Consider the following 72089-nt stretch of genomic DNA (forward strand, 5'->3'; position numbering starts at 1 on the left):
GAATCAGTATCTTTAATAATTATTCAACAGACTTGGGAAATTTTCTCCTAGATGCAAGCTAATGCCATAGATGTTTGGGGAGATATAAAGATGTTTTTTAAAATCTCATGGTGGGGCAGGGAAGGAATGCATAAGCAATCTATACTATATTAACACCTGACTTACAAATATTTCATGCTTCTATGTGGTCACCACCAGGGGGCGAATTCCTTCCCACTTATAAAACTAGCTGACAGAGGGAAGGAAAAAGTGCTTCCACCAGAGCCCATCAAAAGAAGAGTCTCTAATTAATGTTTTACAGAGTCACAGAATATAGTTAGAGTCTCTCTTTTTGCCAGATTTAGATAGGTTTCTAACATTCATTATTATAGTACCATGGTAATAGTGCCATGAATAGTGGTTAGGTTTTGCAGGATGATTCCAAAGGCATATATTTTAACTAATCTTTCATGTAGTTAGGAAAAAACAAAGCCTATATATACATATTGCTGGAAGTAGTGCTAGTGGTAAAAAATCCACCTGACAACGTGAGAGTTGCTGATAATGAGCTAGTGAGCTCCCTGGGCAGGGAAGATCCCCTGGAGTAGGAAATGGCAACCCACTCCAGTATTCTTGCCTGGAAAATTCCATGGACAAAGAAGCCTGGCAGGCTACAGTCCATGGGGCTTCAAAGAGTCCAAATACAACTGAGCACACAAGAGTGTGTGTGTGCGTGTATTATTTATAATTTTTATGAACAAATTTCCCAAGTACAAACTTTCAGAGCTCAATCCATTTATATCAGTGACTGCCTGTTACTTCAAGACATTAAATAAATGCCAGATGAACAGAGGTAGGTATTTACCCTTAATACTTTCCTATCTTCTGAAATGTAGAACCACACTTTTTAAAGAAACAATAAGGATTTGCCAATACAGTTCAAGACAACCTATTTTCCTTTTTATGAAAGAATAAATGTTCAGCTCTATTTTTATAGGTTGATAAAAAGAGACCAACCTCCCCTCCTTCACCACCATTCCCAAGCATTTGATCACAATCGTCTGGGAAAAAATTATAAACGTTTCAGGTCAGGTAAAAAATGAGCTGTGCTACACTTATCAAACAGCTTCAGGCTCTGCAAATAGCCTCTGTGCTGCTAACACAAAGGCACGTTCATTATATGTTAATTTTTTCAGCCTGATTTGCTCCCAAAGCTATCACAGGTAGAAATTCCTGCCATTAACATTATCTTCAAATGAGCAAGACAGACACTCTAAGTAAGGTCCTTTATTTGTTTTGTAGCAAAACTTTGACATTACAGCCAATGTGACTAAGGCCTGTAGCCCTCTGTCCCTAAGACCCAGCCCCTTTAAGATTTCAAGATCAGATCGGTATCTGCTACTCCCTCTGCTAAAAGGCAGTTGGGGTTATAAGCCACCAATAAGCATTTTGTTCCAAGTTAAGCCAATAGAAGAAACAGTTTTTATCTATCAAACATTTAAGACCAACTTTTTCCTTCCATGTACATTAGTAGGAAGCATTATAAGGCAGAACCCTATTCCTATAAAGGGGGACTAGTTCATTATCAGGAATGACTCATCATCCAGTTTGGGGCTCTAGATGAGGGGTTATAAACTTGATGCAGGCAGGACCCTCAAGAGTTTGAATGGCCTCATGAAATTATATCAGTGTTGCATAAAAATGCATTTTTTCGGAAGACCAGAGTTTCTTAGATTTTCAAGTTGCTGACTCCAAAAAATTTAACAATCTAGATCTCCTATTTCTCTTCTTTTCATTTTCGTTTTTCTTTTGGATTTCATTTTTCTTATGAATTTTGACATCTGATTAAGAGTATCAACCCTAGTATCAACTCAGGAATTGAAAGCCTGATTGTTTTACCTGTTAAAGGTTATGTAATTTGGGTGAGTGTCTTAATTTCTTTATTACGTAGTTTCTCCACTTGCTAAATGGGGGGGGGGGGAGGGTAACTAATTGCAATGCACAGAACAGGCAAATGTTAAATGAGATATTAATTCTAACATCGAGAGTGCGAGTTTCCCAGTTGGCACAATGGTAAAGAATCCACTTGCCAATGCAGGAGACACAGGAGATGTGGGTTCAATACCTGGGTTGGAAAGATTCCCTGGAGTAGGAGATGACAACCCACTCTGGATTTCTTGCCTGGAAAATTCCATGGGCAGAGGAGCCTGGCAGGCTATAGTGCATGGGGTTGCAAACAGTCAGACGCAACTAAGCATGCAGCATGAAATCAAGAGTGCATCAGAATCATGCTGGAGGGCTTGTTAAAACAGAGATTACTGGCTCTCACCCTCAAAGTGTCTCATTCAGTAGGTCAAAGATGGGACCTGAGATTAGCGTGTCTCACAGGTTCCCAGGGGATGCTGAAGCTGCTGGTACGAGGGCCACAACTGTAGAACCAGACCTTCCCTCCTGAAACACCTGTGGAAACCTGTGTGCTAAGTCGCTTCATTCATGTCTGACTTTTTGCGACCCCATGGACTGCAGCCCGCCAGGCTCCCTTGTCCATGGGATTCTCCAGACAAGAATCCTAGAGCAGGTTGCCATGCCCTGCTCCAGGGGATCTTCCCCACCCAGGGATCAAACCTGCATCTCTTACGTCTCCTGCATTGGCAGGCAGTTTCTTTACCACTAGTAGGAATATAATGTGTAACATATACATAGTTTTAATTTTCTATTATGTGGGCTCAACCATCAGCCTTGTCTGACTCTTTACAACCCCATGGACTATAACCCACCAGGCTCCTCTGCCCATGGAATTTTCCAGGCAAGAATACTGGAGTGGGTTGCCACTTCCTGCTCCAGGAGATCTTTCCAATCTAGAGATCAAACTTGAATTGCTTGCATCTCCTGCATTGGCAGGCAGATTTTTTTTACCACTAGCACCAGCTGGGAAGCCAATTTTCTAGTAGGCAGGTTAAAAAAAAGAAATGGGTAAAACCAATTTTAGCAATTTTTCATTTGATCTAATATATCATCATATTATATGATATTGCCATATTAACAAGTAATTGATGTAAGAAATTACTAATGAGATATTTTACATTTTTTGGTACTAAGCCATAGAAATCTGGGATGTATTGTTCCCAGTGTGTCCATAGATTATGATATTCCAGTCAAGTCCAGGAGTGGTGGATTAGCTGCTTTTGTTTCTTCCTGGAAGAGAAACTGGGAGACCATTTGGAGCAGAAACCTCCAGGCAAACTGCCACGTGAGTAAATTAGACTCACCATCTTCCAATTCAGTTTTCTCGCAGATGGCAACGGTGGCCTGTAGTGCCCAAACCTAGGAAGCGCGTGCCTGGGGTGAGAAAGCCCGCCCACTCCAGAGAATTTCCACAGCGGACGGGGTTGAGTACTTCACTGATGACAGTGCTCAGTCGAAACTCAAAGTTACTATTCAGACAATGTCGACACTCCTTCAGCCAAGTATTCTTATTTCTGCTCAAGTAGTCCTTAACCCACAAAGCATTACCTTTCTAAACATCTTGAGTTGAAGATCATTTTCATGTTGTCTCTACATAGTCAAGTTTTTAGGACTCAGAATAGTTGTGCTTTCAAAGTTTTTCAGTCTTGCTGAAATCTGTTATTGATAATGTGATTCCATTTCAGAAATATAATTCAGGGGCTGTGTCAACTATATGTCAATGTCAGATGTTTTGGATTTGCTCTGGAATCACTGAGGTTGTGCCATTAGTTGAGAATAAGGCATGACGTGTGACGTGTCTCTATACCTGCAGTGTGTACTAGTTGTGGCTTATTTTCCTGAGTAACCAAGTCTCACTGACTCTGCTCTGCTTTATTTTCTTGAGCTTCAAGCCACCATCATCGCTGCCCATCAGTGTCCTTGTCTTGCCCTTTCACTCCAGCACCCAGTCCTCTCTCATTTCAATCTTGTTTGCATTTCAATCTCATTTCCCTCCTGAATATAACTTTTATCTTTTTCCTTGACTCTGCATTCACAGAGAACTCTTGGGACAAAACTCAGTCTAATTCAACCTTGTTTTCTTAATATTATCAACTCTCTGTTGGTAAATTATCTTTAAAGCTAATTGCATTTTTCACTGTTTTATTTTCTATTTTGCTTTTTAAGCAGGAAGAAGAGGCAATAACAGTTGCAGGGATTTCCAAAAGTATAATTTATGCTATAAACTAACATGAGGGATGGGGGCAATAACTCTTCATGTTAATGTCAGCTTTTTTTTAAATTAATTTTTTATTGAAGAAAAGTTACTTTACAGAATTTTGTTGTTTTCTGTCAAACCTCAACATGAATCAGTCATAGGTATACATATGTCCCCTCCCTTTTGAACCTCCCTCCCATTTCCCTCCTTATCCCACCCCTCTAGGTTGATTCAGAGCCCCTGTTTGAGTTTCCTGAGCCACACAGCAAATTCCTGTTGGCTATCTATTTTACATATGGTAATGTAAGTGTCCATGTTACTCTTTCCATACATTTCACCCTCTCCTCCCCTTTCCCCATGTCCATAAGTCTGTTCTCTATGTCTGTTTCTCCATTGCTGCCCTGTAAATAAATTCTTCAGAATCATTTTTCTAGGTTCCACATATATATGCATTAGAATACGATATTTATCTTTCTCTTTCTGACTCACTTCACTCTGTATAATAGGTTCTAGGTTCATTCACCTCTGAGTGGCTTATAAAAATCCCTAAGCCTAGCTTCTTATAATCTAGAAAAAGCCCACACTCAAATTCTCACCTTTACCTTCAGGATAGCAGTTGCCCAGTCCCAATGACAACTCAGGAGAATTGCCAGAGGAAAAAAAAAGAAGAAGCAAGAAACAAACCTGGCTTTCTATAAGTTATATAATGTAGGTGGGAAACTTTGCCTTGAAAAGGGCCTTTTAGTATAAAAACATAGGCTTCCCTGCTAGCTCAGCTGGTAAAGAATCTGCCTGCAATGTGGGAGACCTGGGTTTGATCCCTGGGTTGGGAAGATCCCCTGGAGAAGGGAAAGGGTACCCATTCCAGTATTCTGGCCTAGAGAATTCCATGGACTGTATAGTCCATGGGGTCGCAGAGTCGGACATGACTGAACGACTTTCACTTTCAGTATAAAAACATAAGATTTAACTCAAGAAAATCCTTTAAAAGCATTGACCTTTGCCATGAAACCCACAGAGGAAGATTCAACTAAGAATCCATCGTCATTAGAATTTGAAATACACCAGATGTGTTTCAGAAAGACTCAAAGTTAACTGATTTCCATAAAGCAGGGCTTTGATTCATTTGGCTTAATGTGTAAGTCTTTGTGATAAAAATATTCTTAGGCCCTTACTGTATGTCAATCATAGACTTGAGGTCCAGATATACAAAGATGCAGAAGACATCATCTGGGAGGGAGGAAGACAGACACATGAGCAGATGGTGACAATGTACAAGGTGATGAGGGCTTTGACAGACATAGAAAGGAGCAACAGATTTTACTTGGGTCAAAGAAAAAGTGACATTTAAGCTAAATTTTGGGAGAGGAACAACAGTTCCTCAGGTATTCAAAGTAAATGAGGGCTGTTTCAAGCAAAGAGAACAGAGACACAGATGCAAACACAAAAGAGAACTTCGTAAAGAACTATAGTAGTTTGAAAATGACAAGAGTGCAAAGCATCTGTGAGGTGGGTGGTAGCAGAAGGAGAGCAGGTCAGGACGAGCCTTGTTCTGGCAAAGGAATCCAAACTCCATCCCTCAGACAATGGGATTTGCAAGTCAGGGGAGTGGTACTCCTACCTAGACACATGTTAGCAGTGTCATTAACAGGAGGCTGGATTGGAGAAGACCCAAGGCTGAAGGCATGGGACTAATAGTTCAGGATGGAGATGGTGGAACATAAGTTAAGTAGTGGAAGTGGCAGGAAAAGGAAGAAAACACTAGGAAGGTTTTTAAGAAGTGAACTGACCACTTCGTGACTGATTAGACGTCAAATATGAGAAAGAAGGAGTTTAGAAAGGTATTTTCTTCTACTTCGTTGATGAAATTCTCAATGCAATTCTGCATGCCTGTTTCTTCTAATACTTTGTTAGTTTATTCAGTTAACATGTATGGAGGGTTTATTATGTGCCAGGTGTCATAGTAAATGCTGGAGATACAAATTCAGTTAATCAACAAATATTTCATAGACACATGCTTTCCATCAGGCACTGTCCTATACTTTCAGAATTCAACAGTGGAGGAAACAGACAAGATATGTTGAAACAAGCAGAAAATCCAAACAAAGAAAAAACAAACAGAGGAATAAAATGTTTCTCTTTATTAACTTGTTGAGCAGCAGGTAAGACAGCTTCTAAAGTAGCTGCTACAAAATGATGAAGCAGAGACAGGATTTTATAGCCTTGTGAGAAGGAGCCAGTCTGAGAATAGGTACTAGAAATTCTGACAACAGAAACCAGAACAAAGTTTCAAGCATCCTGGTGTTCAAATTTTAGCAAAACAGAATATTGGTGATATGCATAGTCACCTGCAAGAGCAAAAAGACCCCAGCAGTTTTCCCCAGAAAGGTGTGAGTGGTTATTTCTTAGGAACTTAAGATTAGACCAGGTAGAATGGAAAAATCATGAGACCAGGGAAATTGAAGATAATTCAGAAAAATACAGGCTTTCAAATCCTTGCTCTCCTGCAGTTTACCTCAAGTGAAATAGATGATAAAAGTTAGTAAATTATATAGCATATTAGAAAGTGATGGACGTTATGGAGAGAAACGAAAAGCATGGAATTGGAATAGGGAAAATCTGTGTGTGTGTGTGTGTGTGTGTGTGTGTGTGCACGTGTGTGCGCGTTCACAGATAAATGACTGTTCTTTTATTAATAAGTGAGGTGACCTGAGAAGAACCCACAGAAGCAGTATAGATGCAGATAAGAAAGAATGCCTGTCTTCAAGGAATTCAGTGTCATGGAGAAGTCAAACAAGTGCAATATCATGTTAAACATTCTGAGTTGGAGGAATGCACGGGTGGTATGTCTGCTCATACATTGGGTACCTAACTCAGCCAGACAGCAGGGAATGGTTAACAAAAGCATCTCCAATAAGGTGCCACCTGAGCTGTAACCTGAAAATTGAATTAGAGTAAGTTGAGTAAGATTTATTCAGTGGATTTTGTTCTAGGAAGAAGGGACGTCATATGACAAGGTATAAAGTTATGATAGTTTGGAAATTCCAGAGGACTTAGCTTAGAGGTACTGAGAGCAGGGTGTGTGTGGAGAGGTAACAGTGAGAAGAAAAGAAGGGCTGGATCGTGGATGGACTTGAAGATCACAGCAAGGAATCTGGATTTCAGACTGAAGGCCCTATATGTATGCATGTGTGTGTGTGTGTGTGTGCGCGCGTGTATGTGTGTGTGTGATATCACTGAAAGATTTTAAGTACTAAAAGGATTTTAAGCAAAAAAAAATATTGGATTAGTGTTTAGAAAGATTAGGCTCATAGTCATGTTATAGATGGATTAGAGGAGACTAGGAAGGAAAAGAATCCTATAATAGAGTTAGGGAGACCAATTTAAAGCTCATTAGTAGTAAATTCAGGCAAGACAGGAGAAAGCCTGAAGAAGTCAGATGCTTGGTTATTGAAAGGTGATAGAAGGCAAATTCAGGAGCTGTTTAGATGGTCTCTGTTGATGGTGCAAACTCCTAGGCCCTCAGCCCCATTTCCCCTGCATCGCTTTGTTGCTAGTGGGCAGAAGCCCAAACAGAGTCTTCCACTTCAAAACCTCAGCCCAGAAGAATCAGTTCACCCAACCATCTTTGATGTAATTTGAGCAGCTGCTCTGGCACCATTGCCTCTGGTAGCTTATGGGGTAAAGGATACCACAGAACTGTGCTAGGCATCGTTCAAGCATGTATGAAAGTAAGTACATAACACTACTCACCCTCGTGCAGGACAACTGAGAGGAGCCTGACCGACAGACTCCAGGGTGTGCATTATGGCAGGAGCATAAAGGGCTGAGTAATGGAAAGTAGGCACTCAATAAGTATTTGGGAAGTGAAGAAGAGAGGCCCAGTTCTGTCTGGGGAAGCTAGAGGAGACTTCACAGAAAGACGTTTGAACTGGGTCTTGAAGGAGACATATACAGTTTCCTGGGTGCACAGGGCTAGCATTCCATGAAGACAGACTGGTAATGACCATGGAGACAAGCATGGTCAGCTGTGAGATCCTTTTTCTGTTTTGAAATCTCGCTTCTGTCCACAGCCATACTCAGTTACCTAAATTCAGCCTTCTAATGAGGCAGGAAGGAAATGATTTCATTCTGAAGGCAGAGACATAAATAATCACAGAAAACCAAAAATATAAATGCTGTTTATCTCTGGTTCTTCTGTTAATGTATCATTAAAATTTAGAATAAAAATCCAGGGGGAAGCTAATTCTAATATTTGAAATGATTGAAGAAACAGACTGAGGAGAATCTACGAAAGGCATGGATCTTCTGTAAGCATCTGAGGATGGAAGATATGTTACTTGAAAGTTAAACCAAGAGTCTGGTGCCCCAGTTCTTTCCACGTCAGTTGTGTCTCTGCTAAATGAGTCCAAAGTTTTAAACAGGCACTAAAATCATAGAAAGACTTTGAGGCAACATGAGGACAAGAATTTACCAGGTAGCAGGTGACAGAAAGGAGCTGGGGATGACCAGAGCTTAATGTTTCCACAGCCTTAACTCCCCCATAATGACTTCTCATTAGCTTTTTATCACATTTAGGAAACTGTACTCCATATTCTGTAATAACCCATATGGAAAAAAGAACCTTAAAAAGAATGAATATATGTATATATATAACTGAATCACCTTTCTGTATACCTGAAATACATTATAAATCAACTATACTCCAATATAAAATTTAAAAATTAAATTAAAAAAAAGAAAAATAAATCAAATAGGGCACAGATTCCACCCCAACTGCACCAGTCTGAGAAAACAGAGGCAAACATTAAATTTTAGTTAGCACTGAATGAAGTTATAGAAGTTTCTCTGACTCAACCAGTCATAGATCTGCATTTGCTAAAGATGTAATGTGACAGCTGGGTTTGTAATAAAAATGTAGCAACTGGCTCTCCAGCTGTTGACATTCAAAGCACCATGGCCTTGGAACTGAAGGACAGGTGCACACTGTGCAATCAAGAGCTGAGTAAGTGTGTGCGTTGACTACTTGTCTTGTGCTTCCCTCAGTTATGTAGGAAACATAGAAAGGAACTTAAGATATATTTCCAAACAAAGCACAGTTAAGTACCTACCCCCTTCCCAGAATTACCTAGCTTGACTTTGTCTGCTCCTGGCAGGAAGACTGCCCATCAGTCTTTCTGGAATACTGGAAGTGTTGGACAACCCTGCAAGACACAGAGCTTAACTTGATCCTGAGGGGGATGGAGTAAGAGTTGGGGGGTTGGAGAGGGAAGGATCCTCTGTCGTTCCCTCTGTTGTATCAATTGGTAGGGGAGTGAAGATAGGACAGGCTAGGCTTCCAACAGCAGAGAGGAAAATGGTTCTGTCCTTGAGGAGGGGGCCCTGGGAGGATAGGAGTATAAACAAGTAGCAAGCACAAGCTGGAATCAAGATTGCTGGGAGAAATATCAATGACCTCAGATATGCAGATGACACCACCCTTATGGCAGAAAGTGAAGAAGAACTAAAGAGCCTCTTGATGAAAGTGAAAGAGGAGAGTGAAAAAGTTGGCTTAAAGCTCAACATTCAGAAAACTAAGATCATGGCATCCGGTCCCATCACTTCATGGCAAATGGATGTGGAAACAGTGGCTGACTTTATTTTTGGGGGCTCCAAAATCACTGCAGATGGTGATTGCAGCCATGAAATTAAAAGATGCTTACTCCTTGGAAGGAAAGTTATGACCAACCTAGACAGTATATTAAAAGGCAGAGACATTACTTTGTCAACAAAGGTCCATCTAGTCAAGGTTATGGTTTTTCCAGTGATCATGTATGGATGTGAGTTGGACTGTAAAGAAAGCTGAGTGCCAAAGAATTGATGCTTTTGAACTGTGGTGTTGGAGAAGACTCTTGAAAGTCCCTTGGACTGCAGGGAGATCCAACTAGTCCATCCTAAAGGAGATCAGTCCTGGGTGTTCATTGGAAGGACTGATGTTGAAGCTGAAGCTCCAGTACTTTGGCCACCTGATGCAAAGAGTTGACTCATTTGAAAAGACCCTGATGCTGGGAAAGATTGAGGGCAGGAGGAAAAGGGGACGACAGAGGATGAGATGGTTGGATGGCATCCCTGACTCAATGGACATGGGTTAGGATAGACTCCGGCAGTTGCTGATGGACACGGAGGCCTGGCGTGCTGCAGTTCTTGGGGTCGCAGAGAGTCAGACACAATTGAGTGACTGAACTGAACTGGAATGGAGCCAAATTCTTAGGGTCTCAAAGCTGTGCAAAGGAATTAAGACTTAATACAGAAGGCAGCAGGAACCCTTGTAGATTCTTGAGCAGGGCTTCAAAGTGATAAATAAAATATATATTTGGGAGATTTATCTGACAGTGTAACACAGACTGAATCAGACATGGGAGAAAATAGTAGTTTTCTAAGTTATTGCAATTATCAAATTCTGGTTGATCACATAGGGACAATGAGAATGGAAGGACAGGAAATTCTTTTTTCATCTCTTATTATCCAAGTTAGGCTTCCCCAGTAGCTCAGCAGTAAAGAATTCTCCTGCAATGCAGAAGACACAGGAGTTGCTGGTTCATTCCCTGGGTCAGGAAGATCCCCTGGAGGAGGACATGGCAACCCACTCCAGTATTTTTACCTGGAGAATCCCACAGACAGAGGAGCGTGGTGGGCTACAGTCCATAAACTCACAAAGAGTTGGACACAACTGAAGTAACCAAGTGCACACGCACATTTTCCAAATGTTGGTTGGGACTGGAGTAGGGTGGGAGAAAATGGGTGGTTGAGTAGGAAACTGGAAACAAGAGCAAAACAAGTTTATTCACTGAATGATTTGGGACCATGTGACAATTCTCTGGTGTTCTGTAACCTGTGGGAACAGTCGCATCATTTGAAAATGGCTGGCTTTGCATTCCTGTCAGTGGAATCCTGGCCAAGGAACAGATGTGCTATTTCATGTGGAACACAGAAGCCAGTGTGTGTGGAAATGCAGACTTCCCGAGTCAGAGAGTAGTAGTAGTGAAGGTCGCTCAGTCGTCTCCGACTCTTTGCGACCCCATGGACTATACAGTCCATGGAATTCTCCAGGCCAGAGTACTGGAGTGGGTAGCCTTTCCCTTCTCCAGGGGATCTTCCCAACCCAGGGATTGAACCCATGTCTTCTGCATTGCAGGCAGATTCTTTACCAGCTGAGCCCCAAGGGAAGCCCAAGAACACTGGAGTGGGTAGCCTATCCCTTCTCCAGCAGAAGAGAACTCAGATCCAAAGGGAACTGTGAGGGCTGGTGTTTCTGCGACAGACGGCAGTGTGGTGCAGCATGTGCTCTTATCTGGGGGAGGGGCAGGGTCACCCGGTCGCCTTGGATGGCACTTGGCGGGCACAGATGGGAAAGGTAAGCCCTTCAAAGAGATTTCTGAATTTGCTACTTGTTTATATCCCTTTTGACACAGTAATGGGATTCTAGGCCTGTACAATTGTATTTTAAAAAAGAATTTAACATTCTCTCTCTTTTCTTCCTGTGGTCTCTGTCCTCATCCTTTGGATTAACACCAAGCTAGAAGAGCAAATTTCCACATTTCATTCTTATTTTTAAGCATCTCATCTTTAATGTATCCATAAATGCAGACGATGTTATAGCAGCGTGAGAATCTTCATTATATTTCAAAATAATTTCTACAATGTTCAGTCATCGGTTTCCTCTTTCAAGCATAACATTAAACCATCAACCAAGGAAGGCTTCTTCCATTCTTGGTGAAAAATCAAGAGAAGGTTCTTTTATTAATGGCATGAATATGAAAATGAAAGTCGCTTGGCCATGTCCGACTCTTTGTGACCCCATGGACTATACAGTCCATGGAATTCTCCAGGCCAGAATACTGGAGTGGGTATCCTTTCCCTTCCCCAGGGGATCTTCCCAACCCAGGGATTGAACCCTGGTCTCCCGCATTGTGGGCATATTCTTTACCAGCTGAGTCACAAGGGAAGCCCAAGTATGCTTGAGTGGGTGGCCTATCCCTTCTCCAGTGGATCTTCCTGAACCAGGAGTGGAACCAGAGTCTCCTGCCATGCAGGCAGATTGTTTACCAGCTGAGCTATCAGGGAAGCCCCATTAATGGCATATCTACTACAAAATCATTGTTGATGATCAAAGTTCAGTTTAGTTTAGTAGACTTATTTTTAATGGAATTTTCTAACTGTGAAATTCAGGAACTCTGATAAGCTATGTTTTGATAGCTTACTTAATTATGCCCAGTGCTCGTGATTCCAGTTTGAAAGGAAGAGGTGACCCTCCTCTTGACCAGGGTTGATCCCTATCTCTGCACTCTGCATTTCATTTCCTCCCATCTTCTCTGGGATCTTTTAAGTATGAATTATTTAAATCATTCATTCAGTCATTCAGCAAACATTTCTGAGACTCTACACAGCCTGTTGCTGAGTCTGGAGGTGAAGGGATGAAAAGACAAACCATGTTGGATGGATATTGCCATTCAGTGTGAGAAGACTGTCCCCTTTCCAGTCCATCTTCTGCCTCTCCACTCCATCAGATGCTTGCTGTCCCTATAACACTGCCAAGCTCTTTCATCCTGAAAGTCAAGGTTGAGGCAGCCCCCTCTGGACACCTATTTCTACTCTACAGTTGTTATTCCACGACACCATGTTCCTGTGTTTCTCACAACTCCGGCTTCATCTTCTTGGTGGATTCATCACCTTTTATTTGCCTTTTAACCCCAAAGTTCAGTCATTAGCCTCCTTTCTTCTCAGTTTGTACAGAACCCCTAGGCATCTCATTCATGCCTTCAGCCTGGCATTCCCGTCAACTCCAGACCCATGTTTTCAACCGTCTAAAGGATCTCATCTACAGAGACATCAAAATTGGGATCTATAGATCCATTATATCCAACTTTGCAAGCCTTCTTCCCATCTTCCAATTTCTTATCCCACTTGACAATATCATCACCACTCAGATACCTGGACCCGCCTCCTTGTCTGGCTCCTATAGCTCTTATCACCTTGCTCTGCAGTCAGCCACCACCAGGATGGTAATCTTAAGGCACAGATCTCTCTGAGCCTCTCTTTCTTTCTCTGGCAGACAGAGCTAGTTGTCAAAACCACATGGAGTTACTGTGACGGTGAAGTGAAGTTATATATAACATCTGACACAGTGCCTGACCCACAGCAGACACTCAGCTTGTGTTTGTTTCTTCTTTATCCTCTTTCCTTCCCCTCATGCCCACCCCCACAAGACTGTCTGAGAGCAGGGTCTGCCTCTTCTTTACTTTCTATGAGGAAAAATTGTTTAATGAATCACAGAACCTATGTAACAGGGACCTAAAATATGCAGACCTTCTAAGTCTGTATTTAAGAATCGTCAGTGCTACCAATCTTTCCGATTTCTGTGTTCCTACTGTGAGGAAGTGCAAAGAGGTACAACTTTAGTATAAGCTCTATACCATGACTGCAGTAAACAATAAGGGGGCTTACATAGGGTGTGTTTTTCACACATATTAGAACAGACCAACTATAAAACCTACCGCCATGCATTCAGAACACAACCTGAAGCCCACTTTTCTAAAGTCCACCAAAGTTCTCAATCTGCATATTGTGTGAACCAGAGGCTTTCATGTCCTTATTTTTAATGGAGTCTTATATTTTCATCAATTTGCATTGTACCAGATGCCAAGGTATACATGTTTTTTTGGTAAAATAGCATCTTTATCCTGTGAGAAAGAAATCAGAGTAGCACATTTCCTTTATGAGGAACTCTTTGTTGTCATTTAGCATTCACTATGACAACATGGCCAAGTGAGGCTGAATTGCCATCTCACTCTGAAAAAAATTTTAATTCTAGCTATGTGTGAATTATAAGCAGCTATTTTCTCATTATACAGAGATCTGTTCAGTGTTTTTCTAACTTAATTGTGTGGTAGGTAGTGGTTAATCATGTTTGCTTTGAGCAAAAAGGACTACTTATTTAGGAAGACAGATTGTAAACTGCTGAGTCACAGAGTTTCCTTTGACAAAAAGAAAGTGGACCCTAAAGAGAATCAGTGAAGCTGGGGGCACACAGTACATAGCAAGGGCACGGAGTGGAGTGTGTACGACTCCTCCTCTGGCCTCAAAAGAAGCTAGAAGGAACAGATCCAAAGCCCTGGGGAGCCTGCGGATTGAGAAATGCAAAAACTGGAAAGAAGTTAACCTGGGCTTTATGCAATTAAGTGACTGGGAGAACCATTTAAGGTTTTTTTCCCCCTGTTTTCACTTATTTTATGAGGTGTTGTGTAGCTCATAAACAAGCACTTTAAAATGAGCTTTATTTGGTTTGCTACTTTAAATGAATTCTGTATGAAAATACTGATGAGCATGAGGGAAATTGAATTCTATTTTTCTTAGATGACACTGAGTCATTTGTGGACTCTTTATGGAGGGAACCTCATCTGCCGCTGTGGCTGTGAGGGTAACTTGCAAGCTCAGAGTATCTTGTGTGAGGGGAGACAGATGAATTAATACAGTGATGTGTGCTATATATTTACTAACAGGGCACAGTATGAAACCCACAAGAGATACCAGACCTGGCCCGGGAGGGTCACAGAAGACCACGGAGGAGCTGACATCTAAGTGAAAAGCTATAAGATATATATGATCTTTTACATCAAGGTCTTGACAACCTTCCTATTTTCTCTCTTCCTCCTAACTTAAGTTAGGACCAGGAAATAAGAGAGTGTATTTTAAGGAGAAGTTCAGTTGCTAATTCGTGTCTGACTCTTCAAGACCCCATGGACTGCAGCATGCCAGGCTTCCCTGTCCTTCACTATGTCCCGGAGTTTGCTCAAACCCATGTGCATTGAGTCGATGATGCCATCCGACCATCTCATCCTTTGTTGTCCCCTTCTCCTGCCCTCAATCTTTCCCAGCATCAGGGTTTTTTCCAATGAGTTGGCTGTTCACATCAGGTGGCCAGAGTATTGGAGCTTCAGCTTCAGCATCAATCCTTCCAATGAATAGTCAGGACAGCCTTAAAAAAATGCTATTCCTGATACATGGTGACATTCCTTGGCTAAATTATTGTGTCAAATTTTATATAATGAACATGACATTAATGTAGAAGGAAAGAGTGGTATCAAGATTAGAGTTAACTATTTCTACATATATTTCCCAGGTGGCGCTGGTGGTAAAGAACCTGCCTGCCAATGCAGGAGATGTAAGAGACCTAGATTCAATTCCTGGGTTGGGAAGATCCCCTGGAGAAGGAAATGACAACCCACTCCAGTATTCTTGCCTGGATAATCCCACAGACAGAAGTGCCTGGCAGGCTACAGTGGCAGGCTACATGGGGTCGCAAAGAGTCAGACATGACTGAAGCGACTTAGCATGCACATATATTTTAGTCATATTTTGGAACAGAAGTAGTACCAAGAGTAAGAAAAAGCCATTCCACCACCAAAACAAAGCTGATCATTCTAAATGTTTTTCATGTATCATGTAGTGAACTCTATCACAAATGACTGGACCATGCATATTGATGTTATAAATCAATTTCCTCCTTCAATACGTTCTCATGGCAGTATAATTGAATATCAGATCCTATGGAGAAACTTTTATCGACTAGAGTATGAATGTCTCTTCATATTGTTCATGGGGTTCTCAAGGCAAGAATACTGAAGTGATTTGCCAGTCTCTTCTCCAGGATTGAACTGAACTGAACTGATGAATGTCTCTAGGACACTGGCTTTGCTGGGATTATAGTCAGACAATTTGAAGTAGCCCAGACTGCAGAAGAATAAGCCGGAAGGTGTTGCTGATTCTGAGTACATGGCAGACACATCCCTGAGTGAGAGTCTGCTTGTTCCTGAGAGAAGCTGAAGAAGCCAGTGGATTCACTGGAGAAGAGGAACCTTTGTGGTTAATGAAGGACAGCATCCAAAGGAAGTGGGGAGAAAGGATTCAGTTTAGTTCGGTTCAGTTGCTCAGTCATGTCTGACTCTCTGTGACCCCACGGACTGCAGCATGCCAGACTTCCCTGTCCATCACCAACTCCCACAGCTTACTCAAACTCATGTCCATTGAGTCGGTGATGCCATCCAACCATCTCATCCTCTGTCGGTCTCTTCTCCCTCTGCCTTCAATCTTGCCCAGCATCAGGGTCTTTTCTAATGAGTCCGTTCTTCGCATCAGGTGGCCAAAGTACTGGAGTTTCAGCTTCAGCATCAGTCCTTCCAATGAGTATTCAGGACTGATTTCCTTTCAGATAGACTGGTTTGATCTCCTTGCAGTCCAAGGGACTCTTAAGGATGCAGTGGAATACACTATTCTCACAAGTTGGAGGCAACCCAAACCAGGAGGCAGTAAAATCTCTAGAGGGGGAAAAAGAATTCAGGCAGAACTGGGGATTTCACTTAGCCTTATAAACTGTAGGATAAATTGTCTGCAGGATCACTGAAGCAAAAAGTACAAATAAGCTTGAAAGACTCTGATATTTATATGGAATAGCTGATTGAAAACTGCCCTAGCACAAGCAGAAGAGAAGGGAAGTTTAAAGTCTCAAAGATGCCAGGTTTACTGAACCGAATAAGATGCTTTTTCCTGTTCAGCAATTTATTGGGTTCTTTGGCTTATTGCTTCTTTCCTCACGTCCTCATGAACATTTTCACGGCATATGGTATGCCCTACTTTATTAAACTTCTCAATTCAAAAACTCAGTGAGCTGAACTGTGGTTACCTATCACCCAGCCTGATTTCTTTCTTCAGGCTTTTCTAAGCAAAAAATTATTTGTTAGAGCTTCCAGGATGAAATAGACACACAGAAAGATGCTTAGAGAGTCTCTGATTCAGGTCGCTGCTATTGATTTTTTGGATGGTGCCCATGAAACCATTGTGATCAGGTCTTATGGGTTTCAGGGTTCTCACTCTGCCCTTCTTCTGGGAGCACAGGGAATTTATTCCTGCATGGTTGGTCTGTATTTCATTCCCTTGTTCATTCTGCAAACATTACTAAGCCATCTATGGCTGGGGGATTAAAAAAAGACTTTAAGGTTTGCAAAGCACTTTCATATATGCTATTATTCCAACTTTCAAAAAACTCGGGAAGGGTATGGTCATGCAAATCCCCTGCTTGTGCTTATGAGGGGTCTTTAGCAGGCCGCCAGCCACTGGGGGAATGCCCCAGCCTCCCGTGACAGTTGAGGCCCTATGATGGTTTCTATCCTGGCTGATAGGGACCATCTCTCACCACTGCCCCACAGAGCCAGAACTAGCAATTTTGTTGTCATAGGGTCCAGAGGGAAGCTCACCCTAAAATGCTCAGAGATGAAGGTGTACGGGGGTAGGTGATGGGGAGAATGTCCTCCTCATGCATGGCCACTTGTCCTTGATCTTGTGTTTCAGGTTCCCTCTCTCCACCCATGGAGCTCCCCTGGTGGCTCAGACAATGAAGAATCTACCTGCAGTGCAGGAGATCTGGCTTCAGACCTCCCCTGTATCAGGAAGATCCTGAGAAGGGAATGGCAACCCACTCCAGTGTTCTTGCCTGGAGAATTCCATGGGCAGAGGAGCCTGGTGGGCTGTAGTCCATGGGGTCACAAAGGGTCAGATAGGACTGAGCGACTAACATTTTCATATTTTTTCACTTTCTCTCCACCCTGTAAAAGTGCTGCAGAAGGTGTTGAGCTCCAGGTGCTACTCAGTCACAGGACACAAGGAATTAAGATGCTGCACCAGCAGGAAAGTCACTCAGTCGTGTGACTCTTTGCAACCCCATGGGCTATACAGTCCATGTGGGAGGACCTAAACACCTTGGAAGTTGGTCCTGTGCTGATCTGCCTTCTCGCAGGTTCAATGTCGGCCAGCAGCAAGGAAGGCTGTGTGATTCCTCACACAGACTGAGCCCTCTTGACCACCAGGTCTTTGACCTTGTTGCTGCTGCAGAAATGCCATCTAAGTGCCCATCAACATGGCCAAGAGCTGGCTCAGGCGTCCTCAACTTGCAACAGGCTTCTTCTTCTGTGTCTGCTGTACGTTATACTTACTTCCAGTAGAGCTTTGTAAATTCTAAAAGCAATTTGTTCCTACCCCTGACCATTTAGCTGAGGCTGGGTTGGCATGACACCCAAGTGTGCATGACACCAAAGTGTGCATAGACACCAAAGTCTATGAAGTAAAAAACAAACAAACAAAAAGCAATCACCAAACCTTTGGAACTGGAAAGCAAAAGCAAATGGTTAATGTAATTTTTAATGTTCCAACCAGTCATCTTGATTCATGTATCCTTTGGGTGAATAAGCAGAGCATATAGACCCAATCAATAGATGGAAGACAGAGGAAAATGAAGTCAACTCAGTGTGTGAGGGATTATTTTTTTCTATTTCTTTTCTTTCCCAGGTAAATCTGTGAAAACTCTGTTTTGATTTGTGGTTTTATGTTTGCTGACTCTGAGTGACTGAAATGACAGAGATTCAATAACTGTTTTTACACTGTGATCTTTAGATGATCGTCCTTTGGGATGCAATTTCATTTTAGGGCAAAGAGAGCCCAAAAGATGCTCTATGCAACTCAAGTCACATCTCACAAAGGTCTCCCTTTCCACCTTTCAATTACTTTCAATTACACTCAGTTCTTTCTATCTGTTTTTCCTACTTTATTTTTTCTCCTGTGCACTTAAATTATCTGGCCTACAATGTATTTTACTTATATATTATGCTATTGTCTGTCTTCTCTACTAGAATACAAACTCCTTGAAGAGTTTTGGTCTATTTTGATTACTGTTAAACCCTAAGAGCAAAGAACAATCCTGGCATATAGTAGGTGGGCAATAAATATTTGCTGAAGGCATGAACATTTCTTCTTTTCATCAGAAACGAGTCTGCCCCATGGAGGGGCTCTGTGTGTGTCCCCCACTGCCAGCTGCTGTGGAGCTGAGACATCTTTGTGTCCACACTCTGTAGCCGGACCCTTGCTCAGCGTTCCTGGCCCCAGCGCGGGCACGTCCATGAGAAAGGAGCCTGTGTGGGACCTATGTTTATAGTTAGATAAGAGAGTGACCTTCTCTCCATTTTCAGCAGGTTCACGTTTATACTGGCCTGTGGCATGTTGTGAAGTTTAATATTTGGATATATAATTATTCCTTAGCCACCTTTGTGAGTAAATGTTTTTCCAAATATATCTATTAAAAATGACAATTTCTGAATGAAAGGATGAGAGGAGTAAAGAGCAGTAGTTGCAGAACTTAGAGACTGATTTTTCTGGGGTTGAAGTCCTGATTCTGCACTCACTAGCTTTGTGACTTTGTCAGTTTCCTCATCTGTAGAATGGGAATAATGATAGTATCTACTGCAAGAACTGTTTGGAGTGAATACATAAGATGCTTTAAAAAGTGACGTGTATAACAATAGTGACTGTGTGTTGGCAATTAACGTTATTTGTCATTATTATTATTCCTGCTTCAATAATGGAATTGAGCTAAATAAATTTACTTTTATTGCCAGTAGTAAGCATGTTTAGATACTCTTAATATTATTACAATGTTGTTGTAGTAAGCAAATGAATCTGGCATTTTATTAACCAGAACTCCCTAGACTGGCATTTATACCTACAGAGCAAAACAATAATGTTCGTGATGATCATTCTGGTCATGGGGAGATCATGAGTTAGCTTCTGAATTATTAAAGTTATTATAGGTTTGGGGTTGAGTGGATTTTGTTATAAAGAAACTGTAAACTACTTTTTTTGAAATATGATAATCCGGAAGTCACAGTGTGCAAAAACTCTTCAGTAAGTTTACACTCTTGAATGCCAGGGAGAAGCAGCGCAAAGACTCCTCAAAATATAAGGACAGTCTGGGAACCGATGATACGCTGTGCAGCTAAACAGAGCATCTGGGAATCCAGAGGAGCTGGTTCACCAGGAGCCCCGGATGATCTGGGCAAATATGCAGGGGCCTCCCGGTTGCCTGACATCTCCAGGTGCCATCTCATCCCACCCTGACATTCCTAGGATGACTGCAAGTTTGACTGTAACCCCAAATTCCTGATCACCAGCAGGCTTCATCCTCAACCTGTCTCTCCACCATTATCACTCACATCCTGACACAGGACTCTGTCCCCAGAGCCCGCAGACCTTGGGAAGGGGATAGGCTGGAGTAAGTCAACAGGGATGTTGAGGGAAACAGCAGCATGAGTTCTGTCCCTCGTGTGTCTTCGCTGAGGCCACGCGAGCTTAGAGAGGGAGTTGGGGAAGCAAGATGACAGCAGCATAGCAAGGGACAAATAAATGAAAAAAAGAGAAAGTGGAATTAAATTCATGAAGGTAGGGAGAACAGATAGTAGGCAGAAAGAAATGGAAAAATTTGAGCCTTTAGGAGCCAAAAGTTCTACACAATATTTGCCTGATATTTGCATGTACAGTATTAATCACCACATATTAAGCAATGTGATGTTAGATGGTTTATATACCATTTCTACTTAATTTTTACATCCTGTAAGTGTGATATAAGTGTTAGTTGCTCAGTCATGTCCAACTCTTTGCAACCCCATGGATTGTAGCCTGCCAGCCTCCCCTGTCCATGAAATTCTCCAGGCTGAAATACTGGAGTGGGTAGCCATTCCCTTCTCCAGGGGATCTTCCTGACCCAGGGATTGAACCCAGGTCTCCTGCATTGCAGGCAAATTCTTCACTGTCTGAGCCACCAGTGAAGTTACTATTCTCTTTGTGTCATTAAGATCTTGGAGGTTCAGAGAGGTTGCTAGAGGTCACAGAGGTAATATTTAAGGCTCAGGGATTTGAACCTCTTCTACCTGAATCTACATTTGCCTGTGTTCCATGACACGTAGAGTGAGTTAAACAGGTCAGGTAGATAACTGCGGATAAACTATCCAAAAATGTCAACTATTTGCCAGAGGCTAGAGTCATAAGGAATAAGCCATATAGTAGATAAAGCATGACAACTCTTTCATCAATAGAATTTTAAAAGGAGCAAAATTTTTAAAAAACTTCAGTTTTACTATGGTATTAGTTTTATTGGAACATTAGTCACACATGATATTAATACTGAAGTAAGAGTTACCTGACTGAAAATGACTGAAAGACTTTAGACAAGGGTCAAGTGCAGACAAAAGAGAGGATTGGAGGGAAAGGGTGGGGAGGAGGGGAATCTGAGAAAGTGGAGAAGTGGGGGGAGAAGGAGAGAAGGAGGGAGGGAGGGAGAGAGGTGAGAGTGTGGAGGAGGAAGGGAGTTGTGTGGTAACACTCATTCTAAGCTAAGACCGTTTCCATGGCTAGATGAACAGATATTTGTAGCAGGAAGACCTACTCTCCACCCACTCCCATACCCCACTCAGGGAGGATCTGAATAGAACTTTTTGTCCATCTTTGGTCTGTTTTCCACAAAGCAGCTAGAGTAAACTTTCTTAAACATAAATTCAATGATTTAACTTTTCAGCTTAAAACCCTTCAATGGATTCCCCCTGCTCTCTGAATAAAACCCAAATTCCTACTATACCTTTCTGTGTGTGCGTGCGAAGTCACTTCAGTCGTGTCCAAATTTTTGAGACCCCCATGGACTGCAGCCCGCCAGGCTCCTCTGTCCTTGGGATTCTCCAGGCAAAAATACTGGAGTGGGTTGCTATGCCCTCCTCAGAGGCTCTTCCCGACCCAGGTAGTCATGTCTCTTAGTCTCCTGCATTGAGAGTCCAGTTCTTTACCACTAGTGCCACCTGGGAAGCCCCTATAACCTTCTAGGCCTGCATAATCTGCCCCTGCCCACCACTCCAGCTTCATAGGAGCTGAGACTTTTCCTGTCACAGGGCCTTTGCACACACTGCTCCCACTGAAAAAATACTCTTCCCAGCATGCTTCTGTGCTCATATGTGATCTCATCAAAAAGGCTGTCCCTGACCACCATATCTTAAGTGAGTTTCCCTTCTTATCTATCATTTCACCATTTCATTCTCTTTGTAGTATTAATAGTAATTGTGATTACACATACTGTTTTTTTATTTGTTTCTGTATCTTCTTCACTAAATTATAAGCCTCCTGAAGGAAGGAAAGATATCTCTCTGCTATACCTGCTACCAATGGTCTTATTTGTTTATTTAATAAATACCTGATGATAATGAAAATGAAAAAGAGAGTGAAAAAGTTGGCTTAAAGCTCAACATTCAGAAAACTAAGATCATGGCATCCAGTCCCATCACTTCATGGCAAATAGATGGGGAAACAGTGGAAACAGTGTCAGACTTTATTTTTTGGGGCTCCAAAATCACTGCAGATGGTGATCACAGCCATGAAGTTAAAAGACGCTTACCCCTTGGAGGGAAAGTTATGACCAATCTAGACAGCATACTAAAAAGCAGAGACATTATTTTGTCAACAAAGGTCCATCTAGTCAAGGCTATGGTTTTTCCAGTGGTCATGTGTAGATGTGAGAGTTGGACTATAAAGAAAACTGAGCACCAAAGAATGGATGCTTTTGAACTGTGGTGTTGGAGAAGATTCTTGAGAGTCCCTTGGACTGCAGAGAGATCCAACCAGTCCATCCTAAAGTAGATCAGAGCAGGGTGTTCATTGGAAGGACTGATGTTGAAGCTGAAACTCCAATACTTTGGCCACCTGATGTAAGAGTTGACTCATTGGAAAAGACCCTGATGCTGGGAAAGATTGAAGGTGGGAGGAGAAGGGGATGACAGAGGATGAGATGGTTGGATGGCATCACCAACTCAATGGACAAGGGTTTGGGTGGACTCTGGGAGTTGGTGATGGACAGAAAGGCCTGGCGTGCTGAGGCTCATGGGGTCGCAAAGAGTCGGACACGACTGAGTGACTGAACTGAACTGATGATAATGATGTCTCCCTACAGTGTTCAGGATGGCACACAGCATCCCTCAGAATGGATCATATCTAAGCCCTAGTGGTAAAGAATCCATCTGCCTTTGCACAGTCGCAGGTTCAATCCCTGAGTCAGAAAGATCCCCTGGAGGAGGAAGTGGCAACCCACTCCAGTATTCTTGCCTGGAAAATTTCATGAACAGAGGAGCTTAGCATGGCTACTGTCAGTGGGGTCCTGAAGAGTCAGACACAACTGAGCACATACACAAGATAAAGAAAAGTGGTCAGTACTTGCAGTTGTTTGATGAGGTCTCTACATGGTCAGATGTGGAGTGAATTCACGGGTCAGTGAGCTCTGTTGTAATGAAAGGAGTGGTGCTAGAAATCATCTCTTACAAAATACAGATGTTGAGGCATGGCTTTGAAGTTAAAGAATGAATAAGGAAGAACTAGTGTGTGCTGCTGGCCGTTGAGGGCAGGGTTATAGTGAAGTCAGCAGATGGTGAAAAATGACGTGTAAACTTTGAACACTGAAAATTGTTGTTTGTTCCTGGGAGATTTGTGTGCTACACACATACACAGAGGATTCTGAGAGCTGCCCACTGGTGACCAGAAGAGAGAGCACAGTTGTCCTCTCAGGGGACAGCCTGAAGAGAGCCCTGGGAGCCCCAGAGCTCCTGTCGGACTCTTCCCCTTCAGCCTCCCCCCAACCACCCACTGGAACTGCCCCCCACCCCCTCCACACACCTTGTTCTGTCCTGAGTTACTCAGGCCCTGGGAAATGCAGTGCTGAAGTGTGAGTTCTCTGTGCTCTGCTAGGTAGGACGGTTCCTAGAGGGCTTCTTGAAGGACAGTGGGCCTGGTGTTGGTTTGAAGTGGGAGTCTTGGGTGGGGAACAGCAAACCTTAAGCAGCAGACCTAGACGGCAGACCGTCTAGACACTGGCATTTTCTTGGAGAATGTCTCACTTTCATTCACTGGTTCATTCATACGCTATTGCTTTCTTTTGGATTGTGGGGATAATCTAGTTAGGATACCGTGAAAAACATGTTTTGTCATTTGATAAATCTCGTCAGTGACCCCCATCCTCTAACCTAGTCTGTTATAGGCACACAATCTTGTGAAAGAGGTGCTTTTCTCACACCCCCCTTCCCGGGAGCCCAATGTGATAACAGCAGTTTTCCACTGGGGAGGGTGGCCTGGAGTTCAGCACCTCCCTCATGGGTGGAGCTGTGAGCTGTGTGTGGGGGAAGGGGATACTTCTCCCAGAGAAACAGCAGTTACCTAGGCAGTAGTCCAGAGGGAAGACCTCCCTGGTCTCCACAAATACGCTCAGGCAATATATGTGACCCTGGGCTTCCTGGTGGCTCAGATGGTAAAGAATTCACCTGCAATGCAGGAGCCCCATGTTCAATCCCTCCAGGATTCTTGCCTGGAGAATCCCATGGACAGAGGAGCCTGGCAGGCTATAGTCTATGGGGTCTCAAAGAGTTGGACACAGCTGAGTGACTAACACTTTCACTTTCCTCCACCACAATGTGTCTCACTGACCATGAGCATCACCCAGGGTCCTTGTTAAAAATACCGCTTCTCTGGCTCCCTCCTGAGGTCTGGACTATGGCCTGGGAATCTTTCCTGAATATTTCCCAAGCATCCAGGTGATTCTTCTTATCAGGGACTTTTGGAACTCACTGCCCCAGAGGGAAGGGACCCTTCAGAGGTAGGGAGAGGCTGACGTTTTGACCACTCTTTATTGATCCTGCTTCAGCGAGGACTCGAAGGAAAAAGCTTTCCCAGGAGAGAAGCTTGTGGGCTGCCTCACTGAGAACAAACAAGAGAAGAGCCAGGCTTCCAGTGGGCTTGATTTCTTTATTTATAAACCAGTCTTCCAACCTTCCTGAACTTCTTAACACAAATTCATCTCAGGTTGTACAGTGTGTTATCCTGACAAGCTGGGAGTGACAAACCCTATTTTATGTCTTTAAATGTTGCTCCCAATCACTAACCTTGAGAGCTGAAACCATCGTGGAGGGGGGTTGGGTGGGAGGGGAAGGGAGGAATGTGCCTGAATATTAAAAAAAAAAAAAAAATTTAGTTTTAGTCCTAGAAGCCTTTAGATCTCTCCCAGAAGGAAACAGTGTAAAGTTACCCCCTTAGAGCAGATCATTTGCAGATTATACTGTCATGTGGCAAATTTGCTCCTTTATTTTTTAAAATCAGTTCATCGGAGTCCTTTCTTCCTTGGTAACCAAAATAGCACAAGATTAATCAAAGAGCAGAAGTGATAATATAGATGCCTCTGTAATCCTGTGCAGCTTTCACACAACTCTTAATTGGGAAGGGTGTGAATATATATATATATATATATTATATATTCTGTGTTGTGTACGGACACACACACACACACACACACACACACACACACTGAGAATGCTAATAATGGTCTAAAATAGCAGAGTTTTTCCAGTCCAGCATTTATACTACATAATAACATTGTAACACACTGCTGTGCTTTAAATGACAGCAAACGGGAAATTTTCACTCATTATATGTTTCAGGGCTGCAACTCTGTGCAGGTCTTTTAGTGTTTGGGGAGATTTTTGATACATAAACCTTCTGATATGGTTGGATTTCAGCGAGGCTTATGGATTTAAAAACAAACAAACAAACAAACACCTTCTGATCCTCACTGTGAATTTGCATCTCTCTCAGCATTTTAGAATGACAAAGGTATGCTCTGTAAAAATGGTGCATTCTTTATCCCACTCCAGAAGCCACGCAACCAAACCAAAGGGTGGCTTGAAGGCCCCACCACTCCAGATTATTAAATATTTTGGATAAGAAGTGTCCAGTTGCCCTGGGCAGATGGGGCCATGCTGATGCAGGGGCTTTGCAGGATGAATACATTTAGTGTTTACATGGTGGACCACTGATTTCAAAAATTTTATTAAAATTCTTACTCTTAAGAAGCTGCAAAGTAGCAAAGCTACTCTTTGCTTGCTTTGTTAGTTTTTTTTTGGGCAACTTGAGTCCCTCCATATTCCATGTCTATGCTCTCGAGAGTGCCTCCTTTCATGCACAAAGCCCCAAGTTCAAGCGTGCTTGGCTGACCACAGTAAAGCAGCCCCCTACCCAATGTGAGTGTTTATAATTTTAAACATAAATCCGCATCCTGGAATCCTAATGTAGAGTCTTATGGTAACACACAACAGTGAATTATCAGAGACATGTAACATTCACAGAGTATATAACAACATAAATATTTAGCAATGGAGTCTTCAAAGTTTTGCAACCTCGTGAGTGAACAGACATCTGACATCTTGAAGTCAATATAATTCTGCACTGAGCTTATGAAGACTGTGAAACTGAATAAAGGAACATACTTTCACAACCACGAGGAGTTATTACTGTGCAAAATACAACTAAATGAGTATTTTCCATATGTATGATTCCCACTGATGGAAATTATAGATACAAAATAAAAATTTCCAGTGTCTGTTCTGGTGCCTGTCTTAGTAATAGCAACAGCAATTATCACAAAGAATTCCACAAACATAGAGTCATTAAGACTATAACATAAGTAGGAAAAAAACCCCAAGAGGCAGAAATATGTTACAAATGGCATCATAATACATATTTGTCTTGCTATTAAAAGTTAAAGTCTTCCAGAACTTCTCCATATATGACTTAATTCATCAATAAATGTGGTTTTCATTGGTTAAAGTGAAATGAAATAAAACACTTAGCATATTTTTGCCTCTGGTTGTAGAGATGTTATACATGAAATCTAAACTGACATTTTTTTTTAAAACTTGGTGCTTTTCACTTTATCTTTTCAATATGTAAAATATCTTCTACATAGCTCAGACTTCACTTTGCCAGTTTCTGCTGGCTCCGTTGGTTTCATGGTTTTGTAAGAGAAACAAAAGTGCAGAGCCCTGATTCAGCTTCCTCTGCGAGGCCGTCTCAGGTGAGTTAGGCCTCCGGTGTCCAACAGGTTGGCCTGCCCCACCAAGAAGCCAGCTCCAGGTTCATCAAGCGATCTGGGTGAAATTCTTCACCATGCAAGCATTTCTGTCAGCATCAACTCCTACATTCACACTAAAAGCATCATGAACAGAAAAAGAAATCAGGGCTGAAGGAGGAGGAGAACAAGGTCTAACTGGGGAAAAAGAACAAAATGGGCATTTCTTTCCTGAGGTGCCTGCTTCCTGTGATACTTCCCCTGAGGGAAAACTTCAGTGACCACGGCACTGAAAGATTATTCCATTCAGGAGGAAAGGTTTGAAAAAGTGGACCTTTGTGAGGAAATACTGCAGACTTCCAAGTTGGTGAAAGAACTCCCAGCGTCGCTTGGATACTCCGGGTAGGAGGAACTGGAGGAGATGATATTTTTGAGCCTCTGGAGGGCGATGATTAAAAGCAGGAGCAGAAAGGCTAACAGGCTGAGGAATATGGACACATAGATGTAGACATTTGACAGGTGGCCCGAGGACGGGTCCACCGATGTGGACAGGGATGTGGGAAACAGCTGGAGGAAAGTTCCATTCTCCACACTCCCCGAGAACGCAGAGGAAGAGTCAGGTTCAGACATCTTTATGGAAGGTCACAGAATGCACAGTGTATGAAAAGTCAGTTTCACACAGGCGTTAAAAGGGACAGAATCAGCATTCCTTCTGTCGTGATAGCATCAGCAAACACTGCAGCACAACACAACTTCTCAGTTTCCAAGCAAAGGCGGCAGGTACCAGGTGTCCTTTGACACTGCAAAAACAAAAAAAAAAACCCCAGACAACTGAGTGCATTATTCAGAAAGAAGTCACATTGACTCTCATTTCCAGTTTTCATTTCAGCAAGGCTTAATTATAAAAATCCACCAGGGAGGGAAAAAAATGAAGTCACTTTGCCAGGAACAAGTAATGTTCCTGACTTTTGTTACAAATGATGATATAAAAATGCACTTTTATTTGATCTCATAGTACCCTAGGTGCCAGGTTTCTCCAAAATAAAAAGGAAAGTACATTTCTGGTGTGTTCCATCTGCTGAGATTTCAACAGATGCTCCAAGCCTGCTCTGAGAATAGGACCCCAAAAGTTAGCTGCAAACCTTCCTCCTCCAGAAAATGAATTCCCTGCACTGTCCAGCCCACCAGCACAACTTTTTTTGACCAGTATTTCCTTCTAGCATGCTTTGGAGAACCACTGCACATGTAAGCTGGCTTTTCATACTTTGCTGACTTGTTTATAAAAACATATCTCTTTGGGATCGGGGGCCATTCCTGCATATTTGTTTCCTGTTAGGTCTACCTCTCTACTCTGTTCTGCATATTTTAGGCACTGAATAAAAACCTTTAGATTGATAAAAGTTGGACTTCCTCTTAATAGTAGAAAGAGTACTAGGTTTGCTGTCAAGAGCCTTAAGTTTGAGGCCTGAATTCTCCTTTATCTTTGGGAAGTTAGACAAATTGCCTAGCTTCTGAGCTTCATTTTTCTCATCTGTAGAATAGCGTAGTACTGCCCTAACTGCACACTGTGTCATGCAGGGATCAAGATAATAGATAGGGAAGCACTCTGAATTGTTAAAATTGGGCCAAAATGAACTCAGTGTGTGTGTGTGGGGGGAGGTTCATCTGTGTGTGGGGTGTATGTGTATGTGGTGTGTGGTATGTGTGGGGGGTATGTGTGATGTGTGTGTGCAGTATGTGTGGTGGGGGGTATGTGTGGTGTGTGGTGTGATGTGGATGGGTGTGTGTGGGTGTGGGGGTACGTGTGGTGTGTGGTGTGATGTGTATGGGTGTGTGTGGGTGTGGGGGTACGTGTGGTGTGTGGTGTGATGTGTATGGGTGTGTGTGGGTGTGGGGGTACGTGTGGTGTGTGGTGTGATGTGTATGGGTGTGTGTGGGTGTGGGGGTACATGTGTGTGTGTGTGGGATGTGGGGTATATATGGAGGGTATGGTTGTAGTGTGGTGTGTGTGTGTATGTGGTGTGTGTGTGTATGTGTGTGGTGTGTGAGGCGGGAGGTGCATGTGTATATGTGTGGTGTGGGTGTGGGGGTACGTGAGGTTTGTGTGTGTATGTGTGTGTGGGATGGTGTGTGGGGGATGTGGGGTATATATGGGGGGTATGGTTGTAGTGTGGTGTGTGTGTGCATGTGCTGTGTGTGTATATGTGTGGTGTTTGAGGGGGGAGGTGCGTGTGGTGTGTGGTGTGATGTGTATGGGTGTGTGTGGGTGTGGGGGTACGTGCAGTGTGTGTGTATGTATGTGTGGGATGGTGTGTGGGGGATGTGGGGTATGTATGGGGGTATGGTTGTAGTGTGCTGTGTGTGTGTATATGTGTGGTGTTTGAGGGGGGAGGTGCGTGTGCAGTATGTGTGGTGTGTGTGTGGGGGGTACGTGTGGTGTGTGGTGTGATGTGTATGGGTGTGTGTGGGTGTGGGGGTACGTGTGGTGTGTGTGTATGTATGTGTGGGATGGTGTGTGGGGGATGTGGGGTATGTATGGGGGTATGGTTGTAGTGTGGTGTGTGTGTGTATGTGGTGGGTGTGTGTGTGTATGTGTGTGGTGTGTGAGGCGGGAGGTACGTGTGTATATGTGTGGTGTGGGGGGGTACGTGTGGTGTGTATGTGTGTGTGGTATGGTGTATGTGGGATGTGGGGTATGTATGGGGGTATGGTTGTAGTGTGGTGTGTGTGTGTGTATGTGGTGTGTGTGTGTATGTGTGTGGTGTGTGAGGGGGAGGTGTGTGTGTATATGTGGTGTGTGTGTGTATATGTGTGGTGTGTGAGGCGAGAGGTGCGTGTATATATGTGTGAAGTGTGTGAATGGCTGCAGGGAAAGTAATGCTCTTGGCCATGTTCCCCTCCTTATGTGGTCCCTGTGAGGAAAGCCGGAAACAAAGTGGACGGAGCCAGGCAGGCACCCTGGGAGGGAAGGTGTGTGATTCTGCAGGCTCCAGGCGTGGGTGTGGGTGCCGTGTGTCTCTACCACCCTCTCGTCCATGACTGGAGAAGTCCCAGCCAGCTTCTGCCTAGTCCGTGTGGGCGCGAGGGAAGCAGCCTGAGGGAGAATGATCCCTCCGATGGATGACTCTCTTTCCTCAAATCCAGCAAAGATGCTCTTCCTAGCTCTTTATGGCATTGGACCATTTGGTTGTAAATTTCCAGGTTTCCTTGCATCAGATGTAGTGAAATGCTGATGCAAAAAACATCCTCTGAACCCTGGCTTTCCCTTTCCCTAACCTCTGCACTGCATTTTACCTTGACAACTTGCCTTTCCTTCAATTCCTCAAATCTAATTAAGTGACTGATTCCTTGAGGGGCTGACAGTGGCCCTGTGGCTGTAGCTGAGCGGCACTAATGATCCCCAAGAAGGAGGGACCCTCTGAGAGGGCTGCCCTAGCGGCAGTCAAGCCAGTTAACGATCTCAGGGACTCCTCAGAGGAGGCCATGGGACAAGCTCTTAGTATTTCTTAAAATAATGAGATTCCCACTCCTCATTACACTTTGGTGATTTTAATTCCATTAGGCTGCTATAGGCTCCTAAGGATCTTTTGAAAAAAAGAGAGAATCACAGCAGGATTGCAAACGTGTCCCACTGATCTGGTAGTAACACCATGCCTTATACAGCAGAGAAGTGCCCTAGCCACTCAGCTGTAGGGAAAATAGCAGCATCTCAGAGACAACATCCTGGAGAAGGGAATGGCTACCCACTCCAGTATTCTGGCCTGGAGAATTCCATGGACTGTATAGTTTCTGGGGTGGCAAACAGAGCGACTTTCTCCCAGAGACAGCATGGTGCATAGGAAAGAATCGTGTGGACTGAATGGAAAGAAATATTCAAGATGTTCTGGTAAGACCTCCTAAGTCTAGCTGAGGAAACTAAGAACAAAGATGCTGATCGACATGGCAAAAATAAATGTATCTAATTAGAAGATAAGCCAGGACTTATACCTCTTATACCATCCGGTCTCAATTTTCCTATCTTTTGGTAGTAATGATTTTACATCTTCTTTTTCTGGCATCAGTAAGAAGGTAGGGGCTGTGCATTTTGTGTTGCTCTTCATCACACAAACTAGTTTGTAGGGGTGGCAGAGTGGAATTATCATTCCCATTTTGCAGATGAGGAAACTGATCTACAAAGAAACTGTGATTTACTCAGGGTTCACAGCTAGTCAGTAACAGAGGACAGAGAGGAACCCATGCCTGAATCGTATTCTTACTATCCTCAATTGTGGTAAGAAGAGAAAATGATGACACTCAGTTAGTTCCTACCTGCCATTTAACTTTGGACAAGCTCACAGTTCAGTCTTAATATTTGTTTTCTCATCTGTCCAATGATACCTTTTCTACCTCTCCACAAGCTCCTAAATTAGGATGTGACACTGTGTCCAAAATCATGCCTTGAAAATAATAAAAGGCCATCCAAGTAAAAGACCAGTAGATATAGGTCCCTCGAAAGCAGAGACTTCCAGGTCTCTGCTAATCCAATAATTCTGACACGTACAGGTGATACATTCAGCTGAAATTGGCTGAGTTTTCTAAAAACCACCTTTGCTACCCAGCTCTGTATCATTTTCTGGAGGTGGGGTTGGAGGCTCCGAATCTGTCACTGGCAATTCAACGACAGAGCTCACAACTGGCCCCCAGATCAATTGCTAAATCCAAGGTATCTATTTACAATGTAAATATTCCAAGAGTACTTTTCACCTCCTGAAGATCACCTACTTTGAGACAAAAGCCCATTGTGAGCCTCAAATGTCTATGGAAGAGTTTATGGCAACTGAGGCTGAGAAGGTTTGGGGAAAGTGACCTTCCAAGTGGCCTTGGGAGATAATGGTAGAAATGAACAGATGACAACTTGCATCCTTATTCAACATTTCACAATTAAATATCTTCTCTAAATATCCTTCCCCCAATATTTTAGATTTACTATTACTTTCAGAATACTATCTAATTTAAAATGACAGATCTACGAACTTCATTTCACTCTTCTAGTCTGAAACAATAGAGTGCACGCACTGTTAGAATCATTTTAACTCGATGACATGACTTCTCATTTTCTTACAAATTGGTAAGTCTTCTTTCCCTCTGGTGAATGTTTTGAGTCTGTGTATAATACTGAGGGTGACCCAAAGTGTATGTATTTAGGCACTGAGCAGTTTGAATGAGGCTGTTGGTGGTACTGTGGAAACAAAATCAAACAAGTGTGTTTCAAGATGCTGCTTCTTGGGCTGTTTCTCCCAAACAGATAAGGTTCAAAGGAAAAAAGAAAGCGACTTCATCTGAAATGCATAGCCTTGACCCATCCAGGGGCAGCGGAAGCAGACTCTCATTTCACGTGGCACTTAAAAGCCATGTGAGGAATGCGATGCTTCCCCCCCCCCCCCCCCCCCGGACCCATTCTCAGAAAGTGATTTTTTTTGAGAAAGGGAGAAGAGACAGAGAGATCACATTATAAATGACGATCCGGGGAGATGTTTCAGTTCATGGTCAGCCAGCTATCCCTTTGTCTCTTGGAATAAAAAAACGTGCTGGGAAGAAATCTAGAAATGGCAGTCACCTCCTGAAGCAAGGAAGGATGGGCGTGTGATCTAACCTGAGCCCAGTGGGGTGGGGAGTCAGAGGAACCACACCGACAAGGCAGGCCTGGTGGAGGGGGCGGGTCTCTGTTGCCTGTCACTGTGACTCCCAGCCTCTGTGACTCCTCTGAGAGAATGGAAGCGTTCCTCCCCACATTATGAGGACTGTGAAGCTTTGGAGGAGCAAAGCATTCTCTCCGGCGTGTGTACCTTCCGGCTTGGTGAAAGGAAAAAGATCTGACAAGCCCTCATCTCTGAGTGCCCTCCCAGAAGCACTGCAAGACCCCTGGGTGGCCAGCTTGTGGGAGGGGCCTCTGCCAGGGCCTTGACTTCTACAGTACAGTGGTGGATTAAACCCATCCCACAGTCAGCCTCCGCTCTGACACAGCAGTCTCTGAGTTTCTGACCTTTATTTAAATACATTTCTATGTGAATAGCAACCCTTTGAACGTTTTGTTGTTGTTGTTGTTGTCGTGGAAAACTGGGACAAGCTGCTTTGTTCCCTTGAGGACATTATTTAAAGAGTGCCCTAGCTGTTGGGATGTTGAATTAACAGTTCATCCTTATCAGGCCCTGCTGTTTCCTCTCCAAAAGGTGGGCCTCCCAAACCATTAGCAACAATTTGATACAGTATTAATATGCATGGTAAAGGCTCTTTCCAGGTCTACAAATGTAAAGTTTAATTGTATAATGTAATGAATAGTTTTAGATGATATATTTGATCTCTTTCTTTGTAGGACACGTAGAAACTACCATTTCCAGAATCTGGAAGGGAACTTATCATATCTAAGCACAGTTGTTTTTAGTTCTACTTAGAAAAGAACATGTTTTATACAGGACTTGAACTTTCCTTTACAATTTGCATGCTTTTCTTTTCTCTTATTGCTTTTTCTTCACCTAGTGGCCTTTTAGGTCATTCTAGGTAAGAGAAGGTAGGTGCTGACAATACATACTTGCCACCGACTGCAAGTGAAGATTTACATTTAAATCTTCACTTGCAGTCAACGGCAAACACTTACCCCTGGACTTGCAATAATGAAAATAAAGTTTATTATCTTACTGCTAACCTTATTCAAAGCTGATTAAGCCCATCCATGCATGCATGCTAAGTCACTTCAGTTGTCTGACTCTTTGTGACCCCATGGACTGTAGCCCACCAGGCTCCTCTGTCCATGGGATGCTCCAGGCAAGAATACTGGAGTGGGTTGCCATATATTTGCTTATTTATGAACTGCTCCTGCGTAGTCAATACAGCACTTTGGGAGAAGAATTTTGTGTGAAAATTAGTGGAATCTCATTATGATTCCCTGTGTCAGCACAATAAAAAATAAAACCAAGTACAGAAAAAAACTGAGTCTATCTGCTATTCAATGTGGAATTAGAGAGCCATTTCATGAAAAGAAGTGGGGAGAGATGAAGTTTCTGAATAACACCCTGGAATCCATGGTCTGGTCTGGATGCACCCGTGCTAAGTTGCTTCAGTCGCGTCCGACTCTTTGTGACCCCATGGACTGTAGCCCGTCAGGCTCCTCTGTCCATGGAATTCTCCAGGCAAGAATACTAGAGTGGGTTGCTATGCCCTCCTCCAGGGGATCTTTCCAGCCCAGGGATGGAACCTCCATCTCTTCTATGTCCTGCATTCCAAGTGGGTTCTTTACCACTAGCACCACCTGGGAAACTCCCCTGGACTGGATAATGGCAGCCAAAAAATTAAAACGAACAGTCCTCTTTATCTGTGGTTCAAAAGAATGATGAGAAAATGTAATCAGAACTTTTTCATAGTACTCTGGTGAAATTAAAGAAATGTAGGAGTAACAGCTTAGTATCTGTGATTTATTTTCAAAACCAGTTTCTAGGGTAGGTCATTAGGTGGCTTTGGATTCAGTCCAATCCCTTATTATCTATCTTTACCTCAGTGATGGCTTTCATCTCTCTGGATTAGCCTCCAGCTCAGTAAAATATTTCCTCAGCAAAATAATTAAATTATTTTCAGAATACATTTATGTTAGGCTAGTTATTTTGTTCCGATTCTTTAAAAATTAGTTATCCACATAAGGTATAATTCACAGAATATTCAGAATATACCTTTCTTGATATGCAAAACAGTGTAGATTGAATGAAATTAAAAAATAAAAATAAAAAACACAAGAAACCATTTCAAAAGGAGATAGGAACCTAAGTGTTTTGACCATCTATCTTGTACAGCCTCAAAAGCAATATGAGTTCCCTTGCATCTATAGCACTGTTTTCCTGGCAAAATCAAACTATTATTTGTAATAAAGTTTTGCTACATTTGTTGTGAACATTTTTATGTCAAAATCTCTGCCTTAGTAAGAATAATTATTTTTAAATGATACACCCTTAGAAAAAAGAGAGTTTAAGTGGATAATTTTCTGGACAATGATGCATGATACATGCATTCTCAATCGTGTCTGACTCTTTGCAACCCCATGAACTATAGGCCACCAGGCTCCTTTGTCAATGGAATTTTCCAGGCAAGAATACTGGAGTGGGTTGTCATTTCCTCCTCCAGGGGCTCTTCCCGACCCAGGGATCAAACCCAAGTTTCTTTCACCTCCTGCATTGGCAGGCATATTCTTTACTACGGTGCCACCTGGGAAGCCCCCATTTTCTGGATTAAAAAGGTCAAATATAAAACCAGTTTTAGGCATAGTATTTTCATGATTTTTTAATGATGTTTAGAAAAGACCAAGAAGGGGTCTACCCTGCACTTTGGGAAGATTGGACCCATCTATGTTATTAACACAATGAATCAAATCAAAATGAGAAAAGTGGCAACTTAAAGGTTGAAGGAAGCAGGAACTAGTTCAGAAGTAGCAGAACATGATAGTCACTTTCAGGGAGCAGGAAAAAAGATTATTGGCTAAACACTTGATTTAAAGAAAAAGCAAACAGTCAGAGAAATAATGACTTGAAGATCACAGGCAAGGTTGAAATGAATCAGTGTGAAGAAAGATGGTAAGAAGCAAGATCGACCTTTCAAGATGTTACAGAATTTTTAATGAGGATTTCGAGGTGCAACTCCCTTCCTCCACTCAGCTCTGATCATTTCCAATTTTTTTAGAAGAATATTAAGAAAAAAAATATGTATCTTTTTAATTCTTGGAGCAACTAGTATACAAAAAAATCTTATTTTTTTAATTTTTATTTTTGCTGCCTGAGGGCTTTCTCTAGGTGCTGTGCGAAGGCTTTCTTTAGCTGCAGTGAGCAGGCTCTAGGACACAGGCTCGGTAGTTGTGGCCCATGGGCTTAGTTGCTCTGGGGCATGTGCAATCCTCCTAGACCAGGGATCAAGCCTGTGTCCCCTGCATTGCAGGATGGATTCTTAACCGCTGGACCACCAGGGAAACCTGCTTGCTTACTTTTAATAAGACGAGACATGTTTTAAAAAATTCTCAACCATGCTCTGGTTGGAGAACGATGCTCTGGCTGGAGAATGGCATTTTCTCCTTTCCCATTGCTTTTCATTCTATCTCCACAATAAAGATAATTTGTATTAAGTTTAGCTTTTGTCCAATAAGGAAATGCTCCTAACAGTCTCCTTATGGAGTATGATATTTGGAAAGATTTTGTTCTTATAAACTTAATTTTGCAATTGCCATAAGTCACTTTTTTAAACCTTTATAGGTAGACCACAAGGTATTCCCACTCGACTCTCTCAGGCTCCACGGGCCTTCGAGTGCCCCTAAAACTGTTCTAAGGAGACAGGGAAGAGCTTGGAAATATGGGATTTCTATAAGCTTTGATAAAGTCTACTCTAAATTAAGCAGATTCCTCTGAAGTAGGCATCTATGGGCCACTGGGACCATGCAGCGTAAGAAGAAAGTAAATGAGCTTGTACAACTCCTGACCAATGCCACTCTTTATTCTCTTGTTTTTATTGTTATTTTCCTTTTTAAATGCACATTCTTCTGTTTGTGACTAACCTGATCCCTCTTTCTCTATATTTCCTTCCATCTCCCATAGGTATCTAAGCCAATGTGTTCAGTGAAAACTTTTCCTGATGGCACATGCTTCTGTAAATGTCTACTATTGTTTTGTGTATACATTATCTTATAATTTTTCATCTGTCTTGTAAATTTTCAGCTTATAAGAATGGATATATAGTAAATGTTTTATTCACTTCATAAATTAAACCTCAACTTAATTTTCCATTAAAATATCTTTGTAATTGAGGTATATGGAAGACAGGAAGATAAATTATCTAATATATCCACCTCTAAAATTTGCACCTAAGAATATGCCAAAACCTAACAAACTATTCTCTTATCTATAAAAATCACATGTACAGGTACAGTTTGAAAAAAAAAAGTGATGATATAGTTTGTTTGAAAAGAACTTCAGTATTAGTAAATTAATTAAACAGGCCACGATTTATTTCTATTTCTCTGTTGACAACTATAGTCGTGTATTTGTTTAAACTAAAATGCTTTATAGCCTCTTCTTAGAAATGGACTGGAATATGACAAGTATGTGTGTTTTAAGTCCTGCATTTCCCAGCAAGGACTCAAGCTCACAGAATCTTCCATCTGATGACATTTTCAACCAAGCATTTACTTGAATTAATAAACCATCGTCCCTCATAATACAACTACAAATAGAACCTTAGTTGATTACATGGTGTGTACATTGCCCAATCCTCCTGGATATTAGCCCAGTGCTTAGCATAATTCATACATATGGATTCTACTAAAGGATTCTTTCTTCCAGTCCTCCATGGCTGACAGTCAAAGCATGATGATGCTTTCCACAGTGAAACGGGTATTTTAAAATAATAATGCTTGGTAATTGGCAGCTTAGGCAGGCTAAGTTTTGGCTACATCCAGTTTTGGCTGTATTACATTATTTAGTATTCAGATGAATACTCAGAGAAGAAAAAGTAGGATGCAGATGTCGAGATTTATCCTCTAATGCAATGAAAGATCTTTGGACCCATTAAAAGGAAAAATAGCTTTGTTATAAAGGACATTATTAGGACAACTGGGGAAACTTGGGCATAGACTGTACATTGGATAACTGCATTATAGCAATATTAAATTTCTTAAGTGTGATATAGGAGAACGTTATGCTTATTAGGAAATACATGTACAAAGTAAAGTGTCATAAGTAGCAGCAATTAACCCTCAAATGGTTCAGTCAAAATAAAAAAAATAAGTACATACACACATACAGAAAGAAAAGATGATGAAACAAATATGTTAAAATATTAGCAATTGATTAGTTAAAGGATATATAGGTGTCCATTGTTATTATTCTCATAGTTTTTCAGTAGGATTGGTTATCTTTAACATATAAGTTAGGGAAAGATGGTTTATCCCCAAGGGTATTAAGAAAATATATTTGGTATAATATGCAGTAAGTCAGTAAAAATGTTAGAAGCTTCTAAATAAATACAGTGATTAAGCCTGACTTTTCAGTGGGCTTTGGAGAAGTTCAAATATTTGCTGCACCATCAGCTTATGATGCTCAGAGGTACAGGAAGTGAAGTCCCAGAAAAAGAGAGGGAGGACATTTAATATACCTAGGAAACTGGATCCGAAGTGAAGTCTCAGAGAATGAGAGAGAGGAGGTTTAATGCACCTAGGGAACTAGATCCATAGTGGCAGGACAGGCTGCCTGAATACCAGGAATGGTGGCTGGCCAGCCAGCCTTGCTCATGACTTCACTCCACCACCAGTCACTGGTCTGAATCTCTGTCTGGACCTCCAGATGAACATAAGATGTTCAATGTTCATCTTACGTCATCAGTCATCCTCAGAGGCAGCCCAGGATATCTTTCCTGCACTTTAAATGCCCAGTCAAAAGGAGGGGCTTTGTAGGTATCCTGATTCACAAAAGAGTAGTTTTCTTTCTTTTTTAAAATAATTGAGATATAATTGACCTATAGCTTCCCAGGTAGTTCAGTGGTAAAGAATCCACCTGCCAAAGCAGGAGACGCAGGTTTGATCCTTGGGAGGGGAAGATCCGCTGGAGGAGGAAATGACAACCCCTTCCAGTATTCTTGCCTGGGAAATCCCATGGGCAGAGGAGCCTGGCAGGCTACAGTTTATGGAATCGCAAAGACTCAGACACGACTGGGCAACTGAGCATGCATCACTCTTTAGTATAGTAGTAGTAACTGACATATAATATGGTATTAGTTTTTGGGTGTACAACATAATGATTAGATATTTGTATATTGCAAAAGGATCACTATAAGAAGACAATATGTGCCACCACCCACAGTTGTAATTTTTTCTTATGATGAGAACTTTTAAGATATTAGCAACTTTAAATATACAATGCAGTAGTATTAACTACAGTCAACATGACAAATGTTATATCCCCATGACTTACTTACTTTATAACTGGAAGTCTGTATCTTTTGACCACCTTTACATATTTCACACACCTCCCACCAACCAATTTGTTCTATCTATGAACTTGTTTTTGTGTTCTTTGGATTCCACATATAAGTGAGATTGTGTGAATTTGTTTTTTGGTCAGACTTGTTTCACTTAGTATAATGTCCTCAAGATCCAAGAGAGAGTCATTTTCTATTGAGGACTAGGTGTTGGCAGGCTCTGGGGAATGTCACTGAGACTCGCAACAGCCAGTGAGGTCCAGGTTCCACACAAGGCCCACAGGAAACACAGAAGCAAATAAACTCAGCAAAAGTGGGAGACTTGATTTAGGCATCAAGCATCAAACAGTCTTCAAACTCCAAGTTCAGCAGATCAAAGAACTCATGCTCCCTACAACTCAAATCTAGCAGCCACCTCTATGATCACCCAGGTTTGGGTGAGCCCTCTACTGTGGCAAGAGGAATAAACCCAAACACATGAACTCTCTTATAGTCTAGGGTCTGCATCTTTTGAAATAGGAGCCAATAAACAATTTTTAAAGAAGGAAACTGCTGCTGCTGCTACTGCTGCTAAGTCGCTTCAGTTGTGTCCGACTCTGTGCGACCCCATAGATGGTAGCCCACCAGGCTCCCCCATCCCTGGGATTCTCCGGGCAAGAACACTAGAGTGGATTGCCATTTCCTTGTCCAATGCATGAAAGTGAAAAGTGAAAGGGAAGTCGCTCAGTCATGTCTGACTCTTAGTGACCCCATGGACTGCAGCCTACCAGGCTCCTCCATCCATGGGATTTTCCAGGCAAGAGTACTGGAGTGGGTTGCCATTGCCTTCTCTGAAGAATGAAACTAGTCATTGAAAAATACAGCTGAAAAAAAAATTTTTTTAAATATGGAGCATTGATATTAATAGTGCTTTTCTTCAGTCATAAGCAATCATATGACTGAGGCTCCAGGTAGGTACCCTAAATTGATGAGTACCAGATAAGTCAGATTTTAGGCAGAGGTTAAATAAAACACCAACCATATAAGGAGACAAAGTGCCCTCTCAGGGCTCTGAAATTACTCTTCCACCAGGATTCCCAAGTTCACCAGGGAAGGCAGGAGACAGAAATGAGGACAGTGTGTCCTTCATCAGGAAAGCATGTTCCCTCCGAAACTTCCCATTGTCCTGCTAATCCTTTGTGTAAACAGAGCAGCAGAGCTTGCCTTAACATTCTCTCATTCATCCTTCCTTTCTCTCTCTCAGGCAGCACCATATACTCAAAAGTCTGGCTAACAAAAAGAATGTCTACGTGTTCCTTGTAACATGGAACACCATGATATGGCAGACTATCAAATGTAGAGGAAATCAAGTCCCCGGCAGCCTGTTATTTAAGATAACAACCCAGGACCAAAATTTGTCAAAGACAACATGGAAGCAATAAACAAATGTAGGCTCCAATACTCCCAGAATGCATTTCATTTTTAAAAATGGGAAGAGGTCAAATTGAAAAATAATTAGTCATTATTTGTAGAAAACAGACTACCACACTGATGGCCTATATAAAAGACTTATACATTCTTTTAAAAGTACAAATAAATATGGCTTTACTCATGAAAATCACGAGTATCTTTTATATAAGATTTAACAGACTTTGGCTTTGTCCTTTATGAAGGCTGAGCTCTCCACTTTACCCTTGGAGGTTGTATGCCCTGTGTTGCTTAATTAAAGCTGTAGGAGTACCCTTATAAGCACACATTCACACATCACTCATTTCTCTTACATCTAAGTGCTTTTTGATTTCAGTGTGTGTGCACTGGGTGTAGAGGCAACATCATGCCAGAAGAGTGATGAGCGGTGGCACGGGGTGGTGCGGGGATCCCCACGTCATTATGGAATGAGAGGAGGTCTTCAGAACGTGACAGGCAGAGGAAGCTGGATCTGACATGCTTGTACAGGAGAAAGGATGCCCAGACAAACGAGTTTGGAGAGACAGTAACACAATGAATGGTAGCAACTGATATGTATTCAATAAAAGCACATACTAGTTGTGTGTGTGTGTGTGTGTGTGTGGTACAGGGGTATTTTCTCTAATCTTCACATCTCTGTACTGTACTTATTATTATTCCTTACCTTGCTGTAACCAAGGAGAAAATTAAGGATCAGAGAATTCAAAAGCTTGCCCAAGGTTACCTAGCCACTTAGAGGCCGGACTGGAATTCAAATCTATATCCCGTGTCTCCAGATTTTCTGTTCATTCCATTTCTTCTCTCCGGGGAGGTTGAAGATAAAGGAGGAATAAATTTGAGACCTGTGGTCATCAGTGATGCTCACATGTTTCTGCTGTCCTTCCCTCTGTCCAGACATGTTGTAAGGCTGCATGTTTGTGCCCCCTCTGAAACTAGGGTGCCCACATGACTTGTTTTGATCAATAAAATTTGCGGAAAATTTTACATGCGTCCTTTGTGGGCATAAAATGTAAGACTACACGTGAGGTTTGCCACATGTCTTCCTTCTGCTCCAATAACTGTGTGAATTTGCTTTTCTTGTGGCTCAGCTGATGAAGACTCCACGTGCAATGCGGGAGACCTGGGTTTGATCCCTGGGTTGGGAAGATACTCTGGAGAAGGGAAGGGCCACCCACTCCAGTATTCTGGCCTGGAGAATTCTATGGATTGTATAGTCCATGGGTCACAAAGAATTGGACACGACTGAGCAACTTTCACTTTCACCTTTCTTTCACATATGAGATTTGCCACATGCCTTCCCTCTGCTGCAACAACTGCGAGGTTGGGCCAGCTTCTGCCAATCTGGGTTCCTGGGTGACCAAAGCCAGTGCATTCACCCCTTGCTGGTTGTGTGAGCACTTAGTGTGAACAATAAATAGACTTCTGTTGTTTTAAGCCACTGAGATTACTTGCTTATTTTGTACTGTAGCATAATCTACCTTCTACTGACTGACTCACTATGACAGCAGAGGTTATGATGGTATTTAAGAAACTGACTTTAAAGCAGTCAAATTCTGAACAATGGAGAACTGCATGAATTACTATATATTATATTAAAACTCTCTTTTGGCACTGCTAAGAAAGAAGGTTGTAAAGCATGTTTTTGGCTAGCTTTAATTTCATACAAGAGTGAGGTTTAAAGGAATGAGAGTGAGCTACTGATACAGCTACACACATTCCCTGACAAGTTGGAGCATTCAGTTCAGTTCAGTCGCCCAGTCATGTCTGACTTTTTGTACACCAGGCTTCCCTGTCCATCACCAACTCCCAGAGCTTACTCAAACTCATGTCCATTGAGTCAGTGATGCTATCCAACCATCTCATCCTCTGTCGTCCCCTTCTCCCGCCTTCAATCTTTTCCAGCATCAGGGTCTTTTCCAATGAGTCACTTCTTCACATCAGGTGGCCAAAATATTGGGAGTTTCAGTCCTTCCAATGAATATTCAGGACTGATTTCCTTTAGGGTGCATGAAGAGGTGCTATTGTATATGGACAGTCCTGCCCAGCGGTCACTTTAACCTGCACAAATGATTTCAAGAGGGACTAAAGTGAAAGTGAAAGTCACTCAGTCATGTCCAGCTCTTTGTGACTCCAGAATACTGGAGTGGTAGCCTTTCCCTTCTCCAGGGGATCTTCCCAACCCAGGGATCAAACCCAGGTCTCCCACATTGCAGGCAGATTCTTTACCAGCTGAGCCACCAGGGAAGCCCAAGAATACTGGAGTGGGTAGCCTATCCCTTCTCCAGTGGATCTTCCAGACCCAGGAATTGAACAGAGTCTCCTGCATTGCAGGCAGATTCTTTACCAACTGAGCTATCAGGGAAGCCCTCAAGAGGGACTAAGGGAGGGGCAATAAAGACATGAAGACTAACTCAAGACCCCTAATGGATAAAACAACTCATTATGCAAGTAATGGGATAGTGGTAGTGATTTTGGTTAAGAAAACTATTCTTTGACACAATCAATGATTCACTCAACAACAACTTGTTAACCATGTACTGTGTAAGATAAGGTGATAAAATATTACTATATGTGCATGAGTCTAATGCACATGCATATTTTTATAGTGACCATCTTGATTTAAAATTCTAAAAAACCTTTCTTGTATTACCTACCTTATATGTCCTTTGTTACATAGCTAAATACTACTTTTCCAGTCTCATTTTTCTCTTGTCCCTGAGAATGGTGTTCCAGGCATATCAAACTATTACAGATTTCCCATATATTTTGAATTCTTATATTTAATTCTTATATTGGTATGTCTTCTCCCCAACTCCATCCCAAATCCAATTTGTTCATTCTTTAATACTCTGCAAACCTTCCTGCCTCTGCCTCATCTAGTAATTCACTCATAATATAAATCCCTACCTATTTTCTCTAAGCAAATTTCTGGCTCCTTCTTCTGTATTCTCAGGATACTTTCTATATCTTTCTACAACAGTATTTTTCACATTGTATTATACTTGTTATATTTGTTGATCCACTGGTCTGCTTTGCTAGACTATGTACTCTTAGAATAGAGGACTAATCTTTCTATCTATGAATCAGCAATCTCTGTTATAATGATGCTCTGTAAGTATTTGAAGGAAAGAAGGAATCAAAGGATAAAAGAAATGAGAAACTTGAAGCTTCTTGGAGAGGTAGTTTCTATCTATTCTACTTTTGGATCCACAATAATATTTATTGAATAAAGGAATAAATGATCTTGTATTAAATCATACTGATTAGGCAAAGGGTAGATATTCAATAGTAAAAAAAATGATGAACATGCCCTAAATTTATAAATATTTTAGTTAGGGCAATAAAATGAATAGTTCCATGCTCCAGAGCAAACTTGGACCATACTTTTATCAAGCAATTGTGTCTCTCAACAATATTCAACAAAGATTTTATTGAGCTTCCTGTCCACCAGGAATCTGCTGTCAACACTGAAATATATTATCATGAACGTAGTTGAGTGGCTGGAATGAATGTATTCTGAAGAGAACAATAAAAATCAAAAGGGAGTTTACCATAGTGAATCAGTGAAGATGTGACTGGATGTGGAAACAGGATGCATTGTTTTTTTTTTTTTAATGTAAAGTTAAAGTCTATGATAATCCCATTCTTTGAAAATTACCAAGTCTCTTACAATCACAGTCCTTGTCTCTCTGCTCATCTGTGGAAGTAAAAATGGTCAAGGGCACTGTGCTGATCACTGTAGGGAAGGGTATTATAACTAGCTGCATACAGGAACACTGTGTTTTGTGGTGCTATTAGTCACTCTATCTCAAAGTTAGACATACCTTCCCCTCAAAAAAAATTTTTTTTTTTCCAATGGAAAATGAGCACAAGAAGAAAAAATGTTTACATTTTTACAAATTTCTCAATTTAACTACAAAGCCCACCTTAGAGATCAGTGCTACTATTCGAATAAGCCACTTGACTCCCTCAGGAATAGTGGGTTATGAGTCCTTGTGAGAAGAGGAACTTCACTTCTTCCTTCACTGCTTCCTTCATCAAGAAGGTTTTACTACCAAAAAATCATCCAAACTAAAAAGTGTGCTTTCATGCCTTATTTGACTTATATTCTGGCTCAAGTTCCATCTCTCCTGGTGAATGAGTAATTAACAATTCAAGCGCTGGTGCGTGAACTGTACTTTGAGTAGCACTTCATCTTGATCGCAGCCATGGTAATGTGAACAGTGATCTCCCCTTCAGTATTGTGTTAGGAAACTGATCCAGACTTCCGCTTCTTAGAAAATAATAAAGGGGACGAAAACAGAGGAGCACAAAAGAAGCAATTATTTTCTCTTCTCATTCACTGAACTAACTTAAGACACTTTTCATGCATCTAACTCGTTCCTTTTCTCCTATGCTTATGCTCAATATTGACTTTTCCTCTATGAAAGGTAAGTTATATGTATTTAACTATACATTAAAGGATAATTTTTAAAAAATAGAATCAAGGAGTTGGAAGTCCTTAAAAATCAAGAAACTGATGTCTCTGAAAGTTAAGTGAATTTTGAAGGTTATTGATTATACTCCTAATGGAAAAAGAATGCAGAAGGAGACAGAAGCCACAAAATGAGAGCCTAGGACTCCTTTTCCAATTTTAAATCCAACTAACTCAGCTGGCCTGGGTGGCCAACAATAGGAAATCAGATGAAAAACAAATTAGTCAATTTCTTTTGTTATCCAGAGGTTAATTCATGATAGCAATCGAAATATGTGCCAGGCAGGGTCCAATGGATAAATACAAGATCAAACTTAATAGAAATGACAAATGAGGACAGAATGAAGGATCTTGGAAACTAATTCAGTTGAACCAGGCCACCTTTGTTGACAAGGAATTTTTGAAGGTCTGAAAAGCATCAATCAATATTACACTGTCAATCTAAATGGCATGGTGCCCAATAATCTAGCACTTGAATCATGAAAACTAAGGTCAACAAGCTCACCGATGACTTTCTCATGAGGAATTGTTAGAATAATCAATTGGTTGCCAAGGCATGTGAGGGGCATGAGGAGATGGTATTGGTAAATATTTTATTTTTTGACCTGGGTTCCATCTGCATGGGTATGTTCAAATGGAACACAAAAAATCATAAATTATGTACTTATGACTTGTGTACTTTCACTATGGATGTTAAGTAACAATAAAAATTATCTTTTTAAGTGCAAAAAATATGTTGGGCATATAGAAGATACTTTGGATCACAGTGGGGAATATCTACTACTTGTTGGATGAATTACTTAGTCCTTTCCATTTTACTGAAAAAATGCACAGCATTATAGGTCAATAATATAAATAATAAATTCTGAGAATTTACCCTATGGGGAAAAATAAGACAAATTTAAAGGGTGCATGCACAAAGATGTACTTTGTAGCTCAACACTGGAACTACCAATGAGTCAAGGATTGGTTAAACAAATGATGGAAAGATTGTACAAATAGGGGATTCTGGTATAACCAAAAGAATTATGTTTTCTAACATGGAAAGACGCTGCACATGTCTGGCAAAGTCAAAAAGTAAACTTTAGAGTTGTGAATAGTATGATTCTGTTTTTATAAAATAATTACTAGCCTGGCTACTGCTGCTACGCGCGCACACACACACACACACACAATTTTAGTGACATGCAAAAACCAAACCAAACTAAACTAAAGGAGATAAGAGGTTATGTATAGGTTTCTAACATATGGTTTTGTTAGCAGGTGATATTATGGGTATGTTCACATTCTATTTTGTGCATGTCTACATCTGAATGTTGGTACAAGAAAATGAATCTTAATCAGAAAATACAGGTATTTTCATTAAGAAATAGAAATAAAATTTAACAATAACTTATGCAGTAAAATATTACTGATTAAGTCCAGAACTCTTTCTTTCTCCCTTTCCTTCTTTTTTGTAACGTATATGCTTAGCACAAGCCTTTAAAGTGGTTCATATGTACCTTTTATTTCAAAGTTTAAGACTCTCAGGCTGAGGCCAGTAAGTCAACCTGCTCAAAAGAACGTGACTGTACTTTCTGTTACAGTTGCATTTTACAGCTTGTTCTGAATGTTCTATTTAAGAAATGAGAAGAGTAAGTCCCTCTGCTATAATCCTGGTCACAGGAAAAGTGAAAGTGAGTAAGAACCAAACCAGCATGACTGGCAATAGTTGGTAAATTGCCAGACACGTCTGATGAGTACTAGATGACCATGGCAAAGGAAAGCTGCTGTCTTGGCTACCCCAGGGGGCAAATATGTTCCCCGAATGAATATCTTTAGTGTTTTGACTGTGATTTAAGTCAACTTCTTGTCTTTGCAAGTTTGAAATAGGTTCTTAACAGCCACCTATCCTTTTGTTTCCCATCAAAAACTGTATTCAGGTCTGTTACCTTCTTACGTTACCCTTTTTAACAACTATTATAGGCTTATAATTTCCACACCTTTTCACTATTGTCTATAATAATGTCAGCATCAAGATCAAGCCTCTAATATTGTACAAAGCATAAATCTGGAATGACTGAAAAGTGAAAGAAAGTGAAGTCGCTCAGTCGTATCCAACTCTTTGCAACCCCATGGACTGTAGCCTACCATGCTCTCTGTCCATGGGATTTTCCAGGCAAGAGTACTGGAATGGGTTGCCATTTCCTTCTCTAGAGGAACTTCCCGACCCAGGGATCGAACCTGGGTTTCCCGAATTGTAGGCAGACGCTTTACTGTCTGAGCCACCAGGGAAGAGACTGATCTCCCATCTTAATACACCTTATGCATGTATGCTAAGTCCCTTCAGTTGTGTCTGACTCTGTGCAACTCCACGGACTGTAGCCCACCAGGCTCCTCAGGCAAGAATACTGGAGTGGGTTGCCATGCCCATGGGATCTTCCTGACCCAGGGATCAAACCCATGTCTCTTAAGTCTTCTGCATTGGCAAGCGAGTTCTTTACCACTAGCGCCACCTCAGAGAAGAAGATGGCAACCCACTCCAATGTTCTTGCCCAGAGAATCCCAGGGACGGGGGAGCCTGGTGGGCTGCCGTCTATGGGGTCGCACGGAGTCGGACATGACTGAAGCGACTTAGCAGCAGCAGCAGCAGCGCCACCTGGGAAGCCGTTACAACTTCAGTTCAGTTCAGTTCAGTCGCTCAGTCATGTCTAACTTCAACCCCATGGACTGCGGCACGCCAGACCTCCCTGCCCATCACCAATTCCCGGAGATTACTCAAACTCATGTCCATTGAGTCAGTGATGCCATCACAATTTAATAGATGACAATTTAAAAGTTAGGAACTCAGAAAGTATTTATGACAGTCTCTCTTGTTCCTGATGTGAATTCAGAGGGTTGAAATATTGACACTGTTTTGGCTAGATTGTGCCATTTCATGTTTAGATATACTGTTAAATTGTATATGGCTACTTGACCATTCAGAACCCTCATTTTTTTGTTGCCAAAATTTAGTGTAGACTAAACAATGACTGTGTCTTGGTTCCAAAGGTGAGCATGGATTCTATTCATAGGGAACTCTTGAAGGAGTCATTCTGTGTCTGAGCTTCTCAGAACACTCAATCCCACAGAGACATCTACCACAAGTCAGAATCAGAGGTGCTGAGGCCCTAGAATGTGGCTCAGTAGTCTACTACCCTGGACCTGAAAAGGCCAGTGGATGTACAGATGAACTCCCCAGCTCTGCATCAAAGGCTGGTCCAAATGCAGGTATCATGGATTACTGTATCTAGGCCTCTGGCTTGATTTCTCTAGGTACATCTGTTAGCTCAAAGGAATCCTGCCAACTCAAGCACTTAATTTGAGCTTCCTCTCTGTTGGATTCCCTAATTCCATTAATTAACTTAAAGACTTTATTATTATTTTAGTTGTCATTAGGAACAATAATGAAACAGTCCATAAAAGTTAAGTCTGTAATGCTTTGCATTGATGCAGTAATGTAATAGTACAGTATGTTCCATATATATCTATCTGAAGAAAATGGCATTCTTCTGGCACACTATTTTTTGGCTTCTAGTTTCTTTTAACAAATATTTACTGAATGGCTCATGGGTGCCATGGTCCAGGCAAGTGGGACCTATATAGTGCCTGATGTCAAAGGCTTTTATAATTTTCAGGTTCTTAAATTTCTATTTAAAAACCCAAAGGAGAAAAAACAAAAATTCAGCCATAGTTTTACTTTTTGCTTTTACCTCATAACTAAATCTTAAAAAATATATTTAAATATATAGATTCTACAAACTTTTTTTAAAAAAGGAAAAAGAAGGATATTAAAGTACAAGTACAGGGAGAAGAGTAAGCCCAGAGAAGGAGTATTATCAAATGGACTGAGACTTGATTTGGAATAGAAACCAAATCATAGAATTTTGTCTGTGATGGGCTAATCCTTTATTCTTAGCATAAATGCATTGGCCAAAGTTTACTTAATGATTAGTATGATTACTCATTCTCACCAATCAACTCTGTCATCCTTCATCTGCCCTCATTAAAAAGGAAACATATTAAAAATACTCAGGAAGCCTGCGAATAAGCCCTCTGATAGATCTGATGCCATACACCAGCACATTATGTATCTCTTTATATCACAGACATCCAGGAAAATCTGTTGAATTGAACTAACCAGTGACAGGGAGAACAGAATGGATCTTACCTTCAGTGAGGCTTCTTTAGAGAACCATAACGGTGAGCTCTTCAAAGCGCTTTGCCTTTATGTAGAGGAATCAAAGGTAGTAAATAAATAAGCCAAATAAATAATAAGCCTCCAACCCAAACACAGAAATGGAACACCCCACCCATTTTCTGGAACTCACTATTCCCAGACTACTTCTGAGGTTGGCAGACGGTTCCCCATGCCTGATGCCAAGCATTTGAAGGTGACTGGGGCATCCTCTGTGGGGCTGGTGTCGATGCAAGACAGCCTCACTAACACTTCAAAAGGCCATTTGTCAATACATTACAGATCAACTGTGTGCAGATTACAAAGGGTGTGCATGTGTTTGTGCAGGGGTGAAGGTGGGGGTAAAATGCCTTTATACTTAGCAAAATAGTCCCAATATATTTAAGCATGCCTCGGAGCCAGATCACAAATAAGCTAAAACACAGAAGCTAGTTAAATATACCCTTTTTGTCTTTTTAAGGAGGATGTATTGGGCTTAATGCATTAGGGGGTAACCCTTTGAAGAAAAGGCTATCACTTATTTTGCCTCTTTTCCTGTTGATAAGCAACTGTCTTGACAGTGAATCTGTAAAATCTAAAGTGAAAAGCACCTGGAAAACAAAAGGAAACAAACAAACAAAAAAAGGCCTTTCGGGGCGTTGTCCTTAGGGTGGGCCCGGGAATCCTCAGGACACAATCGCCGCCTGTTTCCCGCCCTTGGCACCTGTAGTCTGGGCTGAATTAAATGCGAAGGCTGAGACGTCCTGCAGTCATCCGATCCCATTCTCGCCCGCAAAGAACCACCCAAGTGCTTACTTCCGCAGAGAATTTTCCAAAGGAAATTTTACGAGTAGAGGAAATGAAGGACAGTAAGAAGCGGACACCATCCCTGGAGTCTGGCACCAAACCCAGGAACAGCGGGGCCCCAGGCACCTGGCAGTGGAAAGCGAGCGGGTGGCAGCCCGCTCACCTGGCCTGGGACTCAACGAGACGAGTCTGTGAATGGAGGAGTCCGATGCTCTCCGCAGGACTCACCTTCCTCCTCAATTAGAAATCAGACCATCTGCCCATGGTCCACGGACCTCGACCGGAAAACGCGGGATTCCAGCGTCTCATCAGATCAGGGAAAACCGGGAGGAAGCCGGTGCGTTTTCCAAGAACAAGGACTCGGAAAACCGCGGCTGGGGAACGGCAGCCTGTTCCGCGCCAGTAGAACTTACTCGGATTTGGAGCCGCCGGGGACCGGTGAAGACGCACGCGAGGCAGGTAAGGTACAACGCGGGCGCTCAGTGTGCGCGTCGCGAGTCCTCAGGAAGGGAGGGGTGACCCTAGAAATCCAGGTGGGCGCCCAACACGCACGAGCGTGACCGCACACACCGCAAAGCCAAGAATAACCTTTCTCGCGAAGGCGAGCGTGCACCCAGAGAGACACGCTCCGCAAAGTGTAGAAGTGCCTGCACTTGAGCGGGGGGAATCAACCCATCTCTGCATCCGCAGACGGAGGGCAGTCCTCCCCGGCGCCCCATGTCCGCGATAGAAGCGGGTCATCCCGGGACCAAGGACACGGCGTCCTGCTGTAGCCCCAAGGAGTCACCCGGAGAATAGGCAGAGACGGGCAGCGGAGGCTGCTCGCCTGCGCGAAGGGGACACATTCGGGGGTGACCAGAACAAGGAGCTCAACCGCTGGGAGCCGGGGAGAGTTTGCGAGGCAGCTCGGGAGGGAGCGGAGCCTCTGGGACCCGAAGCCGCCCCAGGAGAGGAGTCGGGGTGTCGGTGGCACAGGGCGAGCCCCCTCCAGCCCTCGGCACCCCGCGCCTCCCCGGCTCCCACTCCTCTGCCTGCGCTCGCGGGCGGCGTCGGGAGCCCCTCACTGACCTGCGGATCGGGGCCCGCGGATGTCCCTCGCCGGCTCCCGAGCTCGGGCTGGGACGGGGCTGCGTCGAGCTCCTCGCGGACGCCCCGCGTCTCGCCGATCTGCGCAGGAGAAGCGGTCGGCGGGAATGGTGGAGCGCACTGGTGCTGCGCGCGGCTGGGGCGCACCGGCGGGCGGCGGGCGCAGCGGGAGGCTTCCCTCCGCCCCGCAGCCGCACAGCCAATGGCGGCGAGTGGGGCCCACTCCCCGCCGCCCCCCAGCCTCTGCTCGGGCGGGCACTCGGTGCTAGGACTGGAGCCAGGCTCTGGCAAGGGAGGAGCTTGCGCCAGCGTCGGAAAATCCTGGAGCGGGAGGAGGCTTTTGCGCAGGGAACCCCATCTGGGGAAGGCAGATGTGGTGGCTTCAACTTTTGTGCGTGTGTGTGTGTGCGCGCGCGCGCATTGAGGGAGGCGACGCAGTTCTCTGGGGACTTGGGGACCTTTCTCTGCAAGCAAAGGCATCTACTTTCTGCCAATTCTTCCCCTTTTATGAATCCCACGCAGCCCCCACTCCAAACCACGAGTCTCGGAGCAGCACAGGAAGCCCAGCTCTGAGCTGCGTGGGGGCATCGCCCGGTCCTGTGACGGGCCTCGCCTCAGACCTCTCTCCTCCAGCGTTTTTCTTCTTCCCCCCTCCGAGACCTTTGCCAGATCATCAGATGAGAGGAATAGGATTGCAGTTTCCCTCACTGACAGGGAGACAGGCAATCATAGAAACTCCCTACTGGGCCACTGGCTCAGAGAGCCACACATCTTAAAAGAACTCTGTACAGGGAGCCTTTACCTGGTATGCCTAACACCGGTTACCACTCAGCCCTGTGACCTTCCCGCAGTGACTCTGGATTCCTCTTTTTATTCAACTGGAAAGCGGGAGGCTTGGATTATTTGATGTCAGAGGTCTCTTCCACTTTGACAGTCAACAACCCAGGTGGCCCTCTGGCCTCAATGGCCTGCGAAGGGCTGAGCCCTGAGAGGTGTCCCTGGCGTGGCCTCTGGTCCCTGCTCTGCCTGCCCGGCTGCATTCACCTTGGCATCATCTCCCTGATGAGATGGCCAGGAGCACAAATCAATATAAAAAGATGCTGCTCAAGCCTCAGTGACCATGTAAACTTGCCCAGATACTGCCACCTACCAGCGCCCAGCTCCTGGGGTCATGGTAGCTGTGCCAGTGTTCGTGGTTCTCCAGGTAGAGGCCGATGGGGGTGGCAAGCTTAACTCCGAGGCTCCTTTGGTAAGGGAGCAAAGGCTGTATCTCTCCCATTTCCTTCTCCAGGGAAATTGTCCATATGCTCATCTTTTCTGTGTGACTCTTTGCATATAGGATCTAAAAAGCAGGATGCTGGAACGAGTTGCACTATCCAGAGGGCATATTCTGAGACTTGCTTCTCTCCCAATACACTTGCCTTTGTATGCTAAACTTTACCGTCCACATGCTACTTTCATGAATTGTCCTACATCCACCTACCACTTGCTCTATTAGGTACTTAGATTTCTACTTAGCCTCCTCATAAGCAATAACATCCGTGAAATCATTGCTTTGTTATAAACCAATTGTATTTCAATACAAAGTAAGTAATAAATCATCTGTGAGGATTTTCTAGATGTTTCCTGAACTTGGTTTCCTAGGGATGCTGTAACAAATTTCCATAAACTGTTTCAAAATTGATGTGAGAGGCAAAGCTTCTCATATTAATTTTTAAAATTTTTCATGTACAAATGATTTAGAAAATGTTAATTGTCAAATTTGTCTTCAAAAGTAGGTTAGGCACCATTCAAGGTCCTGGGAGTTTGTGGGTACAGTTTAGAGACATAGTACCAGCTTCTAGCAAGCATGATCACCCTATCTTTCTCCCAACCCTTTTCTGCCTTATCCAGAGAGAGATGAATGGATTTTAAAAAAGCGTGGAATTTGGAATCAGATGGAGAGTCATTCAATTCTGATGCTCTCATTTATTACCTCTGTGATTTAAGCCAATCACTTAACTTCTCTAAGCCTCAATTTCCTTATCTATAAAATGGAAATAATAGTGTCCACATAGTTATGTTATTGGGAGGGTTAAATGTGTGTGTGAGCTTGCGTGCATTCAGAATTACTTTGTCCATTCTCTAATTTCCTTCTAGGTTATCAGGAATCTTATGTTCTGTGTCTAATATTCCCAGATTCTCTGCCTCTTTTCCTTAATTCCTTCATTTCTGCCCCACTTCTAATGATTCCTTCTCAAACTCTGTCCTCTCTCTCATGCCTCCATCTCTCTTCTTTCAGGCAGTTCCCCCTTTCCATCTGCCACAATTTCAGAGATCTATGCCCTGTAAAACTAAGATAACTCAGAGAAGACTGTGGGTCATAAAAATTCTTACTTCTTTTGCTCTTTCATGAAGTGTCAATAGTCCTTTTTGTTTATTTGCTTGTTTAAATCATAGTATTCCCCCAAAGCGTGAAGAAATTTATATTATCTAATGCTGTGGAAAAATTCCTGGACCACAGTCTTATTAAATTTGACAGACATTTTTGAGCATCTGCTATACGCCAAGCAGTGCCCCAGGCACTAGGGAGATAAAAATTAAGCCAAAGTCTTCTAAAATGCTTACAGTTCAACAGGGCAGACTGATATATGAATACTTACTTTGAATATGTGTGCCTTGTGAGGCTTCAAACAGTACATGTGAAAGAATCCCCTGTGCTTGTGGTCATGAGATTGTCTTGGGCTGGCCAGTCAAAGTACTCAACCTGCCCACAGCCCCTACTGAGTGAGGAGCCCTATTCTGCTCCCCCTGAGCAGAGCTTATTGGTTTTGTCTTCATGGGATGGATGGCCACATTTTTTTTTCCTTGGCCACCCGTCATCTCGCCACTGTTTGAAACTCTGTGAGAGGCAGAGCCCATCTCTCACTCATGAAGCCTGAAAGGCCATATACTCTTTCCCATCCTCTGATCACCACCCAACACCAGTGTAGCTGGGGTGAGAGCATGTGACCTAGGCTTGGACAGTCAAATATACCTCCCTTGGACCTGGAATTGAAACTTGGTCACACAAAAGAACTGAGATGAGGAGAGTGCTTTCTGGAAGTGATTGTGCCACTGTCCAGGTTCCAGGGTCAGCAGGGGCAGGGGGCAAGAGTGAGACCTGGCTTCCAGATCCCAGTGTCAGTTACACGTCATGGCTCCTCCTGTTCAGTGATGGCAGCAGTATCCATGCTCAACTAATTTGGAGGCATGACTTGGCTGCTGCTCTGGCTTCTCAGCCTCTGTTTGTTTCGGTTCATTTTCTGAACCTCTCTCTGATCCAATATCCTTTCAATATATATTTTTTCCTTAAATGAGCCACACTGATACTTAGCAACTAAGAATGCTCTGACTGAGTCCTGATACAAATTCTCTACCTCAACAAGGAGAATGCTAGCTAACTGATCCAGGTAACTTCTTCTTCTAGGACATTCAAATTGGAAATATGTGAGTGGGTCAATCAGAACCCAGAACAGAAGCTAAAAGCACACACCAGGGGCTATGAGATAGCAGGGACTGTGTGTAGGCTGAAATTGTAAGTTATGAACAAGCATAAGCTTGTTCATGAGCTAGCAGAAATCAAAGCACATGCAGAGGGGAGGAAGAGGTGGTTGGCTGACAGCTGCAAGGAAGAAGTCAGAGGCACTGAGTCCCCATGATGGGGAAGGAATGGATGAACCCCTGCTCTCCAAGCTTTAGAGCACCCTTGAATTTGAACTGTTTTCCATTTTCCAAACTACATTTCCATTTCTATGAAACTGATTAGCCATAGCTATTCATGGGTTCCTTGAAATTCCAGGTGCTGTCTTTTCAATGTATATCCTTGTAACAACTCCACTATTATTTGAGGTAACCAGAATAAGACTTTCCATATGATCAAAGGATCCCAAAGATTACAGTGATGCTATGACCCAGGACCCAGTAAAACTGTCAGATGTTATAACTTCAGTAGTCACTGCCCTGCCTCTCCAAAGATGTCCTTTGGTTTCCTGTTTTCTTGGAAGTTTCCCAGCAGGAGTACCCTTCCTCTGGGCCAGAAGATAATAGTTTACAAGAAGCCCCTGTTTAAAATGTGCTCTATTCCTCGGAGGGAAAGAAGGATGAGAGGTATTTCTCTGTGCTTTAGCTATTAGCACCTGAGCAAATTAAATGAGTTCATCCCTAAATTTGAACTAGAGGTCTGATAGTTAAGGGATGAGCTGGTTATAGGGCAGAAAGATCAGGACACAAGGGTGGGGTGGTGGAGGGCATGATAGAAAATGGCAGTGAGAGGTCCCGGGGACAGTCTAAGGGACAATCTAATGGAACATTCCCATGGGGGAAGTCCTGCTGGGCAGCCAGCGTGGAGAGTGCGGGGGTCAGCGCGGCCAGGATGGCGGCCGGCGTGCACCTCACAGTCTGCCTTCTGCCGGCTCCAGAGCGCGAGCTCGCATAGTTTCTGTTACCCTTCAGCTCTCACAGCAAGTGGGGCTGAGCTAACATGGCGGCGTAAGAGGGCCCTCTTGCCTGCCCGCTTTGCAGTTCTGCTCAGGAATTGCATCAGTTGTGCCTTGGGGTTTCCTGAATTCATCACCAGCCTTCATTTTATCTCCCGAAACATGCGGCGCTCGCTCATGGCTTGTGCAAAAGGGAGTGTCTATGTGTCTCACCTGGTTAGTGAGAGGTACACATTCTAGGGAAAAAAAGTGATTCTGTTAATGAAACTTGACACAGGAAGGAATGAATTTACACATGCTACCGTGGAGAGAAGATGCACTGAAACTGCTTTAATGAAAGCAGAAGTCTGCAGTTATCTCCACAGTGCTTTATTTATTTTCTCAAAGTCTAAAATGTACCTCAGGGTTTGGTGTTCTTCTTCTTCTGAGACTAGTGGGTAGAACTCTTCTCGGAATAGCAGTGAGTCACATCAGGGTGCAGGTAGGAGAAAAAAAAAATAATGCCAGGGACCCATCTTTTCTTTCTTAGCTACACACTGTATTTGCTGGGGGCTGTGCTTGCCCGTCAGCTCTGTTTGTGTGGCCAAGTGACTTCCCGTGAGTTATAAATCAGCGATGAGCAATGTGAAAAGCAGACGGGGAGTTGAATGCATCCTCCACATCTCTGTCTTGTGACTGGCTGGAGTCCATGAGCAATTTTGAAAAAGATGTTTGGAAAGGATATTCATCATTTTAAATTGCTCCGTGGGAGCTTTGCAGTTCATAATGTGCCTCTCAGGTACTTCTCAGAGGCGGCTTTGCCTTGAAGTGGTTTGCAATTTCATAACAACAAAAGGGCAACTTTGGGGTGTTAGTCTAGAAAAGCTAATTTGAAAAGAATTAGCAAGAAATAAGTTTGGGAGGGAGGGTGAGTGGAGGAAGCTGAAATATTTGGGCTGAATTCTACCCCATAATATCTGGCACTGGAAATTCCCAGTGTGTGCCAATAACTTTGCTGTCCATGCCTCAGTCCAACTCTCAAATACCATTGGGAAGATCTCCATGGGCGTGAGCCTTCAGATGATGAAAATATATTGCTCTTGTGGAAAAACAGTTAAAAACCCTGATGTATGATAGTTTAACAATGCTTGAGTTGACCCTCTGCAAGAAAATCGTTACTGAAATGTTTCTGAGCCAAACACATCTGCTGCGCTCTGCATTATTTTGCGGCTTTACTCAGAGCGATCCCCATCAGCAGTGCTGTGTGCTGTGTTGTGTGAGTGGTGCTGACTGTCAAATGGAGAGTTGGTGTGTGGGCACCACTGCCCCAGGCATCCAGGTGAGAACGAATCAACAATCAGCAGCCTGGGAAAATGGGTATCTTGAGCACGTGTGCTGGAAGGTCAAGAAGAGAGGAAACCAGGGTTGGATTTTGATTGAGCACAATAAATATGAGCAGAGTATTATGTGTACAGAATAGGAAAGCATGAGATTCACACAAACCCTGAAGGGGGATGGGAGGGAAGAGCCGCAGATCCAACAGGACTGCTATTGCAGAGAGGGCTCTATTTTTTCATATGCTAAAATGTCGTTTAGAAAACCTCCAGAAGAGATTTCTGTACAAAGCACATGTGACATTAATTGGGAAGTGGTGCTGTAAAAACTATAAGGGTAGTGATTGTATTTTCACCTCTTGCATGGATAGTCAAGGCAGGTAGGTAGAGAATGTTTTCCTGGAATAGCGCCTCGCAGTTTAAACCTCTTAAATATGGTCTGTTAGTCAGCACAACCTTTTTGAGCACCTCCCTAGTGCCAGGAGCTTGTTCACAGTTGTGAACAAGATAGAGTTGAGCTGGAGTAGATGATCCTCAGGAAGAGGTTGAAAAAACAGACCCTTCTGGCCATACTGTGGTCCACCCCCTGTGCCCCGCCCCCGCCCAGTGTGCAAAAACTCCCATCTTGCCTTTCTCTAGTTTTCTTCTTAAAACAAATTTTATTTCCCTTTTTCTTGTCCTCTTGGTTTTCCTTTACCTACTGCATCATGAACTTCCGCTTAATTTCATCCAACTCTCCCACCCAGTGGCCCTATAACTTTTCATGGTTGATCATCTGCTCTTGTCCTCACTACTGTCTTTCCCCCTCTGAGATTTCAGGGGTCCTCACTCCAGTGGGCTTCAAACTCAGTGCCCATAAGGTACAGGAAGACTTCCCAAGAGAAGACTTGTGCAAAAAAAAAAAAAAAAAAAAGTCTTAAGGAAAATTTCAACTTTATATCAAGTATTTTTCTTAAATTGACCACCTTGAGAATTCACAAGCATTTGTAATACCCTTTCTCATACTACATAAGAGAAAGATGTGTACCTCACTGATCCCAAATCTTACTATGGGAAATAGGAATATAACCGATGGCCTATATTTGATATAACTTAATCTAGAAACAAGTAAATTCATCCGTGGATGAAATAATTAGAAAAAAGTTCTTATTTACCTTACTGGGCTTCCCAGGTGGCACGAGTGGTAAAGAATCTGCATGCCAATGCAGAGGAGATGCAAGAGACACAGGTTCAGTCCCTGGGTCAGGAAAATCCCCTCAAATTGGAAATGGTAACCCGCTCCAGTATTCTTGTCTGGGTAATCCCATGGACAAAGGAGCCTGGCAGTCCATGGGGGTTGCAAAGAGTTGGACATGACCGAGTGTCAGAGCACACATATTAACCTTATTAGGAGGACTTTCAAGAAATGTTAGCTTGTATGTTTAATAGTTATGTATAAAAATTAAAATAAATGTATGTTTTGGTAAAAAGCTTTAATATATTAAAATCATTCATCAGTTATACATTAAGAATAATTATAATAGTAATTAATTTAGAAGAAAAATTTTAACACTTAGAGCACTATGATCACAGAAAATATAAAACTTGCATTAAAACTTAAGTTTGTATACAGTTGACCTTGAACAATGGAAGATTGGGGCACCACCTCTCCCCACAGACATTTGAGTTTAGCTTACAGTTGGCCCTCCGTACTCACTGCTTCTCCATGTCTGTGGATCTTCATCCTGGGATTCAGTCAACACCTGAACCTGTAGTACTGTAGTGTCTGCTGTTGAAAACATTCTGTGTGTAAGTAGACCTGTGTTGTTTAAACCTATGCTGTTCAGGGGGAAACTTTATGTTTGTTGAGTGAGGGTGATAAATAAAGAACTTGTGATTAAAAAAAATACATTGTGAAATTTAGTTGCCAGGGAAGATATGTGGACCAGAAGAACAGAATCAAATAGAAAGGAAGATGTAAAATTTCAGTTTAAGAGCACTTTTATCTATTTTTAAATGGATGATGGTGGGTACCAAATTTATATGGTATTAAAATTCCTTGATTACTGTTATAGACTGAATGTTTGTGTCCCCTCAAAATTTATAAGTTGAAAACTAGTCATCAGTGTTATGGCATTTGGAATATTAACCAAGCACCCTCTCACACTAATCAGTCACTCATCTGTGGTGTTAATTAGACAAGGATAAGAGGGAGAGAAGAGAAAGGTTCTGATTCCTTGAAAAAGTCATACCTTGAAATTTCAGTGGGAAAATGAGTACCAAGAGGACAAATTGAAGAACACTGATGTAGTACAAAGGTAAGCAAACATTCTGTAAGTGACCAAATAATTCCTATTTAAGCTTTTCAGGTTGTATGCCATGGTGTTTTTGTGACAACTTCACCTCTGCTGTTGTAAGCAGCCGTAGAGCATATGTAACAGATAGACCTGGCTGGATTCCAATAAATCTTTATTTGTAAAAGCAGACAGTGAGCTGAATTTAGCCAACTCCCAATATAATACATTATCCATGGCCCGCAAGAAGCCTGGGCAGTAGTTGAGTCTTGAAGTTACCTAAAGGGAATATTCGCCTCACATAGTCAAGATGCAGACATCTGGCTTTATCTTTTTCCTGTCACTGAAGGCTAAGATTCTCAGGTATTTTGGTGTCCTCGCAAGGTGGCAACTGGCTTCTCCCAGGTTTTCTGAGAGAGAGCAAGGAGGAAACCACAATGCATTTCTGAACTAAGTCACACATTGTCACTTTTGTCACATTCTGTTTGCTAGAAATGAATCATTAAGTCTGACCCTCAGAAAAGAAGACATACAGATGGCCAAAAGGCACATGAAGAGATACTCAGCATTGCTAATTGTTAGAGAAATACAAATCAAAACTACAGTGAGGTATCACTTCACATCAATCAGAATGGCCATCATAAAAAGTCTACAAGTAATAAGTTAAGAGTTTGGGATTAACGTGGGCTTCCCTGGTGGGTCAGATGGTAAAGTATCTGCCTGCAGTGCAGGTTCGGTCCCCAGGTCAGGAAGATCCCCTGGAGGAGGGAATGGCAACCTACTCCGGTATTCTTTCCTGGAGAATTCCACAGACAGAGGAGCCTGCCGGACTACAGTCTGTGGGATCAAAAAGAGTCAGATATGACTAAGCAACACTTTCATTTTCATCTATTTTGGGGATTAGCATATGTACACTACTATATGTAAAACAGATAACCAACAAGGACTTAACTGCATAGTACAGAGAACTATACTTAATATTTTGTAATAACCTATAACAGAAATGAATTTGAAAAATTCATTTGAAAAAGAGTAGATTTACATATATGTATAACTGAATCACTTTGCTGTCTCAATTCAGCTGTCTACCTGAAACTAAAATAATATTGTAAGTCAATTATACTTAAATAAAAAAAAAAAGTCTGACCCTCAGAATACATCTTTTGAGAACAGGATTGTCAGAGAGTCTGTGGACATATTTTAAAGACACTACCAAGCTGTTGTGATGTCTTGTTTTGGTTGATATGTTTTAAGAAATCTCAGTTAAATACTTGGAAAAGGGAGTATTTTAATAACTTTCTTAAATAGTTTGTGGCTATTCTTAGATGCAACACCAAATACTAGTTTCTTAAAGGTGAATTGCATCATAGAATCTGAAACCAAATCCATGAACTTTTCAAATTCTGTTACATTAAAATTTATTGGTTTATTTTGTGCTTTGAACTGATATTTTACCCATATATTTTGTGATGATGCATTTTGTAACATGATGCATTGGTCATTTGGGATATTGATTCTTTGAATTATTCAACTCTCTCAAATGTTGGCATATTTTATTATACAGTGTAAAATATTTTATCTGTTAATGTTGCTAATCATCAGAAAAGTCTTTGAGCATTGAAAAACTGCCAGGCTTATACTGGTAGATACAATTTTTCAAAATTCTGATTTTCACTACAAATCTTGAATCTTATCCTTGGCAACAAAACTGTCAGTTGTTTTCCTTGAAGTGACAGTCTCATTGGTTCATTGTTGAGAAAGTTTCTGCCAAATACTCATGTCTAAAGAAACATGATTCTTCACCGAATTAAGTAAAAATGGCAGTCTCTGAAAAAAGTTGCTCATTCAGCTCACAACTCAAGCAATTGTCCAAGTCCTTTTATTTGAGACAGCCATCATACTTCAGTGTGCAGCGGAGGTACTTTTTGAACACTTCCCGTTTCATCAGATTATAAAAAATCAAGTACATCTAAGGACTGCTATTTAATAAAGTTAATAACTTGTATTGCTTTGTAACAGCCACTGTAAGGTGAAACTGTTCTCTGGCATTTTTTTCCCCTCCTGCCAGTGAGTGGCAGTGAAGTACAATGTACATTATCATAGCACACTGATTTCACAGCCCTTACGTACCACATGATACTGGTACACTTAGGAGCCATTGCCTCGATTTGTGTTTAGTCACCAAGAGCTTTACCCATCATTGCTTTTGTACTATCTATGCAAAACAGCACAGTGAAAAAGACAAATAATGTCTCAGTATTATTATTAAAATAGTTGTTAAGTTTATACTCAAAAGTAACTTCAATGACCCTCAGAGGCTGACAGCTGTATTTGGGGTACTGCTGTCCTAAGGCGTTGGCTAAAGACTAATTTCTCCTGAGAAAGTCTTGTGTCTTGTGTGAATCTTCTCACAAGCTTTAACCTTGATCTTCTGTCTTCCTGTCTCCACCCCTCCCCACCCGCCGTCTCCCACCGTTGCCTTTACCCATTAGGCCCAGGAGCTGTACTTGTTTTCTTGGGAGAGACTGTCTTCTGACTTGTTAAGTTTTGTGGGGAATATTTTTAAAAGATTTACCTTAAATATTGAGAAAGTTTATCTCATTCAGATGATGGAAGTTACCTTAAAATGATTTATTTTTAACAACAACCATCTTAACTCCAGTGGAGGACTGTCATATCCTTGCTAGTAACATTGGTGTATTTTCTAAAGTATAGGACATGTTGGTAAGTCATGAAGCTAAAAGTGAGAGAAATATTCTTTTCCTAATTGAGTGCTGTCAATTTATGTGCTCTTAGCCCACCTCTTGCAGGATAAGTGACAAGTATCTGTGACTCAGAAGTGAATCCATGTTCAAGTTGTGATGCCTTAGCTCAGCAGAATAGAGTCAGCACAATGTATGATGTTCAGAGCGACTAGTGATTCTTTGATACCTTTTTTTTTCTTTTGTCACACTGACTTGAATCTCTGCACCATATTATTTGTCATGGAATGCACTGACCGCTGAATTTTTTCAGTCTGTCTGAACTCAGTTTTCGCAGAGAGGTTTCAAGTATAAAAGGAGAATCAAAATGGAGTCAGTGTTGACAAGAGAGCCATCTGAAATAGACCTGAGAGGCCACTGAAGAAGTGTGACTCAAGCACTGCTCAGCCCAGATGAAATCTGAACTTGGACCACTTCTTATCTTAACATAGGCATCTGGAACATCAGCCCAAAAACTCAAGATATGTATCTGACCCTTGAAAGTGAAAGTGTTAGTTGCTCAGTTGTGTCTGACTCTTTGTGACCTCATGGACTGTAACCCACCAGGTTCCTTTGTCCATGGGATTCTCCAGGCAAGAATACTGGAGTGGGTAGCTTTCTCACTGCTTCCCTTCTCCACTACTTCCCTTCTCCAGGGCATCTTCCTGACCCAGGGATTGAACCTGGCTGGGTCTCCTGCATTGCAGGCAGATTCTTTACCAACTGAGTCACCAGGGAAGCCCTTACGTACTCTAAAATAATTTGTGACAGCCTGTCCCTTAAGGACAAATATTTCCTTTCTTGCATCAGGATCAGTCACAATTTTTGAACAACCTTGTGGCTTTTGCCTTGATGAGCACCAGACACTTTCTATTCTCTGGGACCACTCTGAACAGTTTTACCAGAGTCTGTGTCTCCTGAATTGCAATTCTGAAGACCCCAAATGAAGCTCTTCTTTTCAGCCTCAGTACTGATTATTGTTCGACATAGGGCAGATTATGTCTTTGCCCCTAACTTTTACTTGAGGTGTGTCAGAACCTCATGCAGTCTCTGTAGGAGTTTCCTACTTGGTAATAAGTTGGGAATTAACATCTGCTTGGTCATTTTTGTTACATGATCCACCTATTGTTTTAAGAGTCTTTGGTGCTACATCTAAATTAGGGCTCTCATTTATCCCTGAGGCTTCCTGTCACATCATTAACTCCCAGTATCCAAATGATGATTTATGCAGACCATTTGGCTACCTTCACAGAAATTACTTTGAGAGCCTTAGTGTAGCTAATTGAACTGTTAGAAAATGTCAGTTAAAAAGATTCTTTACAACAAATTTCATTTGTAATGAAATCCTGCTTGCTTTTGGGCAGGAACAAATCTAGGTTTTATAGGGCCTGAGATTCACATGACTTTGGGATCCCTCTAAGAAAAAAAAAACAAATACAAAGTTATAAGAGATCTTAATTAAAATGGAAAAAAAAGTAAATCGCAACAAATTATGGAAGGCTTGAATATTCAGAGATCTCTTTAGGCCAACTTACCAGAAATGAACAGATAGAAATGCTTTCTGATTAGCACCTGGCTTGCTGGCCCCTCCTAGGACACTGGGACATTCATAGCTTCTTGCCTTCATAGACCTGTGCAAGCGAGAGCCTCAAAGGGTCAACCTCGTTAACTTCACTGTGGATCCACCTTGGCATTGGAAGGACTGTCTATTCCAGACACTGCCACTTTTCAAATCCTGCTGTCAATCTGGCTGTTTTTCAAGTGACCCTAAATCAGGCGAAGTAGAATCTTGAAATAAGTTGCAGTGACAAAGACACTTAGGTTCTTGCTTTTCATTAAGCATTTAAAATGTCATTCTAAAATGACATTTTAAAGGCCTTCTTATTCTAAAATTGTATTATATTTCACATTATTAGACAAGGAAGCCTCTCAGAGTGAGCCAAATACCATCTTTGTCTATAGGAAACTTATAGCTGTTACTGAAAGGAGATTCTACAAATTTCACAAGTTCAATTCATGACTCCCATCAATTTTTTAAAGAGGTCTGCCCCTTAGGAAGGCAATTTGAGAGGCAACATTTTAATGATCTCCACTGGAGATCAGGTAGTTCGTTATCTCAAATATCATATTTATTATATTAATAGATTGACATGCTAATAAAAGGGCAAATCCCCATGCATATGTTTTATAGTGAAGGTAAAACTCTTGGAAGCATGAGATTAGAGTGATGTCAGTTAAAACAGCCATAGAGATCTGTAAGAGTGATCTTTTAAAATATGCAGCAAGTTGGTCTCTTGTAAGGGATTTTCTTCTCTTCATATGCCAAGGTTATTTAGTGATATCTTCTCTTCTCTAGTATACCAGTTACTTTACTAAATGCATGAGTACAAGTAAGAAAATTGAAAAAATAGTCTCCAGAAAAATTTATGAAACCTTCATATTATATAAATACTAGAGGTAATAGATCCATGAAAGGTAAGTGCATCTATAACCCTTCATCTTTTGTGACATCAGAGCAATATATATGGCTTCTAGCATGTGGTTCTCATTAATTGGATAGAATTGGAACATTCTAATCACATGATTATTGAATCAGCTGTTCAGTTTATTTTTGTGCCACAGAAAACTTACTACAAATATCTCATCGATTAATTCATCAGTTTGACTTTGCAACGGTTTGAGTCAATGTTGGAGATAGCTGAAACCTTGAGATCTAGAGTACATATTGTTTAAGTCAATGTAGATAATGACAAAATCATAAGGCTTATATTTGAGAAAGGATTGTGGTTCATCTGTCCATCCTTGAACCTTCAGACCTTAAAATTTGCAGGTAGCTAATATATCTGGTTTTAAGAAAGTTTACAGTATAATTAGCATATTATTTAATGATTACTTAAATATTACTTAATTCATCATTAGAAAAATATATTTTATATTTGACATAAATTGCAATGCCCTGAATTGATTAAATTCTATAAGTATTGAGTGTCTATTCTAAGCTCAACCCTAACCATGATAGAAGTTCCATGGAGGTTTACATGACAGGAGGATTAAGAGCTGAAGGATTAGAATAGATTTCTCCAAAGGAGAAACACCCCAGTGAAACATTTAGTCATGATGATAATGCACGTGTCCATCTTTGCGGTCCGAACCATAGGTGCTAAAGGAGGGAACGTGAGAAAATAAGGTTAAGTGTTAATGGACTCATCTGGGGAAGGTTTAGAAAGATCTAGGCCTTGTCTAATGACATTGACATGAAGTTGTATTTGGATTGTTGTTTAATCATTAGGTCATGTCTGACTCTTGTGCGGCCCCATGGACTGTAGCCCTCCAGGTTCTTCTGTCCACAGGGTTTCCCAGGCAAGAATACTGCAGAGGGTTGCCATTTTCTTCTCCAGGGAATATTCCAGACCCAGGGACTGAACCTGTGTCTCCTGCATTGCAGGTGGATTCTTTACTGCTGATCCACCAAGGATGCCCAGTATTTGGATAGGTGGGGAATAAAGGAAAACGATGTTTAAAACAGAAAGAATAGCATGGGCAACACTGTGAAGAAAACCTTTATTATTTGTCTCATTAGGAGAGATAAAATGATTGTTGGTTGGTTTTTGTTTGTTTTGTTTTGGGCTTTTTTTTTTTTTTTTGCACTGATAAATTATTAAATCATTTCTTTGGTCTCTTCCTTTTAAGTTAAATAATCCCAGATCCTCTGACCTTTCGTTATACTGTTTTCCAGCCCTCAGCCTTTTCTGAGGCTCTCCAAGCTTTCTGTGTCTCTCATGAGCCATATGGCCTAAAGGATGGAGCTCCGATTAGGGATTCGGGATTCTGACTTCTACTTGTCGTTCTTCCTACTGTGTAATCTTGCCCAGGTGCTTACTGGACCTCTTTCCCTCTGTAATTTAAGGCACTGCACTATGGTCTCTTGACTTCCTCCTATCTCAAAATTCTGAGTCTTAAATTGTGAAACTAGCATTTGATATGAGGTTCTAGTCATGTGGAATAAGGTTAAAGGGTTAATTCCAATCTCCTTCATCCTTCATGTATACTTTTCTTTCGACATTCCAATATCATAATTACATTTAAAAGCTCAGGGTCCAGAAAAAAAGTCTAGTACTTACATAGAAACTGGGTTTCCTTGTCCTTGACTTTATCAACAAAAACATCATTTGCATAAAATGACCTTAAGTACCAGCCACCCTAAGTATGGAGTAAATATATTTTCTTCTCATGGATAATGACAGTTGCTTTTTAGAAAACAATTTAAGCTACTGATCTATAAAGTACTTTAAATACATCGTTGTGGAAGATTATATTGAAACAGTACTTAATTCAGGTTGTTCTCTGACCACATTCTTCCTTACTGAATCATTCTTCAAGATGTTGTCTCTATCCTTCACTTTTTTTCCCCTATTGTGCAGCATTTAGAAGAATGAAATTATGTCTTTTGCTACAGAGCACAAGACAATTACATGCATAAATTCTGATATTTATTCCATCAGAATAAATTTCACTTGTCTTCCTTAACCTTGGGATAACACAGAGTATTGTAATCTATTAAAGTAAGCATTTGTTGAACAAGTAGGGTGTTTGGAAGTAGGGGAGCTCCAAAAACTGAGGCAAACATAAATATTGCTCAAAATGAGATAGATGTTCTATGTAGAGGAAGGAGTCATAGTTATAAAGATGCCCTCCACCATGGTTAATGTTCTAAGCATGGATGCTGGAGTCAGATGCCTGGGCTTGAGTCCCATTTCTACCACTCACTGGCTGCATCACCTTGGTCAGTTAATTATCTTTCTCAAGTTCTAGTTTTCTCCTCTGTAAAATAGTACCTGCCTCATTGGGTTGTTGTGAAGGTTGAAGATGCCAACACAAATAAAGTGCCCAGTATACTATCCAACAAAGTCAGAGGTCAATAAATATGAGCTGTTGTTTTTGTTATTACCTGAGCTTGTAACTGCTAGCATCATGTTTGACAATGAGTGATAAAGACCCACAAGATAGAAGCTTGTTTCAGTTTCACATAGGGATTCCAGAGTAGAAAGTCCAGAGCTGGTCCTTGAAGTCCTCAGGCACCTAAGCTGCTTCCAATTCATTATCCCACCATCCCTAAGATCCAATTATCCTCATAATCCAAAATGGTGCTAAGAGCTCAACCCATGTTCTCAGCAGTACGGTAGAGGAAGGGATAAAAGAAAAAGAGGGAAAACTGTGGTATGTCCTACTATCTGTGTTTTAAGGAAACATCTCAGGAGATGCCTGAGTGTTTTGTGTCCATAATATTAATATATGAAGACTGACTTTTTAATCATCCAGCCCCATTTCAAACTTTTAATTTTTAAAGCATTACAAGGGTTATAGTCTGCAGTCTACTGGGGCTCACTATGGCCATGGAATCTTTTTCTGTTATATGTCAACAATACTGATGAACTAAAGCATAAAACAGTTTGACTGAATTGAATATCGTTTAGTGTTTTGTACCAGGCTGCCTTTGAAATGTCATTGTCTCAGTGTTTTGGATGTACCTGAATTGTTCAGATTTTAAACTCAGGCACTATAAAATGCGATTTTCCTTCCCCATTACGAGTCAGTGCCAAGTTAAGCCAACATTGTAGACTGATTGTATAACAAATGCTTCCATCAAGAGTGCTCTGGGGAAGAAGTGGCCAGAAAGTTTGTGTGACAGAACAAGGTGATGTGGCAGGAAAATTAGCTTTGCCCTAGGATTCATATGAATAATAGATGCAATGCAGAATAAAACAATGGTTAAAAAAATAAAAAACCACTGAAATGACAGCAACTCAAGGTCACACACCATGCTGGGTTTGTACAAGGGGGATGGATCACTGCCATATTGAAGTCTGAAATGTGGTTTCTGTGCTCCCTTCTCTGTTAAATGACTATTACTTGGCAGCTATTCATTAACATGAGCAGTGGGATCACTGAATAGAAGGCAGTAATTAGAGTATAATATCTCTTGGTCTATAGCATGTTATCTTTTGTAACTGATCAAAATGGTACATCCAGGGACATCTTATTCAATATTTCTAATGATAATAAAACCTCTACTGAATCAGATTTCTAAATCCTAGTGCCACTGTCTTTGCATAGCAATCAGTAGATCACATAGTCTTGTAGAGATGATGTGAAAGTGGGTATATTTGGGAATTAAATACGAATTCACTAACAGCATAATTGGGCTAGTTTTGAGAAACAAATATATTAGTACTAAATATAAGCCCTAGTAAGGACTAGGATTCAAGAACACAGCATAATTATCCTGAGAAGGACAGCATCTTATTTGTAAGTTGAGATATTACTTTTAACTCAGTTCTCCCATTCTCCCATCTACTGTAAGAAATGGGTTGATGTTAGTTGAAAATGGCTTTCAGATGACAGACTCACTACCTATTTGGCTTATTCACTAGAGAAGTAAGAGTAAATGAGCATTTCTTTTTGTTATCTAATGTTTAATGAGTATGAATGGGTTTCTTTTGAGTAGTTAATGTAATAAACCATAAAATATATGAATGATATTTAACTGTGGCAGACACTTTCAGTTGCCTGTTAAATATCTCCTCACTTCCTGCTTGCTGCCAGAAGCCAGATTTTATTAAAGGCAAAAAACACTTGCCTAACTATGTGCTTACAAAGCCTCTTTTATAGTTAGAAGTGTACTGTAGTTGTGGCCAGTGAAACAAAGGTAGAATTTGGCCGAGCTTTCTAGGAAAGTGTTTGCTATCCCAATAAAAATAGATAGATGCAACTGGCATTCCTCTTTTCCTTTCTGCCTTCCTCTTTCCTTAAAGGTATGATGTCTGGAGCTGCAGCAGCTTTCTTGCAACCTTGAGGTGAAACACATCAACTAAAAGCCCCCCAGATGGCTGACTCTGGCTCCAATGTCCCTGAATGCTGACAATGCCAGCAGTCTACTACCTCCAAACTTCTTATGCGTGTGTGTGTGAGAGTGTGTGTGTGTGAGTGTATGTGTGTGTGTGTGTGTGTGTGTGTGTGTGAAGTCACTCAGTTATGTCTGACTCTTTGTGACCCCATGGACTGTAGCTCACCAGTTCCTCTGTTTGTGGAATTTTCCAGGCAAGAATTTTCCAGGCAACTGGTGTGGATTGCCATTTCCTAACTCCAGGGGATCTTCCTGAATCAGGGATCAAACCCCTGTCTCTTCTGCCTCCTGCATTGGCAGGCAGATTCTTTACTTCTGCACCACTTGGGAAGCCCTTTGTATGGGTGAATCCCACCTTATTAAAGTCACTGTAAAAATAAATAAATAAATAAAGTCACTAGTTTTTTTTTTTGCTGCTTACAGTCAAATATATACCTGATCAAAACCTGGGCCTATATAGAACTTGTTGCCAATTGGAATTACCATAACATTAACATAGTGTAGGATACTTCAGTGACTCATGAGTAAGTTTAAAGGAAGACTCAAACCTTATTTTTAAAGCTGGACTGATAGGATGCCTTGAAAATCCTGAGGGTTATACTTATGTTGGTTACTCTCCACTGACCATCCCTCAGATCCACTTTCACCCTTCTCAACCCTCCTCTGACCCCTAGGAGGCTAACCCTATGAACTGCATCTCCTGACTCTGGCTTCTGTTTCTTCAACCAGTGGTCAGCACCAGTAGGAGACTGGAGGTTGGGAAGCATAACAGGTAATCTTTAGAGTGGCTCTTTCATGTTCCCAAATCCAGTGACTAGAACAAAGTACTGATGTTTAATATGAATATAATTGCTTCTCAAGGTTAGCCCAATTATACTATTACCTTGCATTTGTATTTAGTTCCCCAAATACCTAATTATGCATCAAGTCTGTAAGCCTATGATCTACTCATTGTCATGCAAAGGCAGGAGCACTAGGATTTAGTGATCTGAATCAGTAGAGATTTTATAATCAAATAAAAATATTGAAGAAGATGTGAACAAGGTAAGTGGTGGGAGAGAGAGGTTGAGCTGTATCATTGCTGTTCCATCTCTGCTTTAGGCAGACTTTTCTGGCAGAATCTGGATTCTTCAACTCTTTGTTTTCCTGAAAGTTCTTATCTTCTCTGTCTCTTTACATCCACTTCTTCTGTGGCTAATTTCTTGGGGGCATCAGCATCTTTTATCAGTTGCTTATCTTGGCCCACATTTTTACGAAAGTTCCTTGAACCACCTGCCAGAACTCTGTTTGATACAATATTCTTATACCCACATTTCTAAAATTAATGTTAATTCATTTGATGAAAACCATCAAATATCTTTTAAAAACTTGTCTGGATTTGGCATGCAACTCAACCAAAATCATGTTGATTTGTGTGACTACTTGAGCAGTGTAATCTATTGTTCCAAATTAAACTCACTAGGGGCAAAGTGACTTTAACATTTGCTAATGTATTTGTATTCTGTTCTATTTTTATGGCAATGATGAACAGTCTAGAAAATTTCAAACTTTATTTCAACTATAAAGATATGTTGCCTGGAGTTAGGTATTCTGATCTAATACAATGTTTGCAAAATAATTTTTAAATTATTTCTAAGTTAATCCTAACAACCTTCTTATGAGCAGGGTCAATGTTGTTATCAATCCTTATTTTAGAAGTCTGACTTCTGAGCAAGGAAGAAGAATGTTCCCCAGCTTATACTGCATGCCAGTTAAGGTCTGGAGCACAAGGTTTCTTGTTATTGGTCTGGAGGTACTGCTTTAGCTTTTCTTCAAAAATTAATTCACTCTCTAACTGCAAGTCAGAGCACACTGCCTTATGGACAGCAGCCCGTCGTGTTCAGTGTGTGTTATAGATTGTTTCTGATGGCTCTGACAATGCCAAGAAATAATGGATGGTCTCATGATGTTTTTCTTCCTCTCAGTTCTCTCTCTCTCTCTTTTTTTTTTTTTTTCTCTTTCGCACCACTGAACCCACTGCTACAAAGATAGAAGAACAGAGTGTCTGAGGTAGCACTGAAATTTTCTAAAACTTCTCTGAGCTTACCTGTGCTCCCTAAGAGAGAAGCATCCAATGGATGATGCCTTAAATGCCAAGTGGTGGTGGTGGTTTAGTTGCTCAGTCGTGTCTGACTCTGCAACCCCATGGACTATAGCCCTCCCAGTCTTCTCTGTCCATGGGATTCTACAGGCAAGAATACTGGAGTGGATTGCCATTTTCTTCTCCAGGGGATCTTCCCGACCCAGGGATCGAACCCATGTCTGCTACATTGCAGGCAGATTCTTTACCAACTGAGCACCAGGGAACCCCAAATGTCAGATAGTGCCCACCTATCTTAGCCACTCAACCCGATCATTTTAATAAAAACCTCTAGAACTGTTTCAAAAGGTAACAAACTCAGCCCGCATGCACACCCTGATATGTTAAACTATGCCTTCTAAACATGCAGAGGCTGAATTCACTTGCCACATGTGAGACAGTTGCCACGGAAAGAAGAAATGGTTCGTTGGGAAACTCTGTGCTGTGATCTGTACAAGTCTTGTTCATTGCATGATGTTATCAAGAAGATAAATTTTCTTTTTGGTCCTACCGTTAACCTCTGCCAGTTTTATAAAAAATGGAACTCAGTCTTCTTCCCAAAGCGTTCTTTCTGGGTCTCTTATGCCCATCTTCAGTCCTGTTACCCACACATCTAGGACTCATTTTTTACTTTTTCTTCATGTGTGTCTTGTATGATCAACAGGGAGAGAGGATTCATTCTTCTTTTCCTTTTCTAAGTTGCCTGAACTCTGTGAAACCATAGATTTCTAAGGACTAGGAGAGAGCTCTTCGGGTAACAAAATCACAGTTTGGATGTATGTGAATCATGCATTATCATTTTTGTGACTCCTGTTCCTTCATCTACTCACTGAAGGCCAGTATTCCCAAGATCCAAGTTTGGCCGTCCTGTTTTCTTCCTCTGTCTTCTCTGGGTGATTTCTCTCTAGTGGATACGCTCTGCTGCCACCTGTGCAGTGGTGAATTTAGTACATCCCTCTGTGGAGCTGCACACCCAGGTGCCTGACTACCTATTGGGCACCTCCACATGCACAGCCTGTAAGCAGCTCAAAGCTGACATGTTTGAATTGTGTTCCCTTCCAGCCTGATCCTCCCCCTGTATTCCTGTCCTGATGAACGGCGCCCCTGCCTTCTGGTCTACCTACGTCAGAGGTCACCCAGGAGTCTTCACAGTCTCCTCTCTCTTATTTCAGCCCTCCATCTTCTCTCCTGCCAACTGCCGACTATTCTTTCCCTTCCTGCTTTATTCTTCTCCGTGCAGAGTTACTGCGGGAGTCTCCTGATGAGTTTCCTGGGTCATCCTCCCTCCTCAGGACCCATTTCAACTTGCCTTCTCCACTGCTGCTAATCTACTCATGTCATTCTCTGCTTAGAACTCATCGTTGAATAGCAATT

General features: G+C 41.9%; 1 protein-coding gene across 2 annotated transcripts; it reads right to left on the reverse strand.

Annotated features, from left to right (window-relative positions):
• Positions 1 to 25381: 25381 nt before the first annotated feature.
• SERTM1 (serine rich and transmembrane domain containing 1) lies at positions 25382 to 51018 on the reverse strand. 2 transcript variants are annotated; one of them, XM_065902167.1, is made up of 3 exons: positions 50891 to 51018; positions 49010 to 49064; positions 25382 to 27721 (listed from the first exon to the last, which is right to left on the reverse strand). In XM_065902167.1, the coding sequence occupies exon 3, from the start codon at positions 27549 to 27551 to the stop codon at positions 27228 to 27230; it is 324 nt and encodes a 107-aa protein (XP_065758239.1). In that variant the 5' UTR covers positions 27552 to 27721; positions 49010 to 49064; positions 50891 to 51018; the 3' UTR covers positions 25382 to 27227. The 2 variants fall into 2 exon arrangements, with proteins under 2 accessions (XP_065758239.1, XP_065758238.1); XM_065902166.1 differs by lacking the exon at positions 49010 to 49064 and having other exon boundaries at positions 50891 to 51002.
• Between the last annotated feature and the right edge of the window lie 21071 nt (positions 51019 to 72089).

Source organism: Muntiacus reevesi, chromosome 11 (genome assembly GCF_963930625.1).
Source record: "Muntiacus reevesi chromosome 11, mMunRee1.1, whole genome shotgun sequence".
NCBI lineage: Eukaryota > Metazoa > Chordata > Mammalia > Artiodactyla > Cervidae > Muntiacus > Muntiacus reevesi.

Coding starts and splice junctions, on each gene's coding strand:
- SERTM1 (XM_065902167.1), bottom strand. CDS start 27,551: ATGTCTGAACCTGACTCTTCCTCTGCGTTCTCGGGGAGTGTGGAGAAT.